Consider the following 72,089-nt stretch of genomic DNA (forward strand, 5'->3'; position numbering starts at 1 on the left):
CTGACCAACTGACCACAGTCTGACCTAGCAACCAGAAACTGGCTAACTGGCCACAATTTGATCTAGCAACCAGTAACTGACCAACTGACCACAGTCTGACCTAGGAAGCGGAAACTGACCAAATGACCACAGTATGGCTTAGAAACCAGAAATTGACCAACTGACCACAGTCTGACCTAGCAACCAGTAACTGACCAACTGACCACAGTCTGACTTAGAAACCAGAAACTGACCAAATGACCACAGTCTGACTTAGAAACCAGAATCTGACCAACTGAGCGCAGACTGAACTAGAAAACAGAAACTGACCAACTGACCATAGTACCAGATAGAAACCAGAAACCGACAAACTGATCTCTGACTTACCCAGGAACCTGAATCTGACCAACTGACCACAGTCTGACTGAGCAACCAGAAACCGACCAACTGGCCACAGTCTGACCTAGCAACCAGAAACTGACCAACTGAGCACAGTCTGACCTAGAAACCAGAAACTGACCATCTGAGCACAGTATGACCTAGAAACCACAAATTGACCAATGGACCACCGTCTAACCGAGCAGCCCGTAACTGAGCAACTGACCACAGTCTGACCGAGAAACCAGAAACTGACAGACGACCACATTCTGACCGAGAAATTAGAAACTGAAGAACTGACCACAGTCTGACCTAGAAACCAGAAACTGAGCAACTGACCACAGTCTGAATTAGGAACCAGAAACTGACCATCTGACCACAGACTGACCTAGAAACCAGAAACTGAAGAACTGATCACAGTCTAACCGAGACAAACTCAAATTGTCCAACTGACCACAGTATGACTTAGAAACCAGAAACTTACCAACTGACCACAAACTGACCGAGCAGCCAGAAACTGAGCAAATGACCACATTTTGAACTAGAAAACTGATACTGAAGAAATGACCACATTCTGACCTGGAAACCGAAAACTGAGCAACTGACCAGAGTCTGACCTAGAAACTCGAAACTGACCAACTGACCACAGACTGACCGAGCAACCAGAATCTGACCAACTGAACACATTCTGACATAGAAACCAGAAACTGACCAACTGACCACAGTCTGACCTAGCAACCAGAAACTGGCTAACTGGCCACAATTTGATCTAGCAACCAGTAACTGACCAACTGACCACAGTCTGACCTAGGAAGCGGAAACTGACCAAATGACCACAGTATGGCTTAGAAACCAGAAATTGACCAACTGACCACAGTCTGACCTAGCAACCAGTAACTGACCAACTGACCACAGTCTGACTTAGAAACCAGAAACTGACCAAATGACCACAGTCTGACTTAGAAACCAGAATCTGACCAACTGACCAAAGTCTGAACTAGAAACCAGAAACTGACCAACTGAGCGCAGACTGAACTAGAAAACAGAAACTGACCAACTGACCATAGTACCAGATAGAAACCAGAAACCGACAAACTGATCTCTGACTTACCCAGGAACCTGAATCTGACCAACTGACCACAGTCTGACTGAGCAACCAGAAACCGACCGACTGGCCACAGTCTGACCTAGCAACCAGAAACTGACCAACTGCTCGCAGTCTGACCTAGCAAGCCGAAACTGAGCAACTGACCACAATCTGACATAGAAACCAGAAACTGACCAACTGATCACAGTCTGACCTCGGAACCAGAAACTGACCAATTGACCACAGTATGACCGAGTAAACAGAAATTGACCAACTGACGACAGTCTGAACTAGAAACCAGAAACTGACCAACTGACCACAGTCTGATCTAGAAACTAAAAACTGACCAACTGATCACAGTCTAAATTAGAAACCATAATCTGACCAACTGACCACATTCTGAACTAGAAACCAGAAACTGACCAACTGAGCACAGTCTGACCGAGAAACCACAAATTGACCAATGGACCACCGTCTAACCGAGCAGCCCGTAACTGAGCAACTGACCACAGTCTGACCGAGAAACCAGAAACTGACAGACGACCACATTCTGACCGAGAAATTAGAAACTGAAGAACTGACCACAGTCTGACCTAGAAACCAGAAACTGAGCAACTGACCACAGTCTGAATTAGGAACCAGAAACTGACCATCTGACCACAGACTGACCTAGAAACCAGAAACTGAAGAACTGATCACAGTCTAACCGAGACAAACTCAAACTGTTCAACTGACCACAGTATGACTTAGAAACCAGAAACTGACCAACTGACCACAAACTGACCGAGCAGCCAGAAACTGAGCAAATGACCACATTTTGACCTAGAAAACTGATACTGAAGAAATGACCACATTCTGACCTGGAAACGGAAAACTGAGCAACTGACCAGAGTCTGACCTAGAAACTCGAAACTGACCAACTGACCACAGACTGACCGAGCAACCAGAATCTGACCAACTGACCACATTCTGACATAGAAACCAGAAACTGACCAACTGACCACAGTCTGACCTAGCAACCAGAAACTGAGCAACTGACCACAGTCTGAATTAGGAACCAGAAACTGACCATCTGACCACAGACTGACCTAGAAACCAGAAACTGAAGAACTGATCACAGTCTAACCGAGAAAAACTCAAACTGTCCAACTGACCACAGTATGACTTAGAAACCAGAAACTGACAAACTGACCACAAACTGACCGAGCAGCCAGAAACTGAGCAAATGACCACATTTTGACCTAGAAAACTGATACTGAAGAAATGACCACATTCTGACCTGGAAACGGAAAACTGAGCAACTGACCAGAGTCTGACCTAGAAACTCGAAACTGACCAACTGACCACAGTCTGACCGAGCAACCAGAATCTGACCAACTGACCACATTCTGACATAGGAACCAGAAACTGACCAACTGACCACAGTCTGACCTAGAAACCTGAAATTGACCAGCTGACTACAGTCTGACTGAAAATACCAGAAACTGACCAATTGACCATAGTCTGACCTAGCAACCAGCAACTTACCAACTGACCACAGTCTGACCTAGAATCAAGAAACTGAGCAACTGTCCACAGCCTGACATAGAAACCAGAAACTGACCAACTGACCACATTCTGACCTAGCAACCAGCAACTGACCAACTGACCAAAGTCTGACCCAGAAACCAGAAACTGATCAACTGACCACAGTCTGACCTAGAAATCAGAAACTGACCAACTGACCACAGTCTGACCTCGAAACCAGAAACTGACCAATTGACCACATTCTGACTGAGAAAATCAGAAACTGACCATCTGACCACAGTCGGACTTATGAACAAGAAACTGACCAACTGACCACAGACTGACCGAGAAACGAGAAACTGAAGAACTGATCACTGTCTACCCGAGACAACCTCATACTGTCCAACTGATCACAGTGTGAACTGGAAACCAGAAACTGACCAACTGACCACAGTCTGACCTAGAAACCAGAAACTGACCCATTGAGCACAGTCTTACCTAGAAACCAGAAACTGACCACCTGACCACATACTTACCTAGAAACCAGAAACTGGCCAACTGAGCACAGTCCGATCTAGGAAACAGAAACCGACAAACTGACCTCAGACTGACCTAGAAACCAGAAACTGACCAACTGACCACATTCCTACCTAGCAACCAGAAACTGACCAACTGGCCACATTCTGACCTCGCAACCAGTAACTGACCAACTGACCTCAGTCTGACCGAGGAACCAGAAACTGACCAACTGACCACAGTCTGACCTCGGAACCAGAAACTGACCAATTGACCACAGTATGACCGAGAAAACAGAAATTGACCAACTGACGACAGTCTGAACTAGAAACCAGAAACTGACCAACTGACCACAGTCTGATCTAGAAACTAAAAACTGACCAACTGATCACAGTCTAAATTAGAAACCATAATCTGACCAACTGACCACATTCTGAACTAGAAACCAGAAACTGACCAACTGAGCACAGTCTGACCTAGAAACCAGAAACTGACCATCTGAGCACAGTATGACCTAGAAACCACAAATTGACCAATGGACCACCGTCTAACCGAGCAGCCCGTAACTGAGCAACTGACCACAGTCTGACCGAGAAACCAGAAACTGACAGACGACCACATTCTGACCGAGAAATTAGAAACTGAAGAACTGACCACAGTCTGACCTAGAAACCAGAAACTGAGCAACTGACCACAGTCTGAATTAGGAACCAGAAACTGACCATCTGACCACAGACTGACCTAGAAACCAGAAACTGAAGCACTGATCACAGTCTAACCGAGACAAACTCAAATTGTCCAACTGACCACAGTATGACTTAGAAACCAGAAACTGACCAACTGACCACAAACTGACCGAGCAGCCAGAAACTGAGCAAATGACCACATTTTGACCTAGAAAACTGATACTGAAGAAATGACCACATTCTGACCTGGAAACCGAAAACTGAGCAACTGACCAGAGTCTGACCTAGAAACTCGAAACTGACCAACTGACCACAGACTGACCGAGCAACCAGAATCTGACCAACTGAACACATTCTGACATAGAAACCAGGAACTGACCAACTGACCACAGTCTGACCTAGCAACCAGAAACTGGCTAACTGGCCACAATTTGATCTAGCAACCAGTAACTGACCAACTGACCACAGTCTGACCTAGGAAGCGGAAACTGACCAAATGACCACAGTATGGCTTAGAAACCAGAAATTGACCAACTGACCACAGTCTGACCTAGCAACCAGTAACTGACCAACTGACCACAGTCTGACTTAGAAACCAGAAACTGACCAAATGACCACAGTCTGACTTAGAAACCAGAATCTGACCAACTGACCAAAGTCTGAACTAGAAACCAGAAACTGACCAACTGAGCGCAGACTGAACTAGAAAACAGAAACTGACCAACTGACCATAGTACCAGATAGAAACCAGAAACCGACAAACTGATCTCTGACTTACCCAGGAACCTGAATCTGACCAACTGACCACAGTCTGACTGAGCAACCAGAAACCGACCAACTGGCCACAGTCTGACCTAGCAACCAGAAACTGACCAACTGAGCACAGTCTGACCTAGAAACCAGAAACTGACCATCTGAGCACAGTATGACCTAGAAACCACAAATTGACCAATGGACCACCGTCTAACCGAGCAGCCCGTAACTGAGCAACTGACCACAGTCTGACCGAGAAACCAGAAACTGACAGACGACCACATTCTGACCGAGAAATTAGAAACTGAAGAACTGACCACAGTCTGACCTAGAAACCAGAAACTGAGCAACTGACCACAGTCTGAATTAGGAACCAGAAACTGACCATCTGACCACAGACTGACCTAGAAACCAGAAACTGAAGAACTGATCACAGTCTAACCGAGACAAACTCAAATTGTCCAACTGACCACAGTATGACCTAGAAACCAGAAACTGACCAACTGACCACAAACTGACCGAGCAGCCAGAAACTGAGCAAATGACCACATTTTGACCTAGAAAACTGATACTGAAGAAATGACCACATTCTGACCTGGAAACCGAAAACTGAGCAACTGACCAGAGTCTGACCTAGAAACTCGAAACTGACCAACTGACCACAGACTGACCGAGCAACCAGAATCTGACCAACTGAACACATTCTGACATAGAAACCAGAAACTGACCAACTGACCACAGTCTGACCTAGCAACCAGAAACTGGCTAACTGGCCACAATTTGATCTAGCAACCAGTAACTGACCAACTGACCACAGTCTGACCTAGGAAGCGGAAACTGACCAAATGACCACAGTATGGCTTAGAAACCAGAAATTGACCAACTGACCACAGTCTGACCTAGCAACCAGTAACTGACCAACTGACCACAGTCTGACTTAGAAACCAGAAACTGACCAAATGACCACAGTCTGACTTAGAAACCAGAATCTGACCAACTGACCAAAGTCTGAACTAGAAACCAGAAACTGACCAACTGAGCGCAGACTGAACTAGAAAACAGAAACTGACCAACTGACCATAGTACCAGATAGAAACCAGAAACCGACAAACTGATCTCTGACTTACCCAGGAACCTGAATCTGACCAACTGACCACAGTCTGACTGAGCAACCAGAAACCGACCAACTGGCCACAGTCTGACCTAGCAACCAGAAACTGACCAACTGCTCGCAGTCTGACCTAGCAAGCCGAAACTGAGCAACTGACCACAATCTGACATAGAAACCAGAAACTGACCAACTGATCACAGTCTGACCTCGGAACCAGAAACTGACCAATTGACCACAGTATGACCGAGTAAACAGAAATTGACCAACTGACGACAGTCTGAACTAGAAACCAGAAACTGACCAACTGACCACAGTCTGATCTAGAAACTAAAAACTGACCAACTGATCACAGTCTAAATTAGAAACCATAATCTGACCAACTGACCACATTCTGAACTAGAAACCAGAAACTGACCAACTGAGCACAGTCTGACCGAGAAACCACAAATTGACCAATGGACCACCGTCTAACCGAGCAGCCCGTAACTGAGCAACTGACCACAGTCTGACCGAGAAACCAGAAACTGACAGACGACCACATTCTGACCGAGAAATTAGAAACTGAAGAACTGACCACAGTCTGACCTAGAAACCAGAAACTGAGCAACTGACCACAGTCTGAATTAGGAACCAGAAACTGACCATCTGACCACAGACTGACCTAGAAACCAGAAACTGAAGAACTGATCACAGTCTAACCGAGACAAACTCAAACTGTCCAACTGACCACAGTATGACTTAGAAACCAGAAACTGACCAACTGACCACAAACTGACCGAGCAGCCAGAAACTGAGCAAATGACCACATTTTGACCTAGAAAACTGATACTGAAGAAATGACCACATTCTGACCTGGAAACGGAAAACTGAGCAACTGACCAGAGTCTGACCTAGAAACTCGAAACTGACCAACTGACCACAGACTGACCGAGCAACCAGAATCTGACCAACTGACCACATTCTGACATAGAAACCAGAAACTGACCAACTGACCACAGTCTGACCTAGCAACCAGAAACTGGCTAACTGGCCACAATTTGACCTAACAACCAGTAACTGACCAACTGACCACAGTCTGACCTAGGAAGCGCAAACTGACCAAATGACCACAGTATGGCTTAGAAACCAGAAATTGACCAACTGACCACAGTCTGACCTAGCAACCAGAAACTGGCAAACTGGCCACAATTTGACCTCGTAACCAGTAACTGACCAACTGACCACAGTCTGACCTAAGAAGCGGAAACTGACTAAATGACCACAGTCTGATTGAGCAACCAGAAACTGACCAACTGGCCACAGTCTGACCTAGCAACCAGTAACTGACCAACTTACCGCAGTCTGACCTAGAAAGCCGCAACAGAGCAACTGAACACAATCTGACGGAGAAACAAGGAACTGACCAACTGACCACAGTCTGACCTCGGAACCAGAAACTGACTAATTGACCACAGTATGACCGAGAAAACAGAAATTGTCCAATTGACCACAGTCTGAACTAAAAACCAGAAACTGACCAACTGACCACAGTCTGACCTAGTAACCAGAAAATGACCAACTGACCACAGTCTGACCTAGAAACCAGAAACTGACCCATTGAGCACAGTCTTACCTAGAAACCAGAAACTGACCACCTGACCACATACTGACCTAGAAACCAGAAACTGACCAACTGAGCACAGTCCGATCGAGGAAACAGAAACCGACAAACTGACCACAGACTGACCTAGAAACCAGAAACTGACCAACTGACCACAGTCCTAGCTAGGAAACAGAAACTGACGAACTGGCCACATTCTGACCTCGCAACCAGTAACTGACCAACTGACCTCAGTCTGACCTAGGAACCAGAAACTGACCAACTGACCACATTCTGACCTAGCAACCAGAAACTGGCTAACTGGGCACAATTTGACCTCGTAACCAGTAACTGACCAACTGACCACAGTCTGACCTAGGAAGCGGAAACTGACCAAATGACCACAGTATGACTTGGAAACCAGAAATTGACCAAATGACCACAGTCTGAACTAGAAACCTGAAATTGTCCAGCTGAACACAAATTGACAGAAAATACCAGAACCTGACCAACTGACCAGAGTCTGACCGTGAAACCAAAAACTGACCAACTGACCACAGTCTGACTTAGAAACCAGAAACTGACCAACTGAGAACAGTGTGATCTAGAAATCAGAAATTGACCAACTGACCACAGACTTACCGAACAGCCAGTAACTGAGCAACTGACCACAGTCTGACCGAGAAACCATAAATTGACGAACTGACCACATTCTGACCTAGAAACCAGAAACTGAAGTGCTGAGCATAGTCTGACCTCGAAACCAGAAACTGACCAACTGAGCACAGTCTGACCTAGAAAGCAGAAACTGACCAACTGACCTCAGACTGACCCAGGAACCTGAACCAACTGACCACTGTCTGACTGAGCAACCAGAAACCGACCAACTGGCCACAGTCTGACCAAGCAACCATAAACTTACCAACTGCTCGCAGTCTGACCTAGCAAGCCGAAACTGAGCAACTGACCACAATCTGACGTAGAAACCAGAAACTGACCAACTGACCACAGTCTGACCTAGCAACCCGAAACTGACCAACTGACCACAGTCTGACCTCGGAACCAGAAACTGACCAATTGACCACAGTATAACCCTGAAAAAAGAAATCGACCAACTGACGACAGTCTGAACTAGAAACCAGAAACTGACCAACTGACCACAGTCTGATCTCGAAATTAAAAACTGACCAATTGATCACAATCTGAATTAGAAACCATAATCTGATCAACTGACCACATTCTGACCTAGAAACCAGAAACTGACCAACTGAGCACAGTGTGACCTAGAAACCACAAATTGACCAACGGACCACCGTCTGACCGAGCAGCCCGTAACTGAGCAAGTGACCACAGTCTGACCGAGAAACCAGAAACTGAGCAACTGACCACAGTCTGACCGAGAAACAAGAAACTGACCAACTGACCACCGACTGACCTAAAAACCAGAAACTGAAGAACTGATCACAGTCTAACCGAAACAACTTCAAACTGTCCAACTGACCACAGTGTGACAAGAAACCAGAAACTGACCAACTGACCACAGTCTGACCGAGCAGCCAATAACTGAGCAAATGACCACATTTTGACCTAGAAAACTGAGACTGAAGAAATGACCTCATTCTGACTTAGAAACGAAAATATGAGCAACTGACCAGAATCTGATCTCGAAACTCGAAACTGACCAACTGACCAAAGACTGATCGAGAAACCAGAATCTGACCAAATGTCCACATTCTGACTTAGAAGCCATAAACTGAGCAACTGACCACATTCTGACCTAGTAACCCGAAACTGACGAACTGACCACAGACGAACCTAGAAACCAGAATCTGACCAACTGAGCAGTCTGACCTAGAAATCTGAAATTGACCAGCTTAACACAGTCTGACCGACAATACCAGAAACTGACCAACTGACCACAGGCTGAACTAGCAACCAGTAACTGACCAACTGACCACAGTCTGACTTAGAAACCAGAAACTGACCAAATGACCACAGTCTGACTTAGAAACTAGAATCTGACCAACTGACCAAAGTCTGAACTAGAAACCAGAAACTGACCAACTGAGCGCAGTCTGAACTAGAAACCAGAAACTGACCAACTGACCATAGTACCACACAGAAACCAGAAACCGACAAAATGATCCCAGACTTACCCAGGAATCTGAATCTGACCAACTGACCACAGTCTGACTGAGCATCCCGAAACTGACCAACTGACCACAGTCTGACCTCGGAACCAGAAACTGACCAATTGACCAAAGTATGACCGAGAAAACAGAAATTGACCAACTGACGACAGTCTGAACTAGAAACCAGAAACTGACCAACTGACCACAATCTGATCTAGAAACTAAAAACTGACCAACTGATCACAGTCTGAATTAGAAACCATAATCTGACCAACTGACCACATTCTGAACTAGAAACCAGAAACTGACCAACTGAGCACAGTCTGACCTAGAAACCAGAAACTGACCATCTGAGCACAGTGTGACCTAGAAACCACAAATTGACCAATGCACCACCGTCCAACTGAGCAGCCCGTAACTGAGCAACTGACCGCAGTCTGACCGAGAAACCAGAAACTGACAAACGACCACATTCTGACCGAGAAATTAGAAACTGAAGAACTGACCACAGTCTGACCTAGAAACCAGAAACTGAGCAACTGACCACAGTCTGAATTAGGAACCAGAAACTGACCATCTGACCACAGACTGTCCTAGAAACCAGAAACTGAAGAACTGATCACAGTCTAACCGAGACAAACTCAAACTGACCAACTGACCACAGTATGACTTAGAAACCAGAAACTGACCAACTGACCACAGTCTGACCGAGCAGCCAGAAACTGAGCAAATGACCACATTTTGACCTAGAAAACTGATACTGAAGAAATGACCATATTCTGACCTGGAAACAGAAAACTGAGCACCTGACCAGAGTCTGACCGAGAAACTCGAAACTGACCAACTGACCACAGACTGACCTAGCAACCAGAATCTGAACAACTGACCACATTCTGACATAGAAACCAGAAACTGACCAACTGACCACAGTCTGAACTAGCAACCAGAAACTGGCTAACTGGCCACAATTTGAACTAGCAACCAGTAACTGACCAACTGAGCACAGTCTGACCTAGGAAGCGGAAACAGATCAAATTACCACAGTATGACTTAGAAACCAGAAATTGACCAAATGACCACAGTCTGAACTAGAAACCTGAAATTGTCCAGCTGAACACAAATTGACGGAAAATACCAGAAACTGACCAACTGACCAGAGTCTGACCGAGAAACCAAAAACTGACCAACTGACCACAGTCTGACATAGAAACCAGAAATTGACCAACTGACCACAGTCTTACCGAGCAGCCAGTAACTGAGCAACTGACCACAGTCTGACCGAGAAACCAGAAATTGACTAACTGACCACATTCTGGCCTAGAAACCAGAAACTGAAGTGCTGAGCATAGTCTGACCTCGAAACCAGAAACTGAGCAACTGACCACAGTCTGACCTAGAAACCAGAAACTGACCAACAGATCACAGTCTTAGCTAGGAACCATAAAATGACCAACTGACCACATACTGACCTAGAAACCAGAAACTGAAGGACTGATCACAGTCTAACTGAGACAATCAGAAACTGACCAACTGACCACAGTGTGACCGAGAAACTTGACACTGAACAACTGACCACAGTCTGACCGAGCAGCGCGTAACTGAGCAACTGACAACATTCTGACCTAGTAGCCCGAAACTGACCAACTGACCACAGTCTAATCTAGCAAACAGTAACTGAGCAACTGACCACAGTCTGACCTAGAAATCAGAAACTTGCCAACTGACCACAGTCTCACCTCGAAACCAGAAACAGACAAAATGATCTCAGACTGACCTAGAAACCAGAAACTGACCAACTGACCACAGTCTGACTGAGCAACCAGAAACTGACCAACTGGCCACAGTCTGACCTAGCAACCAGTAACTGACCAACTTTCCGCAGTCTGACCTAGAAAGCCGAAACTGAGCAACTGACCACAATCTGACGGAGAAACAAGGAACTGACCAACTGACCACAGTCTGACCTCGGAACCAGAAACTGACTAATTGACCACAGTATGACCGAGAATGCAGAAATTGTCCAATTGACCACAGTCTCAACTAAAAACCAGAAACTGACCAACTGACCACAGTCTGACCTAGTAAACAGAAAATGACCAACTGACCACAGTCTGACCTAGAAACCAGAAACTGACCCATTGAGCACAGTCTTACCTAGAAACCAGAAACTGACCACCTGACCACATACTGACCTAGAAACCAGAAACTGACCAACTGAGCACAGTCCGATCTAGGAAACAGAAACCGACAAACTGACCTCAGACTGACCTAGAAACCAGAAACTGACCAACTGACCACAGTCCTACCTAGGAACCAGAAACTGACCAACTGGCCACATTCTGACCTCGCAACCAGTAACTGACCAACTGACCTCAGTCTGACCTAGGAAACAGAAACTGACCAACTGACCACATTTAGACCTAGAAACCTGAAATTGACCAGTTGACCACAGTCTGAACTAGGATTCAGAAACTGACTAACTGACCACAGTCTGACCTCGGAACCAGAAACTGACTAATTGACCACAGTCTGAACTAGCAACCTGAAACTGACCAACTGACACAGTCTGAGCTAGGAATTAGAAACTGACCAAATGAACACAGTATGACCTATAGACAAGAAATTAACCAACTGACCACAGTCTGAACTAGAAACCAGAAACTGACCAACTGAACACAGTCTGACCTACACCCCAGAAACTGACCAACTGTCCATCGTCTGACCGAGAAACCAGAAACTGACCAACTGACCATAGTCTGACTTAGAAAACAGAAACTGACCAACTGACCACAGTCTGACCTACAAATCAGAAACTGACCAATTGACCACAGTCTGACCTACACACCAGAAACTGACCAACTGACCACAGTCTGACCTTGGAACCAGAAACTGACCAACTGACCACAGTCTGACCTAGAAACCAGAAACTGACCAACAGTCTATAGTCTGACCGAGAAACCAGAAACTGACCAACTGACCATAGTCTGACTTAGAAACCAGAAACTGACAACTGACCACAATCTGACCTCGAAAACAGAAACTGAAGAAATGACCACTCTTACCTGGAAACCAAAAACTGAGCAACTGACCACAGTCTGACCTAAAAACCCGAAAATGGCCAACTGACCACAGTCTGACTGAGAAAATCGAAACTGACCAACTGACCAAAGATTGACCTAGGAACCAGAAACTGACCAACTGACCATATTCTGACTTCGAAAACAGAAACTGACCAACTGACCACAATCTGACCTATGAACCAGAAACTGACCAACTGAACACAGTCTGACCTAGCAACCAGTAACTGGCCAACTGACCTCAGTCTGACATAAGAACCAGAAACTGACCAACTGACCACATTTAGACCTAGAAACCTGAAATTGACCAGTTGACCACAGTCTGAACTAGGATTCAGAAACTGACTAACTGACCACAGTCTGACCTCGGAACCAGAAACTGACTAACTGACCACAGTCTGACCTAGCAACCCAAAACTGACCAACTGACACAGTCTGAGCTAGGAACTAGAAACTGACCAAATGACCACAGTATGAACTAGAAACAAGAAATTGACCAACTGAACACTGTCTGAACTGGAAACCAGAAACTGAAGAACTGACCACAGTCTCACCTAGAAACCAGAAACTGACCAACAGTCCATAGTCTGACCGAGAAACCAGAAACTGACCAACTGACCATAGTCTGACTTAGAAAACAGAAACTGACCAACTGACCACAGTCTGACCTACAAATCAGAAACTGGCCAACTGACCACAGTCTGACCTACACACCAGAAACTGACCAACTGACCACAGTCTGACCTAGTAACCAGAAACTGACCAACTGACCACAGACTGACCTCGAAACCAGAAACTGAAGAACTAAACACAGTCAAACCAAGACAACGCGAAACTGACCAACTGACCACAATGTGACATAGAAACCAGAAACTGACAACTGACCACAGTCTGACCTCGAAAACAGAAACTGAAGAAATGACCAGTCTTACATGGAAACCAGAAACTGAGCAACTGACCACAGTCTGACCTAGAAACCCGAAACTGACCAACTGACCACAGTCTGACCGAGAACACCGAAACTGACCAACTGAACAAAAAACTGACCTAGGAACCAGAAACTGGCCAACTGACCATATTCTGACTTTGAAAACAGAAACTGACCAACTGACCAATGTCTGACCTAGCAACCAGTATCTGACCAACTGATCACCGTCTGACCTAGAAAGCAGAAACTGACCAACTGACCACAGTCTGACCTAGACACCAGAAACTGACCAACTGACCACAGTCTGACCTCGAAACCAGAAACTGACCAACTGACCACAGTCTGATTTAGAAAACAGAAACTGTCCAACTCACCACAGTCTGACATGCTAACCAGCAACTGACCAACTGACCACAGTCTGACGGGGAAAACCAGAAACTGACCAACTGGCCACAGTCTGACCTAGGAACTAGAAACTGAACAACTGACCACAGACTGACCTATAAACGAGAAACTGAAGAACTGATCAAAGTCGAGCCGAGGCAACCCGAAACTGACCACAGTTTGACCTACAAACCAGAAACTGACCAACTGTCCACAGTCTGACCTAGAAAACAGAAACTGATGAAATGACCACAGTCATAGAAACATAGAAACAGAGAAACATAGAAAATAGGTGCAGGAGTAGGCTATTCGGCCCTTCTAGCCTGCACCGCCATTCAATGAGTTCATGGCTGAACATGCAACTTCAGTTCCCCATTCCTGCTTTCTCACCATACCCCTTGATTCCCCTCATAGTAAGGACTCCATCTAACTCCTTTTTGAATATATTTAGTGAATTTGCCTCAACAACTTTCTGTGGTAGAGAATTCCACAGGTTCATCAATCTCTGGGTGTAGAAATTCCTCCTCATCTCGGTCCTAAATGTATAAGAAAGAAAAACTCTCTTTTAGACTGACTTTGAGATTGGTTTAATTGGCAACGAATTGCTAAGTAGCTGTTTGGTGTTTAAGTACATTTTAGTAAGTAAATCAATTTAAGGGTTAAGTCATGGCAGGAGAGCTCGGACCTAGCCATGCTCCTCCTATGCTATGTGGAAAGTCAGGGACGCTTCCAGTGTCCCTGAATATTATGTATGCGGGAAGTGTGTCCTGCTGCAGCTCCTGACAGACCGCATGCCGGCATTGGAGCTGTGGATGGACTCACTCTGGAGCATGCGCGATGCTGAGAATGTTGTGGATAGCACATTTAGTGAGTTGGTTTCACCGCAGGTAAGGGTTAGGACAGATAGTGAATGGGTGACCAAGAGACAAGGCAAGAGGAGGAAGGAAGTGCAGGACTCCCCTGCGGTCATCTCTCTCCAAAACAGATATACCGTTTTGGATACTGTTGCGGGAGAAGAATTAACAGGGGAAGGCACCAGCAGCCAGGTTCTTGGCACCGTGGGTGGCTCTGCTGCACAAAAGTGTGGTTAAAAGAGTGGGATAGCTAAAGTGATAGGGGAATCCAACCGAGACACTTGGATGATATGTTGCCGCCCTGGCGCAAGGGTCAAGGATTTGTCGGAATGGCTGCAGAACATTCTGGAGAGGGAGGGTGAAAAGCCAGTTGTCGTGCTACATGTAGGTACCAACGATATAGGTAAGAAGCGGGACGAGGTCCTACAAGCTGAATTTAGGAAGCTAGGAGTTGAATTAAAAAGTAGGACCTCAAAGTTAGTAATCTCTGGATTGCTACCAGTGCCACGTGCTAATCAGAGTAGAGGGAGCAGGTTAGTTAGAATAAATACGTGGCTTGAGCAGTGGTGCAAGAGGGAGCGATTCAAATTCCTGGGACATTGGAACCAGTTCTGGGGGAAGTGTGACCTCTACAAAAGGGACGGTCTGCACTTGGGGAAGACTGGAACGGATGTCCTAGGGGTAACATTTTCTAATGCAGTTCGGGAGTGTTTAAACTAATATGGCAGGGGGATGGAAACCTATGCAGCGAGATAGGGCGAAGTAATATGGAGTCAGAAACATATGGTAGAAAGGTATGAAGAACTAGTGGAAGGCTGAGTAAACAAAGGCAAGAAACAAAAATTGCCACACTACATCATAATTCGAAAAGGACAAAGGGTGTTAAAAAAAACAAGCCTGAAGGCTTTGTGTATTAATGCAGGGAGTATCCGTAATGAGATGGATGAATTAACTGTGCAAATAGATGTTAACAGATATGTTGTGATTGGGATTCCAGAGATGTGGCTCCAGGATAATCAGGGCTGGGAACTCAACATCCATGGGTATTCAACATTCAGGAAGGAGAGAATAAAAGGAAAAGGAGGTGGGGTAGCATTGCTGGTGAAAGAGGAGATTAATGCAATAGTTAGGAAGGACATTAGCTTGGATGATGTGGAATCTATCTGGGCACAGCGGCAGAAATCCAACGGGCAAAAAACGTTAGTGGGAGTGGTGTACGGACCTCCAAACAGTAGTAGTGATGTTTGGGAGGGTATGAAACAGGAAATTAGCTGTTCATGCAATAAAGGTACAGCAGTTATCATGGGTGACTAATCTGCATATCGATTGGGCTACCCAAACTGGAAGCAAAACGGTGGAGGAGGATTTCATGGAGTGCATAAGGGATGCTTTTCTAGGACAATATGTTGAGGAACCAACTGGGGGGCAGGCCATCTTAGACTGGGTGTTGTGTAATGAGAGAGATTAATTAGCAATCTCGTGTGCGAGGCCCCTTGGGGAAGAGTGACCACAATAAGGTGTAATTTGGCGTGAGGATGGAGAACGAACAGTTAATTTAGAGACCATTTTACAGAACTTAAAGAAGGGTAACGTTGAAGGTATGAGGCGTGAATTGGCTCGGGTAGATTGGCGAATGATACTTGAGCGATTGACTGTGGATGGGCAATGGCAGACATTTAGAGACCGCATGGAAGAACTACAACAATTGTACATCCCTGTCTGCTGTAAAAAATAAAAAAAGGGATGTTGGCTCAACCGTGGTTATCAAGGGAAATCAGGGATAGTATTAAAGCCAAGGAAGTGGCATACAAATTGGCCAGAAATAGCAGTGAACCCGGGGACGGGGAGAAATTTAGAACTCAGCAGAAGAGGACAAAGGGTTTGATTCAGGCAAGGAATATAGAGTACGAGAGGAAGTTTTCAGGGAACATTAAGACGGACTGCAAAGGTTTCTGTCGATATGTAAAGAGAAAAACTTAGTAAAGGCAAACGTAGGTCCTCTGCAGTCAGAATCAGGGGAAGTCATAACCGGGAACAAAGAAATGGCAGACCAATTGAACAAGTACTTTGGTTCGGTATTCCCGAAGGAGGACAAAAACAAACTTCCGGATATAAAAGGGGTCAGAGGGTCGAGTAAGAAGGAGGAACTGAGGGAAATCTTTATTAGTCGGGAATTGTGTTGGGGAAATTGATGGGATTGAAGGCCGATATAACCCCATGGCCTGATGGACTGCATCCCAGAGTATTTCAGGAGGTGGCCTTGGAAATAGCTGATGTATTGACAGTCATTTTCCAATATTGCATAGACTCTGGTTCAGATCCTAAGGAGGGGAGGGTAGCCAATGTAACCCCACTTTTTAAAAAAGGAGGGAGTGAGAAAACAGGGAATTATCGATCGGTCAGCCTAACATCAGTAGTGGGTAAAATGATGGAATCAATTATTAAGGATTTCATAGCAGCGCATTTGGAAAGTGGTGACATGATAGGTCCAAGTCAGCATGGATTTGTGAAAGGGAAATCATGCTTGACAAATTTTCTGGAATTTTTTGAGACTGTTTCCAGTCGAGTGGGCAAGGGAGAACCCGTTGATACAGTGTATTTGGACCTTCAGAAGGCTTTCGACAAGGTCCCACACAAGAGATTAATGTGCAAAGTTAATGCACATGGGATTGTGGGTAGTGTGCTGACGTGAATTGAGAATTGGTTGGCAGGCAGGAAGCAAAGAGAAGGAGCAAATGGGTACTTTTCAGAATGGCAGGCAGTGACAAGTGAGGTACCGCAGCGATCAGTGCTGGAGCCCCACCTATTTACATTGTACATTAAAGATTTGGACGAGGGGATTAAATGTAGTATCTCCAAATTTGCAGATGACACTAAGCTGGGTGGCGGCGTGAACTGCGGGGAGGATGCTCTGAGGCTGCACAGTGACGTGGATAGGTTAGGTGAGTGGGCAAATGCATGGCAGATGCAGTATAATGTGGATAAATGTGAGGTTATCCAATTTGGTGGTACAAAACAGAGAGACAGACTCTTATATGAATGGTGACAGATTCGGAAAAGGGAAGGTTCAACGAGACCTGGGTGTCATGGTTCATCAGTCATTGAAGGTTGGCATGCAGGTACAGCAGGCGGTTAAGAAAGCAAATGGCATGTTGGCCTTCATAGCGAGTGGATTTGAGTACAGGGGCAGGGAGGTGTTACTACAGTTGTACAGGGCCTTGGTGAGGCCACACCTGAAGTATCGTGTACTGTTTTGGACTTCTAACTTGAGGAAGGACATTCTTGCTATTGAGGGAGTGCAGCAAAGGTTCACCAGACAGATTCGCGGGATGGCGGGACTGACATATCAAGAAAGATTGGATCAACTGGGCTTGTATTCACTGGAGTTCAGAAGAATAAGAGGGGATATCGATGAAACATATAAAGTACTGACGGGACTGGACAGGTTAGATGCAGGAAGAATGTTCCCAATGTTGGGGAAGTCCACAACCAGGGGTCACTGTTTAAGGATAAGGGGTAACAAATTAAGTCCGAGATGAGGAGAAACTTCTTCACCCAGAGTCTGGTGAACCCGTGGAATTTCTACCACAGGAAGTTGCTGAGGCCAATTCACTAAATATATTCAAAAAGGAGTTAGATGTAGTCCTTACTACGAGGGGGATCAAGGGGTATGGTGAGAAAGCAGGAATGGGGTACTGAAGTTGTATGTTCAGCCATGAACTCATTGAATGGCGGTGCAGTCTCGAAGTGCCAAATGGCCTACTCCTGCACCTATTTTCTATATTTCTATGTTTCTCCCCATCTCTACCCCTTCCCCTCCTCGCCCCAAGCCGCCTTGTCCAGGAACACCTCAGGCGATGCCTCAATTGGAGGGATGAAAAAGAGCCGCGGGAAACGAGGTGAGAACATTTTCGTATCCAGGAGCAGGATCTTTGTACTGATGCGCATGTGTCATTGGGACTGGCGGGGGGGGGGGGGATGCCGAAACTAGGAGTGGAGTGTGAGGCCTGTGCCAGCAGAATCCCTGGCTGTCGCCTCCAGGGCCTCCGCCATCCATTGATGGTGCCGGAGACTCTGGCCAGCTGTTGGGATATGCCCTCAAAGCTTCTAGGAGCTGGTCATCTATGGTCTCCTGTCATCCTGGACAAGCGTACCATCTCTCCGTTCTCATCTGTCGCTGGTGTACGAGACCTGTGCATGGTTGTTGCCGGCCTGCGGACAAAAGGGATTGCCTTGTAGCGAGGTTCCTTTGTGTCCGATACCTCCACACTGGAGCTGGGAGTTGTTGGAAGCATCACTAGATGTCCCTTGGAGGAGAATGCCTGCTCGATCATGGCTATGCAGGCTCCTGGAAGTCCGCGCTCCCATCCATCCGCAAGAGAACAAACGGATAGATGGGCGGGAATCGGACATCCTCCACATGAGATGTCGGTTCATCCAGCAAGACAGGGTCCATTCCCCCAGCTTCTGGCCTCTGTGGTCTTGTCCATCAACACAGTTTGCATTGCAACGATTCTCACTGGGCCTGCATTATTTGTGGGATGACGTTAGCAACCAGCGATCATATATTATTGCTCGGGTATGAGTGCGTGTGGCACCAATTCAATTCAGATCGTGCAATGGTGTATAATTGGCTCACGTCCGATCATTTCAGGCTCTGGAGATCTAGGCCTGGCTCATCGACTGTTCCTCACCACGGGTATGGTCACCCGGTCCTCCGTGGCAGTGATGTTGTTGGTGACTGGTGGCCCCCCCATCAGTTGGACGCTCCTCGGACCTCATCGTCGATAGCTTATCCTGTGAAATGTAACCAAGCGACATGTCAGGAGGTCGTTGCGTGATATTTTGCTGGGTCGTGTCACAGACAGAGATTGATACAACATTAACCGACCGATGCAATCACGTTTATGATCAGAATGTTCATTTCTTACCAAAAGACGTACACCGTGACCGCAGGAATTGAGTACAACATTCCCAATAGTAGGACGATCTCACATGTGATAGGCACATATGCTTCTTACAAATCAAATTCATAACTGTATAAGTGAGTGTAAATAAATGTGATAATTACTCTTGCCGATTCCACAAGGTCGTTCCATTGCTTGCAGCATTGATTGGCTTCACGCTCCACGTTGGTGGCCTCCGAGACCACCTCTCTATCTCGATCCAGATCCTCATGTAGACCTTTGCGGCTGGATTCCCATCCTCCCCACCCTCGTCCCTGGGTCAACTCACCCCAGCGTGACTCGACATCCCGCAGGAGGGAAGCATTTATCTCGTCCGAGAACCTCCTCGCTCTCTTTGCTCCTCCAATGTCCTCATCTCGCAGCTGGCTGCTCGCACCAGCGTGAGCTGAATCCTCCAATCAGCCATGATATTGTTGAGTGGCGGAGCAGGCTCGAGGGGCGAGATGGCCATCTCCTGTTCCGAATTCTGATTTTCTTATGTTCTCCCTCCATTATTGTCGCGGAATTCTTGCAAAGATCTGGCCTCTAGCGGCTGACTCTTTTGCCCAATTTGCTGCAAAGCTCGACCCGCTCCCTCCTTCCTCCCAAAGCAACGACACCCCACTCACACACACCTCCACTCAATCTCAACAGCCTCACCCTTCTGCGCAAGTCAGAGTGAGCACTGAGCTCCTGAATCGTGGGACTCGTGTGTTGCCATGTCAGTGTAAGGACAGCGACACTCGACAGCAGAAGATGAGAGAGATATAACCTAAATACTCATATGGTATCAGTCACGCTAACGCCCGTTTTCAAAAAAGCAGACGAGTAAAAACCTTTTGTGCATCTTTAACGCCCATTTTATCGCTGAAATGATATATAACGCCCATATTTCGCCCATTTGTAAACAAAATGGAAACCGAGGGGGCATTTTTCAAGAAGTTATCGCCAAGCGTTGCGTGTGCTTTAGCCATGTGCTTAACGCCGGGACAAAATATTGCAGCCCGCCAACTTTGTTAGGGCAGATTGAGCAAAATCAGCGGCCGTAATATCGCCCGAGCGTGACTTTCCACAACGATGTAACGCCCAGGTTCGCTATTAACGCTATTTTGTAGTTCGTAAAGAGCACGTTTGGAGGAAGTAACGCCCAGGAGATCGGCGGCTCTCAGTTTCCCTCATCTCGCAGACATCCCGCCCGCAATATCGCTTGCAGAAAAAAACGCCCACAATGGGTTTAACATTTCTGAACCAACGCCAGCGGTGTGGCTGGCGTTTTTACAATCACAGCTCTCTCATTCAAAGGGCTGTCTGAACTTGAGCGGAGTTTCTGCCTGAAATTGAGCATTTTCCTTTGACTCCGGAGTTCGACTCAGTTGACATCACAACAGACATATTTTCAGTCTCTGGACTGTTGGGGTTTACATTTACTCCACAGTGTTTAATGGTGAAGCTATCTGCGGCAATGCGCTTCAAGGTGACGTGTAAGAAAATACGATTTGTAACAATATGGGTCTGAAATCATAATTAAGGTGCAAAGTTAAAGCACATGGGATTGGGGGTAGTGTGCTGACGTGGATTGAGAACTGGTTGGCAGACAGGAAGCAATGAGTGGGAGTAAATGGGTACTTTTCAGAATGGCAGGCAGTGACTGGTGGGGTAGCGCAGGGACCAGTGCTGGGGCCACAGCTGTTTACATTGTACATTAATGATTTAGACGAGGGGATTAAATGAGGTATCTCCAAATTTGCGATTGACACTAAGTTGGGTGGCAGTGTGAGCTGCGAGGAGGATGCTGCGAGGCTGCAGATTGATTGGATAAGTTAGGTGATCGGGTAAATGCATGGCAGATGCAGTATAATGTGGTTAAATGTGAGGTTATCCACTTTGGTGGTACAAAACAGAGAGACAGACTATTATCTGAATGGGGACAGATTAGGAAAAGGGAAGATGCAACGAGACCTGGGTGTCATGGTACATCAGTCATTGAAGGTAGGCATGCAGGTACAACAGACGGTTAAGAAGGCAAATGGCATGTTGGCCTTCATAGCGTGGGGATTTGAGTACAGGGGCAGGGAGGATTTTCTACAGTTGTACAGGGCCTTGGTGAGGCCACATCTGGAGTATTGTGCTCAGTTTTGGTCTCATAACTTCAGGAAGGACATTATTGCTGTTGAGGGAGTGCAGCGAAGGTTCACCAGACTGATTCCAGGAATGGCGGGAATGACCTATCACAAAAGACTGGAACAACTGGGCTTGTATTCACTGGAGTTCAGAAGAATGAGAGGGGACCACATAGAAACGTTTAAAATTCTGACGGGTTTAGACAGGTTAGATGCCGGAATAATGTTCCCAATGTTGTGGAAGTCCACAACCATGGGACACAGTCTAAGGATAAGGGGTAAGCCATTTAGGACCGAGATAAGGAGAAACGTCTTCACCCAGAGAGTGGTGAACCTGTGGAACTCACCACCAGACGAAGTTGTTGATGCCAATTCACTAAATATATTCAAAAAGTAGTTAGATGAAGTCCTTACTACTCGGGGGATCAAGGGGTATGGTGAGAAAACAGGAATGAGGTCGTGAAGTTGCCTGTTCAGCCATGAACTCATTGAATGGTCGTGCAGGCTCGAAGGGCCGAATGGCCTAATCCTGCACCTATTTTCCATGCTTCCATGTTTCTATCACTTGCAATAACACCCAACCCCAGCCCAGACCCCACTTTTGTCAGCAAAGAAATGATCAATCTCTCCAGCAACACAGAATATAAAAGGGAACCAGGAGGGGGGTCGAGGACCCCCATACAATACATCAAATTGCATCCACCCAGATGGCGATATCATACAGCCATCACAAGCTGAAATGCAGCTCACCCACAGAACCTTGATCTCACAACGTTTAGCCCTTCCCTTCCTCGCTACACGGAGATTGGCCGTGGAGCTCCTCAGGCGTTTCCTCATTGGGGGCTGGAGGCAGATGTGGTCGTTGCACGGGTCCGGGATGGGGGCGTGGGAGCGTACATCTCTGATGCAGAAGCAGCATCTTGGTCCTGGCTCTCATCCGTCTTTGGCAGTGTGGGCGCAGAGACTAGGGGTGGAGAGAGAAAAGGCGGGAGAGAGAGAGAGAGAGAGAAGGCGGGAGAGAGAGGGAGAGAGAGAGAGAGAGACAGAGAGAGAGAGAGAGAGAGAGAGAGAGAGAGACAGAGACAGAGAGAGAGAGAGACAGAGAAAGAGAGAGAGAGAGGGCAAGAGAGAGAGAGAGTGAGAGAAAGAGAGTGAAAGAGAAGGCGAGAGAGAGAGAGGGAGAGACAGAGAGAGAGAGAGGGAGAAGGCAAGAGATAGAGAGGGAGAAGGCAAGAGAAGGAAAGAAGGCGAGAGCGAGAGAGATAAGGCGAGAGAGAGAGAGAGAAAGTGAGAGAGAGCGAGAGAGAGAGAACGCAGGAGAGAGAGAGAGAGAGATAGAGAGAAAACGCGAGAGAGAGGGAGAGAGAGAAGGTGCGAGAGAGAGAGATAGAAGGCGAGAGAGAGAGAGAGAGGGCGGGAGAGAGAAGGGAGAGGGGGAACGCGAGTGAGAGAGACAGAGGCAGAGAGAGAGAGGGCAAGAGAGAGAGAGAGTGAGAGAGAGAGAGCGAAAGAGAAGAAGAGAGAGAGAGAAGGTGAGAGAGAGAGACAGAGCGAAACGGTGAGAGAGAGCGAGAGAGAGAGAAGGCGAGAGAGATGTTCCTGGCTATCGCATCCTGGGTCTCCGCCATCTGGTCATTGTGGCCAGCTGTCGGGACATCACACCCAATGCTTCGATGAGCTGGTCACCAATGTCTCCAGTCTTCCTGGACAAACGTACTTTCTCGTCGCTGTCAGTTGCTGCTCGCGGGACAGACTTGGCGCTTCCGTGATGTCCTGGGGACTAACGGGGCGCCTTGCGGTGAGGAGTTTGGACAAGGTAACTTCAGAGTGGCCAGATGGGAGGACCACTAGCTGGCCTTGTGAACCGTGGCGATGCATGTTCCTCGATACCTTCACTCTAATCCATGGAGAACAGATTCAGCGGATTGACGGGCGACAATCGCAGCTCCTCGGCACCAGATGTAGTCGGTTCATCCTACGACACATAAGCCACAACCCCCATCTTGTACCCTCCGTGGTCTAGCTTGGGGCCATGCTGCTGGCTGAGCTACAATACACAAATGAGTTTCTGAGAGGAGAAAGGGGTGGCTCGGCTCGCAACTTGAGTCCAGCGCTACACACAGCGTATACACGTCAAAAACACCACCGCACTCAAAGTCATCGCGGACATGACATTTCATGACCACCAACACATTGGTATTGCAATAATTTTCTTTCGTACATCATTATTTCGATGATAATTTGAGAAACCATCTATCACATGCGATTATCCGGATATGAGTGGGTTGAGGCCTCTATTGAATTCACATCACTCAATGGCGTAAGCTTTTCTCACTTCAGGGTCAGCGAATGCGTCCGTGGCTGTTTGCGGGTGCTTTCGCACGAGTGCGAGCACACGCCTCTCCTTCTCAGTGATGTCGCAGAGGGCTGGTGGGCCCCACACCCGTTAACCTCAGCACAGACCTCGTCATCGAGTGCTTCCTCAGTAAAAGTTGACTGGACGACAAGGCAAGAGAACATTGCGTGATATCATTGCTAGGTCTTGTCACAGAGACTGATACAACACATAATCAACAGATGCAATCAGGATTATTATGATAATTATCTTTCACGACCTAACGATTCAAACCGTGACCGCAGGCTTTGAGGAAAACATTCCCGGAAAAGTGAAAGAATTTATGTGATAGAAACATAAAAATATAGAAACATAGAAAATAGGTGCAGGAGTAGGCCATTCAGCACTTCGAGCCTGCGCCGTCATTCAATGAGTTCATAGCAGAACCTGCAACTTAAGTACCCCATTCCTGCTTTCTCGCCATACCCCTTGATCCCCCTAGTAGTAAGGACTACATCTATCTCCTTTTTGCATACATTTAATGAATTGGCCACAACAACTTCGTGTGGTTGAGAATTCCACAGGTTCACCACTCTCTGGGTCAAGAAGTTTCTCCTCATCTCGGTCCTAAATGGCTTACCACTTATCCTTAGACTGGGACGCCTGGTTCTGGACTTCCCCAACATTGGGAACATTCTTCCTGCATCTAACCTGTCTATACCCGTCAGATTTTTAAACGTTTCTCTGAGATCTCCTCTCATTCTGTTGAACTCCAGTGAATACAAATCCAGTTGTTCCAGTATTTCTTGATAGGTCAGTCCCGCCATCCCGGGAATCAGTCTGGTGAAGCTTCGCTGCACTCCCTCAATAGCAAGAATGTCCTTCCTAAAGTTAGGAGACAAGAACTGTACACAATACTCCAGGTGTGGCTTCACCAAGGCCCTGTATGACTGTAATAACATATGCCTGCCCCGTACTTATATCCCCTCGCTATGAAGGCCAACATGCCATTTGCCGCCTTCTCCGCCTGCTGTACCTGCATGCCAACCTTCAAAGACTGATGTGCCATGACACCAATGTCTCGTTGCACCTCCCCTTTTCCTAATCTGTCGCCATTCAGATAATAGTCTGTCTCTCTGTTTTTACCACCAAAGTGGACAACCTTACATTTATCCACGTTATATTGCATCTACCATGCATTTGCCCACTCACCTAACCTGTCCAAGTCACTCTGCAGCCTCATAGCATCCTCTTCGCCTGATGAGAGTCATTCATGGCTGTTACAAATCCAATTATATTAATAATAAGTAAATCTAAATCAATTTGCTATTAATCTTGCACATCGCACAAGGTCGTTCTCTCGGTTGTGGCATTGGTTGCACTCACAAACCTTGTTGGTAGCCAGCGACACAAACTGTGCTATTTCAGTCCATATCCTTTGGAGTGGGCTTCCTATCCCCACCATGTTTCAAATCACCCCAGCGTAACTGGACCTCCTCCAGGAGCGAGGTATTTGCCTCGTCCGAGAACCACCTGGCTCTTTTGCAAGTCCAATGTGTTCCTCTCCCAACTCACTGTTATCTCTAGCATCAGAATCCAAAGCTTGGTGTGATGCCTCCTCCTGACTCTCCATTATAGGCCAAATTGCGGCAAATATGTGGCTGGCGGCTACTATGTTATTTTTCCCTACTTGCTGTGAAGCTCCAAAGTCTCCTTCCCTCCTCCCAAAGCAGTCACACGACACCCAGACACGCCTTCAGTCCCACAGAGCACCCTCTCTCCCTAACTCCTCTTCCGTTTATGTATCTATTACCCTTGACTTCCAGATCCGCAGGAACCAAAGTGTTGCCATGCCGTTGCGAAGAACGGCCACACTTTACGCAGAAGGTCAAAAAAAGTTGAATTCGCCGGCTGTAACGGACACTTTCTAAAAAGTAAACTAGGGTGTTTTCCGAATGGACGAGAAGCCGGCAATCTGAAAACACTTTGTTAACGCCCACGCCGGAAATTAGGCCCATTTTTGGGGCGATAAGCACAAAAGTGGAGGTTCTAAGGACTTTGAGAATAGGCGAGTATCCCGCGATCTCAAAACGCTTTGTTATCGCCCACGCCGGAAATTAGGCCCATTTTTGGTGTGATAAGCACAAAAGTGGAGGCTCTAAGGACTTTGAGAATAGGCGAGTATTCCGCGATCTCAAAACACTTTGTTAACGCTCACGCTGGAAATTAGGCCCATTTTTGGGGCGATAAGCACAAAAGTAGAGGTTCGAAGGACTTTGAGAATAGGCGAGTATCCCGTGATCTCAATACGCTTTGTTAACGCCCACGCCGGAAATTACGCCCATTTTTGGGGCGATATGCACAAAAGTGGAGATTGTCAGAACGTTGAGAACAGGCCAGTATCTTGAGATCTCAAAACATTTTGTTAACGCCCACGCTGGAGATAACCCGCATTTTTGGGCTATCTGCACAAAAGTGTAAAAACCAACCCAAAGCATCGAAAACAAGGTTAGGGTTGTTCCAAAGGGAAATGAGTAGAAAGATACAGAAAATAATCTCGTGAAATTTCAACGACTGCGATATTAATTGGACAGAAGATGTATGGAAGAGGATGAGGAAATGGAGTTCCCACAATGCGTACATAAATCCTTTCAAACCCAATCGATAAGAAGACCAACAAGAAAGGGTTCGCTATTGGATGTCGCAATAGGGAATAAAGCAGAGCAGATTATAGAACTAAAAGTTGGGATACATCAATGCTTAATAATATAATGTGCTGTAAGCTCATAATTGAAATGGCCATAAGTATGACGGAGACCAGATTAATTGATTGGAGAAAAGTTGGCTTTGCGAATAGAACATGGGGAAAATAAAATGACGAACAATATTGGAAAAACATGACAAGGATTTGAAAGGGAAACATTTGAAACGCTGTGCAGCAGAAATCTTGAAAATAGACATTCTGCAAAAAACAAGAACATACAGAGCACTAATGATGAATAAAGATATACAGAAACAAATTGGGTTCAAGATAGAGGCATGCACTAATTCCATGGACAGCAGTATTCAGCATGATAAGGGAGAATATGGAGAGAGTAGGAAAGAAGTCAAAAACGATTAGAAAGGCAGAGAGCAACTGTGACCTGAAATTATCAAGGAACAAAGAAGAAAATAGTCAAATGTTTTACAGGTACATCAATTAAAAAGGAAGGTTGAAATGGGACTATGACCACAGAGGATTGGACAGGCAGCGATAGAGAGATTGCAGAAATAATTAGTAATTGCTTTGCTTCGTTATTTATCAGGGCGACATAGCAGGTGAACACGATATTAGATGATGAGATTAATAAGGTGGTAATTACATTTAAAATAAAAAGTGGAGAGCTATTAATTAAACTAAGCAAACTCAAAGAGATTAAAAACCGGCTGCGGACGGATTACATCTGCACAATTTAAACCAATTTAAAGTAGAGATCACAGAGGCACTGTGAAACACATTTCGATAGGATAACGTGTGCAGACAGAACACAGCCAGATAGCTAACGTAATATCCACATTTAAGAAAGGAGATAGAACATGCCCAGGACACTGTCGAACAGACAGCTTAACGTCGGTCGTTGGGAAAATAATGGCACACCGACTAAAGGGGAAAATAGAACATATTGGCCATGTGGGATTCAACATAATGCTGCTGGATTTAAATAACTGCATTAGCTTCCCTCGCGTTCACTTTAGAATTCGATCTCGATTAAATTGAAATAGCTAAAACGAATTAGGGATTCGATGGGCTAGTTGGAGGAAAACTATATCCTCTGGAGTGGAATCCAAAACAATAGGGCTCCACCCCAAAATTACAGGTGGGATATTCACAGAGAATAGAGATACAGATAGGAGTAGGCTTTGTCCCACTGGGAATCGGATATAGATACAGGGAGGGCAGAGGCCTGCCCGACTGGTATATGAATACAGCTACACACATGCCATCAATCTGTCCGACTGGGTCGCTAATACAGAAACAGGCACGACAGTTGTCTGTCAGACTGCGACCCGAATACAATATACATAGATGACCTGGAAGAGGGGACAGAGGGTAGTGTAACAAAATTTGCAGATGACACAAAGATTAGTGGGAAAGCGGGTTGTGTAGAGGACATAGAGAGGCTGCAAAGAGATTTAGATAGGTTAAGCAAATGGGCTAAGTATTGGCAGATGGAATACAATGTCGGAAAATGTGAGTTCGTCCACCTTGGGAAAAAAAACAGTAAAAGGGAATATTATTTGAATGGGGGAGAAATTGCAAGATGCTGCGGTGCAAAAGGACCTGGGGGTCCTTGTGCATAAATCCCAAAAAGTTAGTTTGCAGGTGCAGCAGGGATTCGGGAAGGCGAATGTAATGTTGACCTTCATTGCGAGAGGGATGGAGTACAAAAGCAGGGAGGTCCTGCTGCAACTCTACAGGGTATTGGTGAGGCCGCACCTGGAGTACTGCGTGCAGTTTTTGGTCACCTTACTTAAGGAAGGATACACTAGCTTTGGATAGGGGTACAGATACGATTCACTAGGCTGATTCCGGAAATGATGGGGTGACTTTACGATGATAGATTGAGTAGACTGGGTCTTTACTCGTTGGAGTTCAGAAGGATGAGTGGTGATATTGGAGAAACATTTAAAATAATGAACGGGATCGACAGGATAGAGGCAGAGAGGTTGCTTCCACTGGTCGGGGAGACTAGAACTAGGGGGAATAGCCTCAAAATACGGGAGAGCCTATTTAAAACCGAGTTGAGACGGAATTTCTTCTCCCAGAGTGTTGTGAATCTGTGGAATTCTCTGCCCAAGAAAGCAGTTGAGGCTAGCTCATTGAATGTATTCAAATCACAGATTGATTGATTTTAACCAATAAGGGAATTAAGGGTTATGGGGAGCGGGCGGGTAAGTGGAGCTGATTCTACGGCCAAATCAGCCATGATCTTGTTGAATGGCGGAGCAGGCTCGAGGGGCTAGATGGCCTACTCCTTATGTTCTTATGTTCTTATGTTTATATTTCAGTGATAACCACTTTGTGGAAGCGCAGTTTCCGAATGCAGGTGTGCTTGGTAAGTCTATGTAAAACCTCTTCTCCCTGTAAGTGCGGAGTGTGTACGGTCTGGACCTCCTGTTCAGTCTTGCACGTCATACGTTGCACCTCTGCCTCATTCATTTTCTCACTTTCTAATCTAGTGCGGAGCATACTCAATTGCACACACTGGTTCGGTCGTATAGCCTGATTCTCTGCTCTATGTTCTATATAATATAACCCACTGAACTAGAGCTCAGCCCTTCCTGCCTACCTATTGTCGAGCCTCTCACTCTGGAAGATGCAATGTCTAGCTGCACTAAATAGCTGCAGTGACGCTATGCAGAAGAGTTCAGAGAGAATGCTCGTGTGGTACTTTCCCAAAAGACCAAGTGGGAATTTTCAATCAGAAATATTACCGTGTCCGACACAGAGTGCTTGCCCCACCGCTGGGTGTATGATCAGATCACCAGCCATTCCTGGTGTAATTCAATGGAAGGAATTCTGCTACTAAATATTAAATTCCTGGACTGCAAACACTGGGTCCCGCCTCTGGACAGCGATCAGTCGTTCTGTTTATTAATTAATTGTAAAATTGAGGTAACCGGATATTTCACTGCGCTCTTCAACTGCTCTCTGAACTTGGACTGGGTCACCCCGTAAATAAATGTGTTTGTGCAGCAACTTATATTCTGCAGTATGAATCCGACCTGTGTAAATTGATATAAAGAATCACTGTAATCACTGGGAATTATTCCTGTAATGCTATAATAAAATAAATCCTAAACATATACCAGCCACAGCAGTATGAAGCTGCCGGATATGGTGTAGAGTAAAATGACAGACTTCCTCCTGCTCTGCATCTCGGGGTCACTGCCCTTCCCCCCCTTGTTCTCACCCCTCAGTCCTTTACGGACTCGACTGGCCACTAAAATGTGTCTGACTGTCAGAGCGTTGAGCAATAAAATAACAGCGAATGGGAGCAGTGGGTTTAAAACCGTATCAAACCAGTCAAATCCCACCCATACGGGCTCAGTAAAATATGCTGGCATTGTGGAACAGTACCAGTGAACATTGTCGATTATATATACAGGTACAATTGTAAAGTAGAAGGGAATGGTTTTTGAACAGAGCAGAATGCAGCTTGTGGCCAGAACCACAGCCGCAGTTCTCCCGGTGCAATATTTGGTTTTCAGCTTCTGCCAACAAACGGCCACAAATCGATCAAAGGTGAAAGTGACGGTGAACCAGACAGAACAGTCTGTGGCTGCACGGGCCAGGACGTACATAACAGTACACACAGGGGTGATATCCAGGAAAGATCCCGGGAAATAATACCAACAGATCTTCCACAGTATGACGTCAGTGATGACCACCAGTAGATCCGCCGCTGCCATGGCCACCAGGTAGCGAGTGGTGCAGGTGGACAGTCCGCACTTTCCCCGGTATAGGATCACAATCGCCACTAAATTCACTGTAATAAAACAGAATGGAAAAGAGACGGTCAATTATTGATCACACATTCTCGGTGACTGAGCCCAGACAGTAAGACCTGTCATTTAGCTCAAAAACGGCCGGGTGGACGTCGGGTCAGGGGTCAACATGTAAAGTATATCATCCAAACCTGGAGTATTGTGTCGAGTCCTAACGTGAGGAAGGACATTCTTGCTATTGAGCGAGTGCAGCGAAGGTTCACCAGACTGATTCCCGGGATGGCGGGACTGACCTATCAAGAAAGACTGGATCAACTCGGATTGTATGCATTAGAGTTCAGAAGAATGAGAGGGGATCTCATAGAAACATATAAAATTCTGACGGGTTTAGACAGGTTAGATGCAGGAAAAATGTTCCCAATGTTGGGGCAGTCCAGGACCAAAGGTCACAGTCTAAGTATAAGGGCTAAGCCATTTAGCACCGAGATGAGGAGAAACGTCTTCACCCAGAGAGTGGTGAACCTGTGAATTCTCCACCACAGAAAGTTGTTAATGCCAATTCACTAAATATATTCAAAAAGGAGTTCGATGGAGTCCTTACTACTCGGGGGATCAAGGGGTATTGTGAGAAAACATGACTGGGGTACTGAAATTGCATGTTCAGCCATGAACTTATTGAATGGCGTTGCAGGCTCGAAGGGCCGAATGGCCTAGTCCTGCACCTATTTTCTAAGTTTCTATGTTTCTGTGTTCCTATTCTTCAAAACTCCAATGGATACAAGCCCAGTTGATCCTCATATGTCAGTCCTGCAATCGCGTGAATCAATCTGGTGAACTTTCGCTGTACTCCCTCAAAAGCAAGAAAATCCTTGCTAAGATAGGAGACAAAACTGAACACAATATTCCAGGTGTGTCCTCAACAAGGCCCTGTACAACTGCAATAAGATCTTCCTGCTCCTATACTCAAATCCCCTCGCTTTGAAGGTCAACATACCATTTGCCTCTTCACCGGATGCTGTACCTGCATGCCAAATCTCAATGACTGATGTACCATGACACGCAGGTCGCGTTCCACCTCCCCTTTTCCTAATCTGTCACCATTCAGACAATATTCCGTCTTCCTGTTTTTGCCACCGAAGTGGATAACCTCACATTTATCCACATTATACTGCATCTGCCATGCATTTGCCCATTCAATTAACCTGTCCAAATCTCCCTGCAGTCTCTCGCATCATCCTGACAGCTCACACCGCCACCCAGCTTAGTGTCATCTGCAAACTTGGAGATATTCCATTCCATTCCTTCATCTCAATCATTGATTTACATTGTAAAAGGCTGGTGTCCCAGCACTGAATCCTCCGGCACCCCACTGGGCACTGCCTGCATTTCTGAAAAGGACCCGTTTATTCTGACTCGCTCCTTCCTGTCTACCAACTAGTTCTCTGTCCACGCCAATACATTACCCCCAATAAAATGTGATTTAATTTTACACGCTAGTTTCTTGTGTGGGACCTTGTCAAAAGCCTTTTGAAAGTTTAAATACACCACATCCACTGGTTCTCCCTTTTCCACTCTACTAGTTACATCCTAAAAATATTCTAGAAGATTTGTCAAGCATGATTTCCCTTTCATAAATCCATGCTGACTGGGAACGTTCCAGCCACTGTTTCCAAAACGGCTGCTATTTCATCATTAATAATTGATTCCAACATTTTCCCCACCACCGATGTTTGCCAAACCGATCTATAATTGCACGTTTTCTCTCTCCCTCCTATTTTAAAAAGTGGTGTTGCATTAGCTACCCTCCAATTCATAGGAACTGATCCAGAGTCAATGGAATATTGAAAAATGATCACCAATGCATCCACTATTTCGAGTGCCACCGCCTTTATTACTCTGGGATGCAGCCTATCAGGCCCTCGTGATTTATCGGCCTTCAATCCTGTCAAATTCCCGAACATAATTTCCTGACTAATAAGGATTTCCTTTCCTTCCTCCTTTTCAATGGACCCTCGAAGCACTAGTATTTCTGGAAGGTTATTTGCGTCTTCGTTAGTCGAGACAGATCGAAAGTTTTTTTTCAATTGCTCTGTCATTTCTTTGTTCCCCATTATAACTTCATCTGATTCTGTCTGCAAAAGACCTACTTTGGTCGTCACTAATCTTTTTTCTCTCCACGCATCTATAGAAGCTTTTGCAGTCAGTTTTTATATTCCAAGCAAGCTTCCTCTCATGCACTATTGTAATAGCCCTAATTAAACCGTTTGTCCTCTGATGAATTCTAAATTACACCCTGTCCTCAGGTTTACTGGTTATTCTCGCCTATTTATATGCCTCTTCCTTGGATTTAACAGGAACTCTAATTTCCCTTGTCAGCCACGGTTTTCTACCTTCCCCTATATTTTTACTCCAGACAGGGATCTACAATTGTTGAAGTTCATCCATTTAATCTACAAATGTCTGCCATTGCGTATCCACTGTCAACCCTTTAAGTATCATTTGCCAATCTATCCTAGCCAATCCACGTCTCATACCATCGAAGTAAACTTTCCTTAAATTCAGGACCCTCGTCTGTGAATTAACATTTCACTTTCCATCTTAAAAAGAATTCTACATTATTGTTGTCACCCTTCCAGGGGGCCTCGCTCTACAAGATTACTGATTAATCTTCTCTCATTACACAACACCCAGTCTAGGTTGGCCAGCTCTCCAGTTGATTCCTCGACATATTGGTCTCTAACGCTATCACTAATACACTCCAGGAATTCCTCCTCCACCGCATTGCTACCAGTTTGGTTAGCCCAATCTATCTGTAGATTAAAGCTGCCCCTGTTAACTGCCGTACCTTTATTGCAAACATACCTAATTTCTTGTTTGATGCCATCTCCAACCTCGTTACTACAGTTTGGTTGTCTGGATACAACTCTCACTCGCGTTTTCTGTCCTTTGATATTCCGTAGCTATAACTATACAGATTCCACATCATTCAAGTTAATGTACTTTCTTACTATTGCGCTTATTTTCTCTTTAACAAGCAACGCCAATCCATCTCCCTTTCCTTTCTGTCTGTGCTTCCTGAATGTTGAATACCCCTGGATGTTGAGTTCCCAGCCTTGGTCACCCTGGAGCCATGTCTCCGTAATCCCAAATATGTTATTATCATAAAGAGCTACCTGTGCAATTAATTTATCCACCTTATTCTGAATACTCCTCGCATTGAGGCACTGAGCCTTCTGACTTGTCTTTTTATCCCTCTTTTTCCATTTAGAATTTTTCTGTAATGTGGTCCTTTTTATTTTTGCCTTGGGTTTCTCTGCCCTCCACTTTTGCTATTCTCCTTTCTATCTTTTGCTTCTGCCCCCATTTTACTTCCCTCTGAAACCCTGCTTTGGTCCACATTCCCCTGCCATATTAGTTTAACCCCTCCTCAACAGCACGAGCAAACACTCCCCCCATGACATTGGTTCTGGTCCTGCCCAGGTGCAGACCATCCGGTTTGTACATGTCCCACCTCCCCAAGAACCGGTTCCAATATCCCAGGAATTTGAATCGCTCCCTCTTGTACCACTCCTTAAGCCACGGATTCATCTGAGCTATCCTGCGATTCCAACACTGACTACCACGTGGCATTGGTAGCAATCCTGAGATTATTACCTTTGAGGTCCTATTTTTAATTTGCTCCGAGCACCCTAAATTCGTTTCGTAGGACCGCATCCCGTTTTTTAGCTATATCTTTGGTACCTATATGCACTACGACAACTAGCTTTTCACCCTCCCTCTTCAGAATGCCCTGCATCCGCTCCGAGACATCCTTGACCCTTGCACCAGGGAGGCAACACACCATTCTGGAGTCTTGGTTGCGACCGCAGAAACGAATATCTGTTCACCTTACAATCAAATCCCCTATCACTATCGCTCTGCCACTCTTTTTCCTGCCCTCCTGTGCAGCAGAGCCACCCACGGTGCCATGAACTTGGCTGCTGCGTCCTTCCCCTCGTGGTGCGATGACACACTCTTGCTTGTCCCTGGTCCATATGTGGAATGGTTCTGTGGTGGATGCCTTGACCGGGAGCACGGCTTACATTTCATCATGCAGAAGGTGGAGCATGGTGACAAATCTTGAAGTGCAGCCGAATCTGTGGAGGACGCTCCATAAACCCTCATGGTTGACAGCGTTGGAAGCTTTCGTGAGTTTAAAATATGCCATGTTCAAGTATTGGTGTTATTTGCTGCATTTCTCTAGTATCTGCCGCGTGGTGAAGAAGATATCCATTGTGCCAATTAGTGGGCGTAATCCACATTGTGAAACTGGGAGGAGTTCTTCAGCCACAGGGAGAAGGTGGTTGAGAAGAATACTTGCGATGACCTTGCCTTTGGTTGAGAGCAGCGAGATTCCTCTGTCGTTACCGCAGTCAGACTCGTCACCTTTCTTCAAGATCATCGCAATTAAATCTACTCCGAGATCTCCTGGCATGATCTCCTCCTTCCAGTTAAGGTCATGAATGCGTGCCATTAGTGCTTCGCCGCCAAGCTTCAGTAGTTCCAAGGGGATTCATTCTGCTCCATAGACCTTGTGGTTTTTCGTTGTCGGAAGGCCTTTGCAAATTCGTGCCGAGCTGCGCTTGTGCCAAGGAGGTGATGGTCGCATCCTGTGGGATGAAGTCAAGGACACTCACGTCGAAGTCGGATTCTTTGTTGCGATGATCCTCGAAATGTTCTTTCCAGCCAGCACCGGCAGCCTCACTGTCCTTGATGTGCAGTTCTCTGTTCTTGGCTTTCCGTGGAATAAGACCTTGGGCCACCGGTTCTACTCCACTGAAAAATCCACCCACTTCGTGATTGTCGGCTAGATGCTAAATCTCCTGCGCTATTAATTATCTATTAGTTGTAATTTCTTTATTACATTCACGTTCTCTATTAGTATGAGGGTCTATAATAGTTTGAGGGGCTGTATTAATTTGAATGTCTGTATTAGATTCAGTTTCTCTAATAGTTTGAGGTGTATTATTTTAGGTGGCTGTATTTGTTTTAGATTCTCATATTGGTTGAGTTTCTTTCATAGTTTGAGGTTGTATATTAGCTTGAGTTTCTATAAATGATGGAAATGTTATATTATTTGACGCTGCTGTATTTATTTGAGGTTCTGTATTAATTTGAGGGTATCAGTTTCATGGGCTGTAGTATTTTGAGGTTCTCTAGTAGTTTGCGGTTATTTTTTAGTTTGAGGATCTTTATTGTTTTAGCGGCTGTATTTGTTTCACATTCTCTATTAGTTCTAAGGGCTGTATTAGTTTGATAGACTGATTTATCGGAAATGCTGTGTGAGTTTCAATGACTGTATGAATATAAGTTTCTGTTTGTGGTAGAGTTGCAGTATTGGGTTTAGGTCCTCTATTAGCTTGAGGTTCTCTGTTAGTTTGACGTTCTCTATTTATTGTATTATTTTGAGGTTTTCTATTACTTTAAGGGTCTGCATTAATTAGATGTTCTCTATTAGTTTGAGGTTTTCTATTATGTTGAGTTCTCCAATAGCTTCAGCGGTTGCATTAGTTTGAGCTTCTCTATTGTTTTGAGGAAATATATTAATTTGTGCTTCTGGAAAAGTTTATATTCTTGTATGATTTCAAGCGGCTGTATTTGTCCAAGGTCCACTACAGTAAGTAGTACATCTATTAATTTGAGGTTCCTGTTTAGTTTTAGCAGCTGTATTAGTTTGAGGGTCTGTATTATGTTGAGGGGCTCTATTATTTTGTGGGGCTGTATTAGTTTGAGAGGCAGTATTTGTTTGAGGGACTATATTAGTTTGAGGGTCTGTATTAGTTTGAGATTCACGTTGAGTTTGAGGTTCTCTATTAGCTTGACGGACTGTATTAGATTGAGGGACTGTATTAGTTTGAGTTTCTCGATGAGTTTGAGGTTCTCTATTAGTTTGACGGTCTGTATTAGTTTGAGGGGTTGTATTAGTTTGAGGGGCTATATCAGTTTGAGGGGCTGTATTAGTTTGATGGACTATATTAGTTTGAGTGGTTGTATTAGTTTGAGGGACTGTATTTGTTTGATGGACTATATTCGATTGAGGTTCTGTATTAGTTTGATGGACTGTATTAGTTTGAGGGATTGCATTAGTTTGTGGGATTGTATTAGGGTAAGGGGCTGTATTAGTTTGAGGGTCTGTATTAGTTTGTGGGGCTGTATTAGTTTGAGAGGCTTTATTAGTTTGAGGGAATGTATTAATTTGAGGGTCTGTATTAGTTTGAGATTCACGATGAGTTTGACGTTCTCTATTAGGTTGACAGCCTGTATTAGTTTGAGGGGTTGTATTAGTTTGAAGTGATATATTTGTTTGAGGGGCTGTATTAGTTTGTGGGGCTGTATTAGTTTGAGAGGCTTTATTAGTTTGAAGGAATGTATTAATTTGAGGGTCTGTATTAGTTTGAGATTCACGATGAGTTTGAGGTTCTCTATTAGGTTGACAGCTTGTATTAGTTTGAGGGATTGTTTTAGTTTGTGATGCTGTATTTGTTTGAGGGGCTGTATTAGTTTGAGAGACTATATTAGCTTGAGGGGCTATATTAGTTTGACGGACTGTATTTGTTTGAGTGTCTGTATTAGTTTGAGAGAGTGTATTAGTTTGAGGGACAGTATTAGTTTGGGGGGCTGTATTAGTTTTATTATCTCTCTTAGCTTGAATATTTGGCTTATTTGATCCTCCCTATTAGTTTCTCTATTTGTTTGAGTGGATTATTTTGAGACTCCCTATTAGTTTAAGTTTATCAGTTTCAGATTCACTCTTAATTTGAATTTAAATATTAGTGTGAGTTTCATTAATAGTTTAAGTGTCTCGGTGTTTTTGAGGGTCTGTATTAGTTTCAGATTCATTATTATTTTGAGTGTCCATTTTATGTTGAGGTTATCTCGAGATTTATTAAAATTTAGTTTGATATTCTTTAATGGTTTCAGGTTCTGTATTACTTTGAGGTTCTCTTTTAGTTTGAGGTTATCTTTTAGTTTGAGGTGTTGTATTAGTTTTAGTATTAGTTTGAGGTACTTTGTAATATTAAAGGATTGTGTTAGTTTGAGGTTCTCTTGGTTTGTGGCGATGTACTAGTTTGAAGATCTCTATTAGTTTGATGTGCTGTATTATTTTCAGTGCCTGCATGATGAGAAATGCTGTATTAGTTTGCATTGTTTTTGCTGTATGAGTTTGTGGTGCTGTATTATTTTTAGGTAATCTACGAGCATAAGGCACCACATGTGTATGAGGTGATGTATGGGTATGAGAGGCTTAATGAATATGAGGGCCGATATTAGTTTGAGAACTATCATAGAAATTCATCACTTTAATTGTTTAACTGAATTTCCAAAGTTGAAGAGATCAGTCATTTCCTAGACCGCACGAAAACAGCCTTGAGAAGGACTTTCTATCATTTGTAATTTATGTACTGAATGCCTGCATTGAAAGGTGCAAACACGACCCCCTTTGTAGTACAGCAGCCCTGAGAGGGAAACTCGAACATTGTAAATGTAATTACTGAATAGCTACAGTTAAAGAAGGCAGCCACATCACAGAGTGCAGTAGAGCAGCCCTGAGAGGGAAACTCGAACATTGGAAATGTAATTACTGAATAGCTACAGTTAAAGAAGGCAGCCACTTCACAGAGTGCAGTGGAGCAGCCTGAGAGGGAAACTCGAACATTGGAAATGTAATTACTGAATAGCTACAGTTAAAGAAGGCAGCCACATCACAGAGTGTAGTACAGCAGCCCTGAGAGGAAAACTCGAACATTGGGAATATAATTACTGAATAGCTACAGTTAAAGAAGGCAGCCACATCACAGATTGCAGTAGAGCAGCCCTGAGAGGGAAACTCGAACATTGGGAATGTAATTTCTGAATGAACACAGCAGTGCAAAAGATTTTACCAGAAATTAGATTCGATCTCCAGTTGGCCTGATGGTTATTGAAACAACAACCCAATTGCTGGAAGAATACAGCTGGAAACATTCATTTGTTAATTAATGTGAGCATAATTGGCCAGCCTTAGCAGTTTCAAATTTGAATCACAACAGGGACATACATTGGCTGTCGTAATCTGTTTGTTCAAGTTTTAACAATAACTATTTTGAGCGATGTTGCAACCTCAAAGTCCCCGTGGAGAGCCCGCAGTGTATAACTTAAAGGCGCTGGAATTGTACCGCCTGAGAGTATAATTCAGGGAGATTGCCTGCAGCACAAAAGGGCACATCTTTTCACGCAGAAAATGCTTCCAATTCAATATGCCCTGCGAATATGCTACATGATCATTGCCTTCATTGGTGTTCCTGGTAAGTGACTAACTGCCGAACAGAACGCAGAGAGTCGGGATAAATAGATCCTTCTCAGTTCGGAAATCGGTGGTTAGTGGTGTGCCACAGGGATCGGTGCTGGCACCACAACTGTTTACAATATATATAGATGACCTGGAAGATGGGACAGAGTGTAGTGTAACAACATTTGCAGATGACACAAAGATTGGTGGGAAAGCGGACAAAGAGAGGCTGCAAAGAGATTTAGATAGGTTAAGCGAATGGGCTAAGGTTTGGCAGATCGAATACAAGGTCGGAAAATGTGAGGTCATCCACTTTGGAAAAAAAAACAATAAACGGGAATATTATTTGAATGGGGAGAAATTACATTATGCTGCGGTGCAGAGGGACCTGGGGGTCTTTGTGCATCAATCCCAAAAAGTTAGTTTGCAACTGTACAGGGAATTGGTGAGGCCGCACCTGGAGTACTGCGTGCAGTTTTGGTCACCTTTCTTAAGGAAGGATATACTAGCCTTGGAGGGGTTACAGTGACGATTCACTAGGCTGATTCTAGAGATGAGGGGGTTACCTTATGATGATAGATTGAGTAGACTGGGTCTTTACTCGTTGGAGTTAAGAAGGATGAGGGGTGATCTTAGAGAAACATTTTAAATAATGAAAGGGATAGACAAGATAGAGGCAGAGAGGTTGTTTCCACTGGTTGGGGAGACTAGAACTAGGGGGCAAAGCCTCAAAATACGCGGGAGCCAATTTAAAACCGAGTTGAGAGGAAATATCTTCTCCCAGAGGGTTGTGTATCTGTGTAAATCTCTGCCCAGGGAAGCAATTGAGGCTACCTCATTGAGTGTATTCAAATCTCAGATCGATAGATTTTTAACCAATAAGGGAATTAAGGGTTACGGGTAGTGGGCGGGTAGTGGGGCTGAGTCCACGGCCAGATCAGCCATGATCTTGTTGAATGGTGGAGCAGGCTCGAGGGGCTAGATGGCCTACTCCTGTTCCTAAATCTTATGTTCTTATGTTCTTATGTTTATATTTCAGTGATAACCACTTTGTGGAAGCGCAGTATCCGAAGGCATGTGTGCTTGGTAAGTCGATGTAAGACCACCTCTCCTTGTAAATGAACTGTGTGTATGGTCTGGACCTCCTGCTCAGTCTGGCACGTCATACAGTGCACCTCTGCCTTATTCAGTTTCTTACTTTCTAATCTAGTGCTAAGCATACTCACCAGCACACACTGGTTGGGCCGAATAGCCTGATTCTCTGCTCTATGTTCTATATAATATAACCCACTGAACTAGAGCTCAGCCCTTCCTGCCTACCTATTGTCGAGCCTCTCAATCTGAAAGATGCAATGTCTAGCTGCACTAAATAGCTGCAGTGACCCGAAGCAGAAGATTTCAGAGAGAATGCTCGTGTGCTACTTTCCCAAAAGACCATGAGGGAATTTTCAATCAGAAATATTGCCGTGTCCGACACACAGTGCTTGTCCCGCCATCGGGTTTATGATCAGATCACCAGCCATTCCTGGTGTAATTCAATGGAAGGGATTCTGCTGCTAAATATTACATTCCTGGACTGCAAACACTGGGACCCGCCTCTGGGCTGCGGTCAGTCGTTCTGTTTATTAATTAATTGTACAATTGATGTAACCGGATATTTCATCGCGCTCTTCAACTGCTCTCTGAACTTGGACTGGTTCACCCCGTAAATAAATGTGTTTGTGCAGCAACTTAAATTCCGCAGTATAAATCCGACCTGTGTAAATTGATATAAAGAATCACTGTAATCACTGGGATTTATTCCCGTAATTCTATAATAAAATAAATCTATAACAATTACCAGCCACAGCAGTATGAAGCTGCCGGATATGGTGAAGAGTAAAATGACAGACTTCCTCCTGCTCTCCATTTCCGGGTCACTGCCCTTCTCCCCCTTGCTCTCACACCTCAGTCTTTTACGGACTTGACTGGCCACTAAAATGACTGTCAGAGCGTTGAGCAACAAAATTACAGCGAATGGGAGCAGTGGGGTTAAAACCGTATCAAACCAGACAAATCCCACCCATCTGGGCTCAGTATAACAGGCTGGGATTGGGACACAGTACCAGTGAACATTGTCGATTATATATCCAGGTTCTAATGTAAAGTAGAAGGGAATGTTTTTTGAACAAAGCAGAATGCAGCTTGTGGCCAGAACCACAGCCGCAGTTCTCCCGGTGCAATATTTGGTTTTCAGCTTCTGCCAACAAATGGCCACAAATCGATCAAAGGTGAAAGTGACGGTGAACCAGACAGAACAGTCTGTTGCTACACGGGTCAGGAGATACATAACAGTACACACAGGGGTGATATCCAGGAAAGATCCCGGGAAATAATACCAACGGATCTTCCACAGAATGACGTCAGTGATGACCACCAGTAGATCCGCCGCTGCCATGGCCACCAGGTAGCGAGTGGTGGACAGCCCGCACTTTCCCCGGGACAGGACCATAATCGCCACTAAATTCACTGTAATAAACAGAAGGGAAAAGAGACGGTAAATTATTGGTCACACATTGTCGGTGACTGAGCCCAGAAATTAAGACCTGTGATTTAGCACAACACTACTCGGGTGTACGTCGGGTCAGGGGTGAACATGTAAAGTATATCATCCCAACCCAACCTAGACTCCAACCCGCTGCTTCCAAGTTTAGCAGCGACGGGGCAGTGGGAGGGAAGCCGAGCCATCCCAGCGGGCGGGTGGGCAATATAAATGTATTAATGCGGATGGCAGCTTCTGGCTTAAACTATTTTACGGTTTAACTTATTTTATGATTTAACTGTGGTTGGCTGTGTTTCCCAGGCCTCGGGATACCGGGCATTTAAATTGAGCCGAGGACAGTTTCGGGGACAATGGAAGTGCCTTCACGGCCCTGGTTGTGGGCCAGGAGATACAGGTGTGCCTTGCACAAGACTCCACACGCTCTCCCTCTCTCTCCCTCTGCTTAGACTACCCCCATACAAACGGTTGAAAATCTGATAAAAAACAGAGTAAGCTAAAAACACTCAGTATGTCAGGCAGCATCTGTGGAGAGAGAAACAGAGTTAACGTTTCAGGTGATAACCTTTCTTCAATACTGGAATCCGCGAGAGATGAACAGTTTTAAGGCAATGGCAGAGGCAGAGAAAGTTGTGGTGGGAGGAGGAAATAACAAAGTTGAAGGTCTTTGATGGGATGGTGGGCAGGAGTGATTCAACGACAAAAGGGATGATGGTGTAAGACAAATGAGACAACTAAAGGAACAGGAAATAGGTCCAGATTAGATGTAAATTGATAGAGCAGGATTACAGATTGGGGCGGTAGGACGGTGGGGAGCAAGGTAAATATGGCAAAGATCAGAAGGCTCCCATGGCCCAGGAATGTGGCGGAGAAAGGTCAGTAGATCCAAGGGGTGCGGACCTGCCCGCCTGCCGTACACCAAAAGGTAGTCCCAACCACCAGCTCACACCTCTTCCACTCCCAGTGGCTCTACTGAAGACATCCTTCATTACCAGCACATGCTGTCTGAGGAAACGGGAGCGGTCGTAATGATCTGAAAAGTTTCATCTCAGTTTTATGTCCGGGTTGCAATAAATAGATAATGGAAACATGTGGTGCTGTTCCCCATTGAGTTACAAAGGGGAACATTTTAGACTGTGGAAGGTGGAGATGTCAGACTGGGAGTGGGATGTAGAATTGAAGGTGCAAGTGAGCGGGGCAGTGTGAGACAGAGAGAGGGAGAGAGACACGTTTTCAAACACAATGGAGAAGTTCAGGAATGTAATCACACAATCTCTGTTTAATCCTCCCCAATGTACAGGAGACAGCATCGTGAACAGCAAATACAGTATACTACATTGGAAGAAATACAAGTCTATTACTGTTTCAGATTGATGGGCCTGGACGATGGAATGAATGGAGGTGAAAGGGCAGGTGTTGCACCTCGTAGGTTTTACATAGGAAGGTCCGGTGGTTGGGGAGAACTGTTGGGGGCGATTCAGGAGTGGTCCAGGTTGTCGTGGAGGGACTGATCCATTGGGAATGCTGAAAGGGGATATGTCTGGTGGTGGGACTAAGAAGGAAGGGACAGCAATTGAATGTGGGGGTTGGTTGAGACCAAGTTGAGGACATGGGGACCCCATCATGGTTCTAGCAGGGACGATCATAGGCGATAAAAGTAAGGCAGCAAATTGGATTGACACTGCGGTGTGCCTTGTCCACCACAGTGGTGGTGAATCTTCGGCTGAGGATAAATGCGAGAAATTGGATTGAGGACCCTGTCCATAGAAACATAGAATATAGGTGCAGGATAAGGCCATTAGGCCCTTCGAGCCTGCAGCACCATTCAATAAGATCATGGCTGATCATTCCCTCAGAACCCCTGTCCTGCTTTCCATCCAGACCACTTGGTCCCTCTAGCGTAAGAGACATACCTAACACCCTCTTAAATATATCCAATGAACTGCATCAACAACTCTCTGCGGTAGGGAATTCCTCAGGTTAACAACTGTCTGAGTGAAGAGGTTTCTCTTCATCTTGATCCTAAATGGCTTACCCATGATCCTCAGACTATGTCGCCTGGTTCTGGACTTCCCCAACATCAGGAACATACTTTAACTCTATCCCCAAGTTCTAGATTTCCCCATGAGGGGAAACACCCTCTCTGCATCTACCCTGTCGAGCCACCTCAGAATCTTATACGTTTCAATAACATCACCGCACATTCTTCTAAACTCCAACGAATATATGGTCAACCTGCTCATCCTTTCCTCATAAGTCAACACCTTCATCTCAGGAACCAGCCTGGTGAAACTTCCACGAACAGGGCATGTTCACTGCAGGAAGATAATCAACCAGAGGGTGTGGGGGACCGGGGAACCACCCCACTACTGTCGCCTCTCAGCCCGAGGTATTGACTCAACGGTTCACTGTCTCCATGACTCTGCTTCCTCCCTCCTCTCCAATCCACTCCACGCTAGGTTACAGGCTCACAGGATCATGACTACTGAGGATGAGTATGCTCAGCTCAGTAAAAGGAAGACATGTTGTAAGCACTGGTGTGGGAGGTGGCTTCTTCGGAACAGATGCAACGCAGGCAGCGACATTTGGAGAGTATAATAGAGTCCTTCCAGCAAGCTGGGTGAGAGGTCATATAATCAAGCTATCTGTCAGAGTCGACCGCAGTATGATAGATATGGGTAGAGAGCCGATCCTCGGAAATGGACTCAGAGATGTTGCAGACGGGAAGGGAAGTGACAGACGGAGCATGAGAAGGAGAGTGGCGCAAATTAGAAGCAAGTTTGATCACATAATTATAATTATAATTATAATTATTAATAATAATATTTATAATAATTAATATTATGATTAATAATAATTACAATAACTTTTAAATATATCGCACGTTTAACCTAGTTAAACGTCCCAAGGCGCTTCAAAGCAGTGTTTACAGGACAACACAGATAGATATGACACTGACAGAAAAATACTAAATTAAGGCATATTACCAAAAGCTTGCTAAAAGGGTTGATTTTCAGGATATCTTTAAAATGGAAAGATGGTTAGAGAAGCGGAGAGGTTCAGGAGGGATTCCAGAGTTTAGGTCCCAAACAGCTGACGATAAGGCCACCGATAGTTGAGCAGTATAATGAGGGATGTTCGAGTGGGCAGCATTTGAAGAGCTGAGATATCTTGAGGGGTTGTGAGGCTGAAAAAAATTACAGAGGTAGGGAGCTGCAAAGCAATGGAGAGATTTGTAAACAAGGAGGAGAATTTTCAAAATCGTGGCGTTCTTTAACTGGGAGCTAATGTTGTCAGAAACAAGGGTGAGGTGATCATTACTTTGTGCGAGTTAGGTCATTTTCCAGTTCATGGCTAGAAAAGGAAATTGCGCAAACACAGTCATCAATGTACCTGAACAATATGGGAAGGAGGGGACCGGAGTAGAATTGAAACATCGAAGGTTCCTCCTATCCCAAGAAAAGGCAGCATAGCTAGGGACCATCTGAGCTCCCATTCCAACACCATTTGAGTGTGGGGATAGAACATTGTTCAGACCAGATATCCAGTACTTGTACTTTCAGCAAGGGCAGTGCACTGGGATCAGGATCAGCAATCTGCAATTTGCAACGGTTTACATCCCAGCCCAAAGCCGGTGAGGGCGAAAGGACTTCCAATGTGAATAGTGAGTTAATTAAATTGTAAATGTAGCCCTCAGAATGTATCAGCGGCGATAGCTGGAGGGAAACTCGTCATCCGTTGTGAGTTCCAGGGGAGCTCGGGTTTACCTGGCTATACACTGTACAATGTGGACCATTTTCCGTACATCGGGAGCCTACTGTCAACAAGGGCAGACTTTGATGGCAAAGTCCAACACTGCCTTCAGTGTGTCAGTGCAGCCTTCGGATGCCTGAGGAAGGAAGTGATTGATGACCAGGACCTCAAACCCCGGACCAAGCTCATGGTCTAAAGGGCAGTAGTGATACTCACAACTCCTATAAGCTTCAGAGACATGGAATATTTACACCAGGCACCTCAAAGCACTGGAGAGGTACCAACGCTGCCTCCTCAATTTCCTGCAAATTAATTGGCCGGAATGGCGCACCAACATCAGTGTTCTCGGTCAGGCCAACATCCCCAGCATCGAAGCATCGTCGGCATGCCTGACATGAGATTCAAAAAGGAAACGCTCCACTCGGTGATTCGTTATTGCAAGCGAGCCACAGGTGCGCAGTGGAAACGTAACATGACACACATAAAACCTACTTGAAGAAATGCAACGTCCCCACCTACACCTGGCAATCCCTGGCCCAAGCCAGCGCAAATTGGAGGAAACGCATCCGCACGGCGCAGAACACCTCCAGTATTGTCGCCGAGAGCAAACTGAAGCCAAGCGTAGATCGCGGAAGGAGAGCGCAGAAACCCAGGCACCCCACACTACCGTTCGTTCAACCACCGTCTGCCCCACCTGTGACAGAGAATGGAAGTCATGCATTGGATTCTTAAGCCCTCAGGGAACTAAGTTTTAGTGTGGAATCGAGTCATCCTTGATTCCGAGGGTGCGCCTCAGAAGGGGCAGGAGAAGTAATAAGGATAAGGGGTAAGTAATTTAGGACCGAGATGAGGAGAAACTTCACCCAGAGAGTGGTGAACCTGTGGAATTCTCTACCACAGAAAGTAGTTGAGGCCAATTCACAAAATTTATTCAAAAAGGATTTAGATGAAGTCCTTACTACTCGAGGGATCAAGGGGTATGGCGTAAAAGCAGGAATGGGGTACTGAAGTTGCATGTTCAGCTATGAACTCATTGAATGGCGGTGCAGACTAGAAAGGTCGAATGGCCTACTCCTGCACCTATTTTCTATATTTCTATGTTTCTATGAACCACAGTCAGTTCATCCGACAGTGACAGAAACTCCCACTAATATATGATTACTGCGGTACTGTCTTCCACTCTGGTTAGTGACCCACGCTCAGTATATCCTACAGTGACACACACTCCCAGTAATACATGGTCACTGGTGTAGAGTGTTCCACACTGATTAGTCACCCACACTCAGTAGATGATACAATGACAGACACTCCTAGTATACATTGTCACTGGGGCACGGTGTTCCACAACGGTTAGTGACCCACACTCAGTATTATGGACAGTGGCAGACACTCCCAGTAATACATGGTCACTGGGGTACGGTGTTTCACTCTCGCTAGTGACCCACGCTCAGTACATCCTACAATGACACAAACTCCCAGTAATACATGGTCACTGAGGTAAACTGTTTCACTTTCGTTAATGGCCCACACGCAGTATATCCTACTGTGACACACACTCCCAGTAATACATGGTCACTGGGGTATAGTGTTCCAGACAGGTTAGTTACCCACACTCAGTATATACTACAGTGAAACACACTCCCAGTAATACATGATTACTGCGGTACGGTCTTCCACTCTGGTTAGTGACCAACGCTCAGTATATCCTACAGTGACACACATTCACAGTAATACATGGTCACTGGAATACAGTGTTCCACAACGGTTAGTGACCCACACTCAGTATATCGGACAGTGGCAGATACTCCCAGTAATACATGGTCACTGGGGTAAGGTATTTCACTCGAGTTAGAGACCCATACTCAGTATATCGTACAGTGACACACACTTCCAGTAATACATGGTCACTGGGCTACGGTGTTCCACAACGGTTAGTTACCCACACTCAATATATCCTACAGTGACACACACTCCCAGTAACACATGGTCACTCGGATACAGTGTTCCACACCGGTTAGTGACCCACACTCAATATATCCGACAGTGAAATATACTCCCAGTAATACATGGTCACTGGGGTACGGTTTTCCACACCGGTTAGTGACCCACACTGAATATATCCTACAGTGAAACACACTCCCAGTAATACATGGTGACTCGGGCACGGTGTGCCACACAGGTTAGTGACCAACAGTCAGTACAGCTCTACAGTGACCAACACTCCCAGTAATACATGGTCACTGGGGTATCATGTTCCACGCCGGGTAGTGACTCACACTTCGTAAATCCTAATGTGACAGACATTTCTACTAATACCTTCTCTCAGATAATTGCGCGGAGTAAGGACTGATTGAAAAGTACACAATATTTCATGAAAGAAAATAGCTTGATAATACAATCAGCCAGTTGGTTAAACACACAATATATGTTCAGATGGAGCAATTGAATCAAACTGCAGTGGTTATTCAGGCCGTTTGACTGAACGGAATGAATTCACCAATCATGCATCTATACCGGTGACCACGAATCCAGGATGTAACATTATCAGTCACAGAGCAAAACCAGAGACCAGCTCAAACACAGATTTGCAAAACTTCAATCGTTATAGTCACGTACCAGGAACACCAATGACGGCAATGAATGTGTAGCATATTTTCTTGGCATGTTGAATTGGAAACATTTTCTGTGTGAAACGATGTGCCCCTTCGTGCTGTATGTAATCTCCCTGAATTATACTCTGAGGCGGTACAATTACGGTGCCTTTAATTTATATCCTGCGGTCTCTCCGCGGGGACATTGAGGTTGCAACATCGATCAAAATAGTTATTTTTAAAACTTGAACAAACAGATTACGAACAGCCGATTTAAGTCCCAGTTTTGAACGAATATATTTACTGCAACGATTCAATTTGGAAATCCCAAAGATTGGACAATTCTGCTCGCATTAATTAACTCTTGAACGTTTCCAGCTGTATTCTCCCCGCAATTGGATTGTTGTTTCAAAAACCATCAGGACAAACTGGAGATCGCATATTGTTTCGGGTGATGTCCTTTACTCTGCTGTGGCCATTCTATAATTACATTCCCAATGTTGAGTTTCCCTCTGAGGGCTTGTCTACTGCTCTCTGTGATGTGGGTGTCTTCTTTAACTGTCGATATTCAGTAATTACATTCCCAATGTTAGAGTTTCTCTCTCAGGGCTGCTGTACCAGAATGGGGGTCGTGGCTGCCCTTTTAAACGCACGCATTCAGTACTTCAATTACAAAAGTTAGAATGTCCTACCCAAGGATCTTCTACTGCGGGCTAGGAAGTGGCTGATCTCTTTAACTACGGAAATCCAGTTAAACAATTAAGTGGGAAATGTCGATGATAGTCCTTAAACTAATACAGGCCCACATATTATTTCAGCCGCTCATACCCATACAGCAGTTCATACACAGGCGGTGCCTCATACTCGTAGATTACCTAAAAATAATACAGCACCACAAACTCATACAGCAAAAACAATGCAAACTAATACAGCACTTCTCATCATACAGTCACTCAAAATAATACAGTGCATCAAACTAATAGAAAACCTCCAGCTAGTACAGGCCCTCTAATCAATAGAACCTGAAACGAAAACAACCATTTAAAATTACATGGTACCTCAAACTAAAACAAAAACTAATACAGCCCCCCAAACTAAAAACAACATCAAACTAAAAGAGAACCTCGAAGAAATAGAGAACCTCAAACCAGTAAAGAATATCAAACTAATGTTTAATAAATCTATAGAGAACCTCAAAATAACACGGACCCTCAACATAATAAAGAAACTAAAACTAATACAGACCCTCAAACTAACAGAGACACTAAACTATTAGCGAAATTCACACTAATATTGAAATTCAACTCAGAGAGAAGCTGAAACTAATCTTCAAAAAATAATAGGGGCCCTCACAATAATCCATTCTAACTAATAGAGAACCTTAAACTAATAGGGAGGCTCAAAATAATACAAATATTCAAACAAATAGAGAAACTCAAAGTAATACAGTCCCTCAAAGTAATAAAGAACATGAAACTAATATCAAACGTCAAAATAAGACAGCCCAATCAAAGACAGCACCTCAGACTAATAGAGCAACTTAACCTAACACAGCCAATCAATTTAATACACTCCCTCAAACTATTAGAGAAACACAAATTAATAGAAAACTAAACATAATCGAGTAACCCAAACGAACAAAGAAACTCAAACGAATACAGAAACTCAAACAAATATAAAACCTCAAACTAATGCAGCCCCCCAAACTAATACAGTCCCTCAAACTAATACAGCCCCTAAAACTAATACAGACTCTCAAACTAATACATTACCTCAAACTAATACATTCCCTCAAACAATACAGCCCCTCAAACTAATACAGTCCCTCAAACTAATACAGCCCCTAAAACTAATACAGTCCCTCAAACTAATACAGTCCCTCAAACTAATACAGACCCTCAAACTAATACAGTCCATCAAACTAATACATTCCCTCAAACTAATACATTCCCTCAAACTAATACAGTCCCTCAAACTAATACAGTCCCTCAAACTAGTACAGCCCCTCAAACTAATACAGTCCCTCAAACTAATACAGGCCCTGGACCTAATACAGCCCCCGAAATAAAACAGTCCCTCAACCGAATACAGTCCCTCAAACTAATACAGACACTCAATCTAATACAGTGCCTAAAACTAATATAGTCCCTCAAACTAATACATATCCTCAATGTAATGCAGTCCTAAAAACCCATACAGTCCCTCAAGCTAATACAGACCCTCAATTAATACAGTCCCTCAAACTAATACAGCCCCTCAAACCAATACAGTCCCTCAAACTAATACAAAACCTCAAACTAATACAGCTTCTCAAACTCATAGAAAACCTCTAATTAATGCAGACCCTAAAACTAATAGAGAACCTCAAAATAATACAATAAATAGAGTGCATCAAACAAACAGAAAAACTCAAGCTAATGGAGGACCTACAACTAATACAGCAAGTCCACCGCACACAGCAAGTTATATTGATACAGCCTTTGAAACTAACACAGTATTTCCGATAAAACAGCCTATCAAACTAATACAGCCCCTGGAACTAAGAGTAAACGTGAAAAAAATACAGCCCCTAAGACAATAAAGCTCCTCAAACTAATAGGTAACCGCAAACTACTAGAGAACCTCAAAATACTACAGCCCCACCAACTGATAAATACCCTCAAATTAATACAGAAACTCAAATAAATACAGCAGCGTCAAATAATATAACATTTCCAACATTTATAGAAACTCAAGCTCATATACAACCTCAAACTATGAAAGAAACTCAAACCAATATGTGAACCTCAAACAAATACAGCCACCTAAAATAATATACATCAAACTATTAGAGAAACTGAAACTAATACAGCCCTTCAAATTAATACATCCCCTCAAACTATTATAGAACCTCATACTAATAGAGAACGTGAATGTAAAAAAGAAAGTACAACTAATAGACAATTAATAGCGCAGGAGATTTAGAATCTAGCCGACAATCACGAAGTGGGTGAATTTTGCAGTGGAGTAGAACCGGTGGCCCAAGGTCTTATTCCACTGAAAGCCAAGAACAGAGAACTGCTCATCAAGGACAGTGAGGCTGCCGCTGCTGGCTGGAAAGAAAAATTCGAGGATCTTCGCAACAAAGAATCCGCCTTCGACGTGAGTGTCCTTGACTTCATCCCACAGCATGCAACCCATCACCTCCTTGGCACAATCACAGTTCGGCACGAGTTTGCAAAGGCCATCCGACAACTAAAAACAACAAGGCCTATGGAGCAGAATGAATCCCCTTGGAAGTACTGAAGCTTGGCGGCGAAGCGCTAATGGCACGTATTCATGACCTTATCTGGAAGGAGGAGATCATGCCAGGAGATCTCGGAGAAGATTTAATTGCAATGATCTTGAAGAGAGGTGACTGCGGTAACGACAGAGGAATGTCGCTGCACTCAACCAAAGGCAAAGTCATCGCAAGTATTCTTCTCAACCACCTTCTCCCTGTGGCTGAAGAACTCCTCCCAGTTTCGCAATGTGGATTCTGCCCACTAATTGGCACAATGGATATTATCTTCACCACACGGCAGATACTAGAGAAATGCAGCGAATAGCACCAATACTTGTACATGGCCTGTTTTAATCTCACGAAAGCATCCAACGCTTTCAACCATGAGGGTTTATGGGGCGTCCACCTTACATTCGGCTGCACTTCAAGATTTGTCACCATGCTCCACCTTCTGCTGGATGAAATGTAAGCCATGCTCCCGGTCAAGGCATCCACCACAGAACCATTCCACATACGGACCGGGGTCAAGCAAGGCTGTGTCATCGCAGCACGAGTGGAAGGCAGCAGCAACAAAGTTCCTGGCACCGTGGGTGGCTCTGCTGCACAGGAGGGCAGAATAAAAAGTTGAAGAGCTACAGTGATAGGGGATTATATTGTAAGGGGAAGAGATAGGCGTTTCTGCGGTCGCAACCGAGACTCCAGGATCGTATGTTGCCTCCCTGGTGCAAGGGTCAAGGATGTCTCGGAGCGGATGCAGGGCATTCTGAAGAGGGAGAGTGAAAAACTAGTTGTCGTGGTGCATATAGGTACCAATTATATCGTAAAAAACTGGATGAGGTCCTACGAGAAGAATTTAGGGAGCTCGGAGCAAATTAAAAAGTGGGACCTCAAAGGTAATAATCTCAGCATTGCTACTAGTGCCACGTGGTAGTCAGTGTCGGAATCGCAGGATAGCTCCGATGAATACGTGGCTTGAGGAGTGGTGCTAGATGGAGTGATTCAAATTACTCCGATATTGAAACGGGTTCTGGGGGAGGTGGGACCAGTGCAAACCGGACGGTCTGCACCTGGGCAGGACCAGAACCAATGTCATGGTGGGGGTGTTTGCTCGTGCTGTTGGGGAGGGGTTAAACTAATATGGCGGGGGAATGGGGACCCAAACAGGGATTCAGAGGGAAGTAAAATGGGGGCAGAAGCAAAAGATAGAAAGGAGAATCGCAAAAGTGGATGGCAGAGAAACCCAAGGCAAACATGAAAAGGGCCACATTACAGAAAAAATTCGAATTGAAAAAGAGTGTTAAAAAGATAAGCCTGAAGGCTCTGTGCCTCAATGCGAGGTGTATTCGGAATAAGGTGGATGAATTAACTGCACAGGCAGCTATTAATGATTATGATATTATTGGGATTACGGAGACATGGCTCCAGGGTGACAAAGGCTGGGAACTCAACATCCAGGGGTATTCAACATTCAGCAAGCACAGACAGAAAGGAAAGGGAGGTGGATTGGCTTTGCTTGTTCAAGAGGAAATAAGCGCAATAGTAAGAAAGGACATTAACTTGAATGATGTGGAATCTGTATAGTTATAGCTACGGAATACCAAAGGACAGAAAACGCGAGTGAGAATTGTGTCCAGACAAACAAACAGTAGTAACGAGGTTGGAGATGGCATCAAAGAAGAAATTAGATATGTTTGCAATAAAGGTACGGCAGTTAACATGGGCGGCTTTAATCTACAGATAGATTGGGCTAACCAAACTGGTAGCAATGCGGTGGAGGAGGAATTCCTGTCGTGTATTAGTGATGGCTTTAGAGACCAGTATGTCGAGAAATCAACGAGAGAGCTGGCCAACCTAGACTGGGTGTTATGTAATGAGAGAGGACTAATCAGCAATCTTGTTGTGCGAGGCCCCCTGGAAGGGTGACCATAATATTGTATAATTCTTTTTAAGTTGGAGAGTGAAATGTTAATTCATAGACGAGGGTCCTGAATTTAAGGAAAGGTTACTTCGATGGGATGAGACATGGATTGGCTAGGATAGACTGGCAAATGATATTTAAAGTGTTGACAGTGGATACGCAATGGCAGACATTTATAGATTACATGGATAAACTTCAGCAATTGTACAACCCTGTCTGGAGTAAAAATAAATAGGGGAAGGTAGAACAACCGTGGCTAACAAGGGAAATTAGAGATAGTGTTAAATCCAAGAAAGAGGCATATAAATTGCTGAGAATAACCAGCAAACCTGAGGACTGTTTGAAATTTAGAATTCATCAGAGGACAAAGGGTTTAATTAGGGCTATTACAATAGTGCATGAGAGGAAGCTTGCTGGGAATATAAAAACTGACTGCAAAAGCTTCTATAGTTGCGTGGAGAGAAAAAAGATTAGTGACGACCAACGTATGTCTTTTGCAGACAGAATCAGATGATGTTATAATGGGGAACAAAGAAATGACAGAGCAATTGAACAAAAACTTTCGATCTGTCTCCACTAACGAAGACGCAAATAACCTTTCAGAAATACTAGTGTTTCGAGGGTCGAGTGAAAAGGAGGAATGGAAGGAAATCCTTATTAGTCAGGAAATTGTGTTATGGAATTTGATCAGATTGAAGGACGATAAATCACCAGGGCCTGATAGGCTGCATCCCAGAGTAATAAAGGAAGTGGCACTCGAAATAGTGGATGCATTGGTGATCATTTTTCAATATTCCATTGATTCTGGATCAGTTCCTATGAATTGGAGGGTAGCGAAAGCAACACCACTTTTTAAAATAGGAGGGAGAGTGAAAACGAGAAATTATAGATCGGTTTGCCTAACATCGGTGGTGGGGAAAATGTTGGAATCAATTATTAAAGATGAAATAGCAGCCGCTTTGGAAGCAGTGGCAGGATCGGTCCTAGTCAGCATGGAATTATGAAAGGGAAATCATGCTTGACAAATCTTCGAGAATGTTTTTAGTATGTAACTAGTAGAGTGGAAAAGGGAGAACCAGTGGATGCGGTGTATTTGGACTTTCGAAAGGCTTTTGAAAAGGTCCCACACAAGAAACTAGCGGGTAAAATTAAATCACATTGTATTGAGGGTAATGTATTGACGTGGACAGAGAACTAGTTGGCAGACAGGAAGGAGCGAGTCAGAATAAACGGGTCCTTTTCAGAAATGCAGACAGTGGCCAGTGGCGTGCCGCAGGGTTCAGTGCTGGGACACCAGCCTTTTACAATGTAAATCAATGATTGAGATGAAGGAATGGAATGTAATATCTCCAAGTTTTCAGATGACACTAAGCTGGGTGGCGGTGTGAGATGTGAGGATGATGCGAAGAGACATGCAGGGAGACTTGGACAGGTTAATTGAGTGGGCAAATGCATGGCGGATGCAATATAATGTTGATAAATGTGAGGTTATCCACTTCGGTGGCAAAAACAGGAAGACGGAATATTACCTGAATGGTGACAGATAAGGAAAAGTGGAGGTGCAACGAGACCTGGGTGTCATGGTACATCAGTCATTGAAGTTTGGCATGCAGGTACAGCAGGTGGTGAAGAGGCAAATGTCATGTTGGCCTTCATAGCAAGTGAATTTGAGTATAGGAGCAGGAAGGTATTACTGCAGTTGTACAGGGCCTTGGTGAGGACACACCTGGAATATTGTGTTCAGTTTTGGTCTCCTATCTCAGCAAGGATGTTCTTGCTTTCGAGGGAGTACAGCGAAAGTTCACCAGATTTATTCCTGCGATTGCAGGTCTGACATATGTGGATCAACTGGGCTTGTATCTACTGGGGTTTAGAAGAATAGAAACATAGAAGCATAGAAACTTAGAAAATAGGTGCAGGAGTAGGCCATTCGGCCCTTCTAACCTGCACCAACATTCAATGAGTTCATGGCTGAACATGCAACTTCAGTACCCCATTCCTGCTTTCTCGCTATACCCCTTGAGCCCCCTAGTAGTAATGACTTCATCTAACTCCTTTTTGAATATATTTAGTGAATTGGCATCAACAACTTTCTGTGGTAGAGAATTCCACAAGTTCACCACTCTCTGGGTGAAGAGGTTTCTCCTCATCTCAGTCCTAAATGGCTTACCCCTTGTTCTTAGACTGTGGCCTCTGGTTCTGGACTTCTCCAACATTGGGAACATTCTTCCTGCATCTAACCTGACCAAACCCATCAGAATTTTAACGTTTCTATGAGATCCCTTCTCATTCTTCTGAACTCCAGTGAATACATGCCCAGTTGTTCCAGTCTTTCTTGATATGTCAGTCGTGCCATCCTGGGAATCAGTATGGTGAACCTCCGCTGCACTCCCTCAATAACAAGAATGTCCTTCCTCAAGTTAGGAGACAAAATTGTTCACAATACTCCAGGTGTGGCCTCACCAAGGCCCTGTACAACTGTAGCAACATCTCCCTGCCCCTGCACTCAAATCCCCTCGCTATGAAGGCTGACATGCCATTGGCATTCTTAACCGACTGCTGTACCTGCATGCCAACCTTCAATGAATGATGTACCATGACACCCAGGTTCCCTTTTCCTAAGCTGGCACCATTCAGATAATAGTCTGTCTCTCTGTTTTGTACCACCAAAGTGGATAAACTCACATTTATCCACATTATACTTCATCTGCCATGCATTTGCCCACTCACCTAGCCTATCCAAGTCGCTCTGCAGCCTCACAGCATCCTCCTCGCAGCTCACACTGCCACCCAACTTATGTCATCCGCAATTTTGGAGATACTACATTTAATCTACTACTCTAAATCATTAATGTACAGTGTTATCAGCTGGGGCCCCAGCACAGAACCTTGCGGTACCACACTAATCACTGCCTGCCATTATGAAAAGTACCCATTTACTCCTACTCTTTGCTTCCTGTCTGACAACAAGTTCTCAGTCCATGTCAGTACACTACCCCCAATCCCATGTGCTTTAATTTTGCACATTGATCTATTGTGTGGGACCTTGTCGAAAGTCTTCTGAAAGTCCAAATATACCACATCAACTGGTTCTCCCCTTGTCCACTCTACTTGAAACATCCTAAAAAAATTCCATAAGATTTGTCAAGCATGATTTCCCTTTCACAAATCCATGCTGACTTGGTCCCATCATGTCACCTCTTTCCAAATGCGCTGCTATGATATCCTTAATAATTGATTCCATCCTTTTACGCACTACTGAGGTCAGGCTGACCGGTCTATAATTACTTGTTTTCACTCTCAATCCTTTTTTAAAAAGTGGGGTTACATTGGCTACCCTCCATTTGATCGGAATTGATCCACAGTAGAGGGAATGTTGGAAAATGACTGTCAATGCATCCGCTAATTCCTTAAACACTCTGGGATGCAGTGCATCAGGCTCTGGGGATTTATCGGCCTACAGTCCAGTCCCACAGGGATCACAGACCTGTCCCACAGGCATCACAGCCCTGTCCCACAGGGATCACAGTCAAGTCCCACAGGGGTCACAGTCCAGTCCAGTCCCACAATGATCACAGTCCTGTCCCACAGGGATCACAGTCCAGTTCCACTGGGATCACAGTGCAGTCCCATAGGGATCACAGTGCAAACCCACAGGGGTCAAAGTCCAGTACCACAGGGGTCAAAGTCCAGTCCCACAGGGATCACAGTCCAGTCCCACAGGGGTCACAGTCAAGTCCCACAGGGATCACAATCCAGTCCCACAAAGATTACATTCCAGTCACACAGGGATCAAAGAACGGTCCCACAGGGATCACAGTCAAGTCCCACAGGGGTCACAGTCCAGTCCCACAGGGGTCATAGTCCAGTCGCATAGGGATCACAGTCCATTCCCACAAGGATCACAGTCCAGTCCTACAGGAATCACAGTCCAGTCCACAGGGATCGGCGGCGAGTCCCATAGGGGTCGCAGTTCAGTCCCACACGGGTCCAATTCCGGGACCACAGGGATAGCAGTTCAGTCCCACAGGAATCACAGTCCAGTCCCAAAGGGATCACAGTAACGTCCCTCAGAGATCACAGTCCAGTCCCACAGGGATCACAGTCCATTCCCACACGGATCACAGTCCAGTCCTACAGGAATCACAGTGCAGTCCCTCAGGGATCACAGTCCAGCCCCACAGGTATCACAGTCCAGTACCAAAGGGATCACAGTCCAGTCCCAAAGGGATCAAAGTCCAGTCCCACAGGAATGACAGTCCAGTGCCACAGGGATAACAGTCCAGTCCCACAGGGATCACAGTGCAGTCCCTCAGGGATCACAGTCCAGTCCCACAGGGATCACAGTCCAGTCCCACAGAAATCACAGTCCAGTGCCACAGGAATCACAGTCCAGTCCCACAGGGATCACAGTCCAGTCCCACAGGGATCACAGACCTGTCCCACAGGGGTCACAGTCCCGTCCCACAGAGACTAGAGTCCAGTCCCACATGGATCATAGTCCAATCCCACAGGAATCACAGTCCAGTCGCACAGGAATCACAGTCCAGTCGCACAGGGATCACAGTCCAGTCCCACGGGCGTCACAGTCCAGTCGCACAGAGACTACAGTCCAGTCCCACAGGGATCACAGTCCAGTTCCACGTGGATCCCAGTCCAGTCCCACAAAGATCACAGTCCAGTCCCACAGGGGTCACAGTCCAGTCCCACATGGATCACAGTTCAGTCCCACAGGGATCACAGTCCAGTCCCGCAGCGATCACATTCCAGTCCCATTTGGATCACAGTCCAGTCCCACAGGGATCACAGTCCAGTCCCACACGCATCACGGTCCAGTCCCACAGGGGTCAGAGTCCTGACCCACAGCAGTCAGAATCCACTCCCACAGGGTTCACAGTCCACTCCCACAGCGTCACAGTTCAGTTCCACAGGGATCACAGTCCAGTTCCACAGGGATCACAGTCCAGCCGAACAGGGATCATTGTCCAGTCCCACTGGGATCACATTCCAGTCCCACAGGGATCACAGTCCAGTCCCACACGCATCACGGTCCAGTCCCACAGGGGTCAGAGTCCTGACCCACAGCAGTCGGAATCCACTCCCACAGGGATCACAGTCCACTCCCACAGGGTCACAGTTCAGTTCCACAGGGATCACAATCCAGTTCCGCAGGGATCACAGTTCAGTCACACAGGGATCATTGTCCAGTCACACGGGGCACACAGTCCAGACGCACAAGTATCACAGTCCTGTCCCACAGGTGTCACAGTCCAGTCTAACAGGGACTACAGTCCAGTCCCACAGGGTCACAGTCCTGTCATAGAAACATGGCATGGAAACATAGAAAATAGGTGCAGGAGTAGGCCATTCGGCCCTTCTATCCTGCACCACCTTTCAATGAGTTCATGGCCGAACAGGCAACTTCAGTACCTCATTCCTTCTTTCTCGCCATACCCCTTGATCCCCCTTGTAGTGAGGACTACATCTAACTCATTTTTGAATATATTTCGTGAATTGGCCTCAACAACTTTCTGTGGTAGAGAATTCCACAGGTTCACCACTCTCTGGGTGAAAATGCTTCTCCTCACCTCGGTCCGATATGGCTTTCCCCTTCTACTTAGACTGTGACCCCTGGTTCTTGACTTCCCCAACATCGGGAACATTTTTTCCTGCATCTAAGCTGTCTCAACCCATCAGAATTTTAAACGTTTCTATGAGATCCCCTCTCATTCTTCTGAAATCCAGTGAATACAAGCCCAGTTGATCCAGTCATTCTTGATATGTCAGTCCCGCCATCCCGGAAATCAGACTGGTGAGCCTCCACTCCACCCCCTCAATAGCAAGAATGTCCTTCCTCAAGTTAGGAGACCGAAATTGTACACAATACTCCAGGTGTGGCCTCACCAATGCCCTGTACAACTGCAGTAACACCTCCCTGCCCCTGTACTCAAATCCCCTCGCTATGAAGGCGAACATGACATTTGCTTTCTTAACCGCCTGCTGTACCTGAATGTCAACCTTCAATGACTGATGTACCATGACACCCATGTCTCGTTGCACCTCCCCTTTTCCAAATCTGTCACATTCAGATAATAATGTGTCTCTCTGTTTTTACCACCAAAGTGGATAATCTCACATTTATCCACATTATACTTCACCTGCCACGCATTTGCCCACTCATCTAACGTATCCAAGTCACTCTGCAGCCTGACAGCATCCTCCTTGCAGCTCCCACTGCCTCCCAACTTAGCGTCAACCCCAAATTTAGAGATACTACATTTAATCCCATCGTCTAAATCATTACTGTACAATGTAAATAGCTGGGGCATCAGCATAGAACCTTGCGGTACCCCACTAGTCATTGCCAGCCTTTCTGAAATGGCCTGCCACTCTTACTTTTTGCTTCCTGTTTCACAACCAGTTCTGAATCCACGTCGGCACAGTACCACCCAATCCCATGTGCTTTAACTTTGCACATTTATCTCTTGTGTGGGACCTTTTCGAAAGTCTTCTGTAAGGCCAAATATACCACATCAACTGGTTCTCCCTTGTCCACTCTGCTGAAAACATCCTCAAAAAATTCCAGAAGCTTTCCCTTTCACAAATCCATGCTGAATTGGACATATCATTTCACCTCTTTCGAAATGCGCTGCTATGGCATCCTTAATAATTGATTCCATCATTTAACCCACTATCAATGTCAGGCTAACCGGTCTATAATTCCCTGTTTTCTCTCTCCCTCCTTTTTTAAAAAGTGGGGTTACATTGGCTCCCCTCCACTCCATAGGAACTCATCCAGAATCTATGGAATGTAGGAAAATGACTGTCAATGTACCCGCTATTTCCAAGGCCACCTCCTTAGGTACTCTGGGATGCAGTCCATCAGACCCAGGGGATTTATGGGCCTTCAATCCCATCAATTTCCCCAACACATTTTCCCGACTAATAAGGATTTACCTCAGTTCCTCCTTCTCACTAGATCCTCTGCCCCCTTTTATATCCGTAAGGTTGTTTGTGTCCTCCTTAGTGAATACCGAACCAAAGTACTTGTTCAATTGGTCTGCTATTTCTTTGCTCCCTGTTATGACTTCCACTGATTCTGACTGCAGGGGACCTACATTTCACTTTACTAACCTTTTTCTCTCTACATATCTATAGAAGCTTTTGCAATCCGTCTTAATGTTCCCTGCAAGCTTCCACTCGTACTCTATTTTCCCTGCCCGAATCAAATCCTTTGTCCTCCTCTGCTGAGTTCTAAATTTCTCCCAGTCCCTGGGTTCACTGCTATTTCTGGACAATTTGTATGCCACTTCCTTGGCTTTAATACTATCCCTGATTTCCCTTAATAGCCCCGGTTGAGCCACCTCCCTTTTTTATTTTTTATGCCAGGCAGGGATGTACAATGGTTGTAGTTCATCCATGCGGTCTCTAAATGTCTGCCATTGCCCATCCACTGTCAAACCCTTAAGTTTCATTCGAAAATCTATCCTAGCCAATTTACGCCTCATACCTTCAAAGTTACCCTTCTTTAAGTTCTGGAACATGGTCTCTGAATTATTAACGGTTTAATTCTCCATCCTAATGTAGAATTTCACCATATTATGGTCACTCTTCCCCAAGGGGCCTCGCACAATGAGATTGCTAATTAATCATCTCTCATTGCAAAACACCCATTCTAAGATGGCCTCCCGCCTAGTTGGTTCCTCGACATATTGGCCTAGAAAACCATCCCTTATGCACTCCAGGAAATCCTCCTCCATCGTATTGCTTCCAGTTTGGTTCGCCCAATCTCTATGCATTTTAAAGTCACCCATGTTAACTGCTGCACCTTTATTGCACGCACCCCTAATTTCCTGTTGGATGCCCTCCAAAACACCACTACTGCAGTTTGGAGGTCTGTACACAACTGCCACTAACGTTTCTGGCCATATCCCTTGATCCCCCAGTCGTAACATAAGAACATAGAACATAAGAATTAGGAATAGGAGCAGGCCATCTGGACCCTCGAGCCTGCTCCGCCATTCAACAAGATCATGGCTGATTTGGCCGTGAACTCAGCTCCACTTACCCGCCCGCTCCCCATAACCCTTAATTCCCTTATTGGTTAAAAATCTATCTCACTTTGATTTGAATACATTCAATGAGCTAGCCTCAAATGTGTCCTTGGGCAGAGAATTCCACAGATTCACAGCCATTTGTGAGAAGAAATTCCTTCTCATCTCGGTTTCAAGTTGGCTCCCCAGTATTTCAAGGCTGTGCCCCCTAGTTCTAGTCTCCCCAACCAGTGGAAACAACCTCTCTGCCTCTATCTTGTCTATCCCTTTCATTATTTTAAATGTTTCTATAAGATCACACCTCATCCTCCTGAACTCCAACAAATAAAGACCCTGTCTACTCAATCTATCATCATAAGGTAACCCCCTCATCTCCGGAATCAGCCTAGTGAATGGTCTCTGTACCCCCTCCATAGCTCGTCTCTCCTTTCTTAAGTAAGGTGACCAAAACTGCACACAGTACTCCAGGTGCGGCCTCACCAATACGCTGTACAATTGCAGCAGGACCTCCCTGCTTTTGTACTCCATCCCTCTCGCAATGAAGGCCAACATTCCATTCGCCTTCCTGATTACCTGCTGCACCTGCAAACTAATTGTTGGGTTTCATGCACAAGGACACCCAGATCCCTCTGCACTGCAGCATGATGTAATTTCTCACCTTTCAAATAATATTCCCTTTTACTGTTTTTATACCAAGGTGGATGGCCTTACATTTTGCGACAATGTATTCCATCTGCCAAACCCTAGCCCATTCGCTTAACCTATCTAAATCTCTTCGCAGCCTCTCTGTGTCCTCCACACAACCCGCATTCCACTAATCTTTGTGTCATCTGCAAATTTTGTTACACTACACTCTGTCACCTCTTCCAGATCATCTCTGTACATGGTAAACAGTTGTTGTCTCAGCACCTATCCCTGTGGCACATCACTAACCACAGATTGCCAACCCGAAAAGGACCCATTTATCCCGACTCTCTGCTTTCTGTGAGCCAGCCAATTCTCGATCAAGCTAATACATTTCCTGTGACTCTGCGTAACTTTACCTTCTGCAGTAACCTTTTGTGAGGCACCTTATCGAATGCCTTTTGGAAATCTAAATACACCACATCCATCGGTACACCTCTATCCACCATGCTCGTTATATCCTCAAAGAATTCCAGTAATTAGTTAAACATGATTTCCCCTTCATGAATTCATGTTGCGTCTGCTTGATTACACTATTCCTATCGAGATGTGCAGCGATTTATTCCTGAATGATAGCTTCAAGCATTTTCCCCACTGCAGATCTTAAACTAACCGGCCTATAGTTACCTGCCTTTTGTCGACCCTCTTTTTTAAACAGAGGCGTTACATTAGCTGCTTTCCAATCCGATGGTACCTTCCCAGAATCCAGAGAATTTTGGAAGATTATAACGAATGCATCTGCTATAACTTCCGCCATCTCTTTTAAGACCCTGGGATGCATTTCATCAGGACCCAGGGACATGTCTACCTTGAGTCGCATTAGCCTGTCCAGTATTACCCCCCAGTGATAGTGATTATCTCAAGGTCCTTCCTTCCCACATTCCCGTGACCAGCAAATTTTGTCATGGTTTTTGTGTATTCCACTGTGAAGACCGAAGCAAAATAATTGTTTAAGGTCTCAGCCATTTCCATATTTCCCATTATTAAATCCCCCTTCTCATCTTCTAAGGGACCAACATTTACTTTAGTCACTCTTTTCCATTTTATATATCTGTAAAAGCTTTTACAATCTGTTTTTATGTTTTGCACTAGTTTACTTTTGTAATATATCTTTCCTTTCTTTATTGCTTTCTTCGTAATTCTTTGCTGTCGTTTAAAATGTTCCCAATCTTCTAGTTTCATACTAACCTTGGCCACCTTATACGCATTGGTTTTTAATTTGATACTCTCCTTTATTTCCTTGGTTATCCACGACTGGTTATTCGTTCACTTACCGCCCTTCTTTTTCACATGATTATTTTTTTTTTGAGCACTATGAAAGAGCTCCTTTAAAGTCCTCCACTGTTGCTCAATTGTGCCACAGTTTAATCTGTGTTCCCAGTCTACTTTAGCCAACTCTACTCTTATCTCACTGTAGTCCCCTTTGTTTAAGCACAGTACGCTCGTTTGAGACACTACTTCCTCACCCTCTGGGCATTAGTTTCTTTAAAAAACTGTATTCTGAGCGTTGATGTCATAAAAATATGGGCGGGCGGTTAAATTAATTCTCGGCGTTAACTTGATGCCTAAACTAATTCTGGTAGTAAAGGGTATTGGTGATAAATGGAAGTTAGTTACCTTTTTGTGGGTAAATAGGAGATAAACAGGCGTTATAGCATCAGAGCGTTTAAATGGGTGGTAAGTGGTCGGTAACGGGCAGAAAGTAATGGGAAGTCTAGCCCTAAATCATTGAATAATACAACAAACGCAAGGGACCTATTACTGAGCGCAGCCGAACCCCACTGGAAACAGTCTTGCAGTCACAAACACCCGTCAACCATTACCCGTTGCTTCCTCCACTGGGACAGCTATGGATCCAACTTGACACTTTCCTTTCGATCCCAAGGTTTCTAATTTTATTCCATGTGGGAGTTTGTTGCAAGCAATGGATAAAATCCATGCAGACTACATCAAACGCACTGCCCTCATAGATTCTCCTTGTTACCTCCTCAAAAAATGCAATCAAATTAGTTAGGCATGACTGTCCCTTAACAAATCCATGCTGACTGTCCTTGATTAATCCGTGCCTTTTCACATGATGATTAATACTGTACCTCAGACTTTTTTCCAATTATTTTCCCACGGTCGATGTTAGGCTCGGTGAATCCCTTTCTCCATTTTAAACAATGGTGCAACTTTAGCAATCCACCAGTGTTCCGGCACCACACCTTTACCCAGCGCGGATTGGAAATTGATGGTCAGAGCCTACGATATTTCCTCCATTGATTATCTTAACAGCCTGGGATACATTTCTTCTGAGCCTCGTGAAGTATCTTCTTTCATTTATGATAAACTCCTTAACATTTCCTTTCTCACTACATTCATCTAATCGAATATTTCACAAACCAACCTCTTAACTGATATGTTTGCATCGTGTCCGTTGTGAAGACTGGTACAAATTATTAATTGAGGAACATTCCCACGTCTTCCAAATCCATACACATGTTACTTTTTTGGACTCTAATAGATCATACACTTTCTTTAGCTACGCTTTTGCCCTTTATGTATTTATAAAACATGTTTGTGTTATCTTTGATTGCACTTGCCAATGTTTATTCTTGCTTTCTCAATTTCCTTTTTAATTCCACGTTCTACACTCCGTTTGGCTTTCTGCAGTATTTAGATTTCTGTATCTGCCATAAGCTTCCTTTTTTGCATTATCTTATTAATTGACATGCAGGAGGCTCTAGATGTTGAGTCCCACGCTTTTTCATTATAGGAAGATATTTTCTCTGAACCCTCACTATTTCCTCATTGAATGCCTCACAATATTCCGATATTGATTTACCTTCAGTAGTTTCCAGTACACGTTCCATCAATCACATCCCACCTCAGTAAAATTGGCCATTCCCCAATTGAAAAATGTATCTCCTAGTCTATCTTTCTCCTTTTATATAACTACTATAAATCTTACTGAATTATGATCAATACCACCAAAATACTCTCACTCACCCACCCAACTTCATTCACTAAAACTAAGTTCAGAACTTCTCCCTGTCTTGTTTGTCTTGCTAAGTACTGGCTACAAATGCTCACCTCAATATATTTTACAAATACCGCGCCCTTTATACATTCACAATAATTCTATGCCAATTAATACCCCTGATTTTGAGGTTGGTGGCAAAGGAAAGCCTTCACCCCTGGCCAGAATTATGCTCCGCACAAGTATCTAGCAAACTCTGTGTCGAGAATTTCGAGTCCTCCGACGTGTAATACAAATCAGCGGATATAAGTGGGGAACCCTGGATTTTTTTATTCATTATGGTCATCGCAGGCAAAGCCAGCATTAATAGCCCATCGCGTAATTACCCTTGTGAAGGTGGTGGTGAAGCGTCTTCATGAACGATTGCTGTCCTGGTGATAAAAGTACTATTGGGGAGTGAGTTCCGGAATTTTGATTCTGCGACGATGGAGGAACGGCAAAATATTACCATGTCAGGTTGCTGTGTAGCTTGGAGGGGGTCTTCCAAATGATGATGTTCCAATGCGCCTGCTGCCCTTGACCTTCTAACTGGTAGATGTTGCGGGTTTGCGAGGTGCTTTCAAAGAAGCCTTGGCGAGTTGCTGCAGTGCATCTTGCAGATGGTACACATTGCAGCCACGGTCCACTGGTTTTGGAGGGAGTGAATGTTTAGGTGGTGGATGCTTTGCCAATCAAACGGGCTGCTTTTTGCTGAATGGTTTCGAGCTTTTTGAGTGTTGTTGAAGCTGCAATCATCCAGGGCAAGTGGAGAGTATTCCATCACACACCTGTCATGTGCCTTGTAGATGGTAGAAAATCTGATTGAGGAGGTGTGAAACTCGCCAAGAATACCCAGCCTCCTACTGTTGTTGCCACATTATTTATGTAGCTGGCCAAGTTAAGTTTCTCCTCAATAGTGACCCCCAGGATTTAATAGTCGGGGAATCCGCGATGGTAATGCTGTTCAATGTTAAGGGAAGGTGGTTAGACTCTCGATTGTTGGTGGTTGACATTGCACGCCACTTTTGTGTTGCGAAAGACCAGTCTGGCAGCTATGACCTTCAAGACTCGTCCAGCACGGACAATAATGGTGCTACTGAGCCACTCTTGGTGATGGTCATTGAAGTCCCGGACCCAGATTACATTCTGTGCCCATTGTATGCTCAGTGCTTCTTCCAAGTGGTGTTCAACATGAAGAAGAATTGATTCATCAGCTGAGGGAGGGCGGTAATTGGTAATCAGCAGAAGGTTTTCTTCCCTTTATTTGACCTGATGTAGTTGATTTTGTATCTATGGATATTGCGAATGTATTCGACAAAGTGACACACCAGAGGTCCTTAAGAAGATGGAAGCCCAGGGAATTAAATGGAAAGTGACGGTATGCATGCAAAATTAGCTCAGTAACACCATCAATGTAGGGTGGTGCGTCGTTGCTTTTCAGACTGTGAGGTGGTTTCCGTCGTGTTCCCCAGGTGCCAATTTTGGATCCATTATTTTTAAATTTTTATAAACGACCTCGAATCGGCTGTAGGGAGTGGAATTGTAAACGTTACTGATAATACAAAACTTGGCATAGTAATTGGTAGTGATGTCGGTAGTTATAGGATGATTGAGATAGGATGTTGAAATGGGCAGAAGCATGGCAGATGGACTTCAACTTGCGATACCCCTTGGGAACACGAATCTGGGAATATATTAAACTATAATTGGCACGACGTAGAACATTCTAGATGAGCAACGAGACCTTGGTGTCCATATCCACAAATCCTTAAAGGTGGCAGAGAAAGTTGCGAAATTGATTAAAATGGATATCGGTTACTTGGGTTTGTAAATAAATGAATAGAATATAAAGGCAAACAGATCATGTTTTCAAGTATATATCCAATATCCTTTTGAAAGTTACTATTGTATCTGCTTCCTTACATTTTCAGGTGTTCTGTTCCAGATCAGCACAAGGGGATGCATAAAAGCAATCCTCCTCATGTTCTTTCTGGATTTTGGGGAAATGTTACCTGCTGTAGCATCTTGCTACCGACCCTCCTTCCAGTGGAAGCAGTTTCTCCCGATCTATTCTACAAAAACCTTCATGATAGTCGCCGTCTTTGTCAAATCACGGCTTAAACTTATCTGCCAAAGGAGAACATTCCCAGTTCCTCTAATCTCTTCACATAAATGTCGTGCCTGCCAACAATTCAGGGTTTAAGACTGATGAGAATCCCCTTTAATTTGTGTTCCTTTTACTCTGTCCTGGAAGTGGGAACATAACTACCACATACTCCTGGGAGTGCGTTGTTTGCAGTGGTTCTGTGGAACAGTTTGTATATGCAGATGGGCTCTCGGGAATTGTGCCTTAAATCCCGGAAGTCAATAGAAATTGTAAATCTTTATTCAGATAACAATGATTGCATCACTATTTACAGGGATGGGGCGTTTGGACACTTATTGGACAGGCTCCTGGATGTGTACCAACATTGGTGGGAAGCCCTCAGGGATGTTTCAATATTTAGAGCAGGTACATGTTCATATCTGACATTGTATAGGGTCAATGGTTGTACATTTCTGGGAACGATTCATCGGCATGACTACACTTTCGTTGTAGTCTCTAGGAGGGCGTCAGCATTTTAAGGGCAGTGGAAATAGGGCAATGTTCGCCATCGGTCATCAGAAACGATATGAATATATTACCGGGGCTTCAACCACATAATCTGGTTTCACTGGCTAAACTTAAATTGCATACTGAGAATTAGAGAGAAATGTTCTGAAATAACCGAACCACATTATAAAAGAATTAATCACAATCCTGAAGCAAACCTGTTCTCGATCACCCAGTGCTGTCGGACTGAAAATTTCACATAGTCTTTTCTTCCCTGGATTTTGGGGAGATTCACTTTCCATCTGTGCAATATCTGACTAAATGTAAATGTGATATTGCAACATTTATTCTAAAAAGAGATGAAGTGAATCTGTTTGTTTATTCGCTGTAACTAATATCATTCTCCTTACACCCTAATTATATCAGTGGAGATTTATCCCGCCTTACACAAGGGCATTCACTCAATGTGTAAATCCAAATTGTCTCTCGGAGTTTGGTCTTCAGAACAAACCGAAGCAGCGTTCTGCAGATGTAGAACGAATGGATCGGAGTCAGTCAGGTGAATATAAGATATGGAGGATAATTAAACGTACACAGAAAATTTATTTTCCAGCCCTCGCTTTTACTGGTGTTCCTGGTAAGTCTCCGGTTCCAGACACTAATTATGTAACCATTTTAATTGCAATCCGGATTTTGAGGTTAAAATCCCAGTTTCTGTTGATGTTCCTTGCAAATGACCATATCTCTATTTCATTATGTAAATATATTTAACTGTAAACATTGTGCTCATTACACAAGTCTCCATATACAACAATTCATTGTATTCAGTTTATTCCTCTTGTTATGTGAATGGAAGTATATTGTTCCCACGACATTGTCACTGGGTGATTTACTTAATCAATAGTTTATCGTCTGCTGTCTACTCTGAGTCCTGGAAGCAGATTTGAATCGTTATCATCTTGGCGTTAAACAACAACTGATAAGGCCAGTGGAATCAAAAGGGAGTGGAGAATGATTTCCATAATAGAGAAACATAGAAATAGGTGCATTGTAGGACATTCGTCCCTTCGAGCCTGCACCACCATTCAATGAGTTCATGGCTGAACATGCAACTTCAGTACCCCATTCCTGCTTTCTGGCCACACTCTGGATCCTCCGAGAAGTAAGGACTACATCTAACTCGTTTTTGAATATATTTCATGAATTGGCCTCGACAACTTTCTGGGGTAGAGAATTCCACAGGTTCACCAATCTCTGGTTGAAGAAGTTTCTCCTCATCTCGGCCCTCAATGGCTTACCCCTTATCCTCAGACTGTGATCCCTAGTTCTGGACATCCCCAACATTGGGAACATTCTTCCTGCATCTAACCTGTCTAAACCCGTCAGAATTTTAAACGTTTTGATGACATCGCCTCTCATTCTTCTGAACTCCAGTGAATACAAGCCCAGTTGATCCAATCTTTCTTGATATGTCAGTCCCGCCATCCCGGGCATCAGTCTGGTGAACCTTCCCTGCACTACCTCAATAGCAAGAATGTCTTTCCTCAAGTTAGGAGAGCAATACTGCACACACTACTCCAGGTGTGGCCTCACCAAGGCCCTGTATAACTGTAGTAACACATCCCTGCACCTTTACTCAAATCCCCTCGCTATGAAGGCCAACATACCATTTGCTTCTTACCAGCCTGTTGTACCTGCATGCAAACCTTCAATGGCTGATGTACCATGACACCCAGGTCTAGTTACACCTCCGATTTTCCTAATCTGTCACCATTCAGATAATAGTCCGTCTCTGTTTTTAACCAGCCATAGTCCTTGCATTGAATTTAAAGGAAGGTGAATGGGAAGGGTTCTATTATTGCTGAGCAGTCTGTTCCCCGTCCAATTATCATTGTGTGCTCCGGACAGGGGGTGTTAATTGTTCGACAGTGAAAAGCATATCACTTCAAATCAGACAATTATTCATTCCTTTAAGGATATTGTTTTTATACCTACTGGGTAAACAGAATGCTGTAGCTCTCCAATTGGCCAAAAAGCATTCCGCTTGATTTTACTTCCAATTGATTGTAAATGGAGTAATGTTTAGACTAAATTCCATTATGAATTAATCGCTTTATATTCCATCGATCAACACGATTCAGTTGTTACTCACAGTTGTAAAACAGCAGAATAGCATCGATCCGATTCCATTCAGATACCTACTCAACTTCAAGGTGGAAGTTTATATTGTTAGTTACACCCTCAGCCAAATCATAGTAACTGGCATGACTAGCTTTGCGATATAAGTGGAAATTCTCATATTAAAGGTATTATTAGAAAGAGATAGATAGAGTTAAAGGGATGGGAAGAGAGATAGATCGACAGATTGACAGAGAGACAGAGAGTGAGATAAGGAGGGAGAGGCATATATATATATATATATATATATGGACAGATAGATAGATATTTTATGGAGATAGAGACATGGAGATATAGAGAGATAGAGATTAATGGAGAGATAGACAAACATTTAGACATACAGACAGATAGATTGTGCACAGCTCAGTAATTTCCTTTTCATTGATTTAAATTGTTAGCAAAACCGAGTAGGGTTTTAGAAATATTGGCTCATGCGAGAGTATCCGGTACACCTCATCGCCAAAGTTGAAATGTTGCCCCAGTGATCAATGACTGAAATGGGGCAGAGCAGAAACCCCTTAGTCAATCCGCTACTGGCATTAAGTAGCAAGGAGCAAAAGGTGAAAATTCCGCTATTATTTCCAATACCCATTTTTTAAAATATGTCTCCCTCCTCCTGCCCCAAAGAATTAGATACCTTTTTGAGTTTTCACAATGGAGGTACCTCACGTGCCACAGGTGATTTCATAATATTCTCATTTGGTGCTTTTTGCTGGTGTTATATCACACCCCAGATGTTTCTTGCCCAGATAGACAACATTCAGCCTCACTGTGTCTAAGCTGTTTGCTGGAATTTGACCGCACAAACAGACCACTCACTCCTCATGGCCCGGTGTCCTCCTCTGCACCTTGAGCTGAAATCTTTAGATAGAAATATATCCTCTGAGAGTGATTATCGCTCTCTCCTGTTCCGACCCATCTCATGGCTGATGTTTATTTTCAAATGTCTAATTGATGGTTTTAATTCACTCATGATCTCTGCCATTTCCATCTAATTTCAGATAACACTTGAACCACAACCTCCAGACGGGAACAAGGCGAATTCTGGTCGCACAAATTTTACAGCCTTGCCGGTTTGCTTTACTTTGAATCAATGTTGCGTGCAATTGGATGGGGAGTAAATCCGGTGTCAGACTTGAACCCGCACCATTCCCGCTGGCCGGGTGAGTTTAAATCAGAATTTAAACAGTACCTTGCTTGGTTTCAGTTCCAAGGCCCACTGTGAAATTACCATTCTTAAAGTTTGAGGCGAGGAACCCGTTGTAACAGGTCCATCTGCCACGGCACGTAACCTGGCTGAACAAACATTGATGTCCTCGAACATTCAAACATTTTGCAGCAGAATGCTTTGCACACCGATCAGCATCAGCCCCCAAGTGATTATCCCAATATTTCCCAACATCTCTGATCAGGACCAGGACACAGTAGAGTAGCCGCAACATATCCCCGTGAAACTGATCACCAGCAGGAACCAGGAGATTGCCCCAATAAATCCCAGCATCACTGATCAGGAGCAGGACCCAAGGGATTGCCCCAATATATCCCAGCATCACTGATCAGGAGCAGGATCCAGGGGATTACCCCAATATTTACCAGCATCAATAATCAGGAGCAGGACCCAGGGGATTGCCCCAACATGTACAGCATCAGTGATCAAGAACTGGCCCCGGGGCATTGCCCTAACATAAAGCAACATCACTGATCATGAGCAGGACCCAGGGGAATATCCCAATATATCCCATCATTAATGATCAGGGGCAGGACCGAGGGATTGACTAAATATATACCAGAATCACTGATCAGTAGCAGCACACAGGGAATTGCTCCGATATATACCAGCATCACTGATCAGGAACAGTACCCAGGGGTTGCCCCAATATATCCCAGCATCTCTGATCAGGGAGAGGACCCAGGGGATTGCCACAATATATCCCAGCATCACTGATCAGTGATGGACCCAGTGGATTGCTCCAATATATCCCAGCATCAATGATCAGGAGCAGGACCCAGGGGATTGCCCCAACACGTACAGCATCACTGATCTAGAACTGGCCCCAGGGCATTGCCCTAACATAAAGCAACATCACTGATCAGGGGCAGGACCCAGGGGAATACCCCAATAAATCACAGCATCACTGATCAGAGGCAGAACCCAGGTGATTGCTACAATATGTACCAGCATCACTGATCAGGAGCAGGATCCAGGGGATTACCACAACATGTACCAAGATCACTGATCAGTGGTTGGACCCAGGGGATTACCCCAATATAACCCAGCAGAAATGATCAGGAGCAGGACCCAGGGGATTGCCCCAATATATACCAGCATCACTGATCAGGGGTAGGAT

The 72,089-nt window shown here is 44.8% G+C and overlaps 1 pseudogene; it reads right to left on the reverse strand.

Moving 5' to 3' along the window:
* Positions 1–29,990: 29,990 nt before the first annotated feature.
* On the reverse strand, positions 29,991–41,659 carry LOC139257041 (uncharacterized; annotated as a pseudogene).
* Between the last annotated feature and the right edge of the window lie 30,430 nt (positions 41,660–72,089).

The sequence above is a fragment of the Pristiophorus japonicus genome, unplaced genomic scaffold (assembly GCF_044704955.1).
Source record: "Pristiophorus japonicus isolate sPriJap1 unplaced genomic scaffold, sPriJap1.hap1 HAP1_SCAFFOLD_80, whole genome shotgun sequence".
Classification (NCBI taxonomy): domain Eukaryota; kingdom Metazoa; phylum Chordata; class Chondrichthyes; family Pristiophoridae; genus Pristiophorus; species Pristiophorus japonicus.